Source organism: Caloenas nicobarica, chromosome 5, assembly GCF_036013445.1.
Source record: "Caloenas nicobarica isolate bCalNic1 chromosome 5, bCalNic1.hap1, whole genome shotgun sequence".
NCBI classification, from domain to species: domain Eukaryota; kingdom Metazoa; phylum Chordata; class Aves; order Columbiformes; family Columbidae; genus Caloenas; species Caloenas nicobarica.
The window spans coordinates 14,735,103-14,807,191 of NC_088249.1; the positions used below are offsets into that span (position 1 = coordinate 14,735,103).

General features: G+C 39.4%; 2 protein-coding genes across 3 annotated transcripts; both read right to left on the minus strand.

Annotated features, from left to right (window-relative positions):
• Positions 1–1,646: 1,646 nt before the first annotated feature.
• Positions 1,647–5,500, minus strand: BDKRB1 (bradykinin receptor B1). Its single transcript, XM_065636790.1, has 2 exons — positions 5,480–5,500; positions 1,647–2,795 (listed from the first exon to the last, which is right to left on the minus strand). The coding sequence occupies exon 2, from the start codon at positions 2,730–2,732 to the stop codon at positions 1,650–1,652; it is 1,083 nt and encodes a 360-aa protein (XP_065492862.1). The 5' UTR covers positions 2,733–2,795; positions 5,480–5,500; the 3' UTR covers positions 1,647–1,649.
• A 4,011-nt stretch (positions 5,501–9,511) lies between these two features.
• Positions 9,512–36,217, minus strand: BDKRB2 (bradykinin receptor B2). 2 transcript variants are annotated; one of them, XM_065636444.1, is made up of 3 exons: positions 36,134–36,197; positions 29,809–29,960; positions 9,512–12,304 (listed from the first exon to the last, which is right to left on the minus strand). In XM_065636444.1, exons 2-3 carry the CDS (start codon positions 29,825–29,827, stop codon positions 11,157–11,159), a joined length of 1,167 nt encoding a protein of 388 aa, XP_065492516.1. In that variant the 5' UTR covers positions 29,828–29,960; positions 36,134–36,197; the 3' UTR covers positions 9,512–11,156. The 2 variants fall into 2 exon arrangements, with proteins under 2 accessions (XP_065492516.1, XP_065492517.1); XM_065636445.1 differs by lacking the exon at positions 29,809–29,960 and having other exon boundaries at positions 36,134–36,217.
• Between the last annotated feature and the right edge of the window lie 35,872 nt (positions 36,218–72,089).

A 72,089-nucleotide genomic window follows, 5' to 3' on the forward strand; every position in this document is an offset into this window, starting at 1 on the left:
GCTGGGGGCATATTAAATAAATGCAGTCTGCAACAGTTTACAACAGACTGGAATTAAGTTTTTGATCTCAGATGACTCGGAAGACTTCACATGGTGGTGTGACTGTTAATGTCTAACCCTGACATTTATTTTTAAAAAGCCTGTCGCAGAAGGAGTGACACTAATGAAGCTATGAGTGATTCTTCCTCCCTGATCCCTTAATCCACCCTTAATTCTTAAACCATGACTTCAGGAAGACAGACTTTTAACTCTTCAAAAGGTTTCCACTGTTCAGATTCAAAAAGTTTGGGGAAATCATTAAAAATGAACACTAATTTTGCTGCAACAAAGTTGGATGGGCATATTACTCTAATTAAATAAGAGATTGATTCCGTATTCAAAATGGTGACAGTAAAAAGAACCGTGGAAAATGCAGCACTGTTACAGTGAGCACAAGGCTGAACTATTATACAAATGATGTTCTTGTGTGCCCCTTTTTGCACTCTGTATCTTTCTGGTTGAACAGTCTGCACTATATCTCCTGTCTTCTTCTTCCATGTCTGTACATACACATACTTTTATAGTTATGGAAACAGATATCTCAGTTGTCTTAAGTCTATTATGTAATTGTGGCTGTGATGGAAAGGAAGTTTCCTTCTTCTTATCTCCTGTCTGGTGTATTATTATTATTATGTCATTATTACTATTACTACCACCACCACCACTACTATTAACGCTACCAGAATTTATATTCTTGTAACAGCAAGGATTTTTAACCACAGAACCAAAGGGACAGGGAAAGACACAAAATACAAAATAAATATAATAAAGAACAAGACTGTGGTGTAAAAAGCGAGGTTGATAAGTTTATTAATTTTGCTTCATAAAAATATAAATATGTATCTAAGGATTTGCCTCGGATGAAGGATATTCCAAAATAACACAAAATCAATGACCTTCACTTACATAGTAATATATAAAAAATAAAAGAATCTTTATGTACTTAATGAGTAATTGTATAACACTTTATTGAATCAAAAAAGTGAGATTTTAAGGATGATATCAGGTTGCTTCACTTTTTCTACAGTTTATGTACTTTCTTTGTGGTACGTTGTCTTGTGCAACTTTAAGCACTGCAGATATTTGAAATGCACAAAAATTATTCAATTTTTCCATATGCTACTGTGAAAGCGCAAACCATTTAAAATATTGTTAAAAATAACCGTAGTTATTCTATAATTGCTCATATGCAGCTATCATCTGAAGATTAAGCTCATATTTGCTCTGTAATACATGCTATAATTTTATGTATAGTGGCATTGATGGCATAGTAGTTGTCATCGCAAATACAATGTGATAAGATGTTCAGTCAGCTTATGGCTTTCTGTAAAGAAATCAGACTTGTGATATCTTGTCAAATAGTTTTTCTTTCAAGTCACAGACAACTGATAAAACAGGTTAGATAATTTGGTACAAAATTCTGGTATCACATGTTACACATTTGAATGGATAACACGGAAGAAGAAAGCCAATTTAAGACAAATATGCAGTCAAGAGATTTACTTCAATAAATGATTACCTTAGTCTGTAAATGCCAGATCAGTGCAATTGATTTTTAATGTTATTTGAAATAAGCTGTAATATCAAAATGAAGATGGAACCAAGAAACGTTAAGTTAAACTACTCCTGACTGGAAACACGTTGAAATATGAAGACTTTTCTTTGAAAGATACTGAGCTCAAAGGAAATCCACAGGGAATAAACTGTGAAAAAACTTCTAAAGCCTTTTTCCTGAAGTATTTCCCAACAAAGACATAAATCACAGGGTTAAGGCAACTGTTGGTGGTAGCCAGAGTATGACCAAACTGCTCACCAAAGTTGAGCAATTCCTCCCAGAAGCAGCCTTTAATCACTTCTGTCTGGTATAATATATCAAGGAATACAAAAAAATGGTAGGGAGTCCAGCACAAAAGAAAGATCAGTACCACTGTGAAGATCAGTCTGGTAGCCTTTGTGCCTCTGTGCTCCTTGCAACTCTTTGTTCTGAGTGCTCTTCCTTCTCTTGCTTTTTTTTGTAGGGAGCGAATGGTAGAAAAGTTAAGGAAGATGATTGCTGTAGATGGCAATGCAAACCCCACTATGTTGAATACCAGGCTTTCCGCTGTTACCCACGATGGAGTGGGGAAGTCTAAAGTGCATGCTGAGATATTCCACATGGGAAAGTATTTCACAGTCCGAAACATAAAGGTTGGGACGCTGAGAAGGATACCAAAGAACCAGGTGAGCAAGCAGATCCCTTTGGCCATAGTTTTGCTCCGTATCCCTCTGTGGTTCAAGGTATGAACAAAAGTCAAATAGCGATCCATGCTGACCACCACTAGCAAGTAGATGCTGGTGTACATGTTCAGGCTGATGGATGCGCTGGTGCTACGACAAAGGAAATTGCCAAACGGCCAGTTAAATTCATTCCTGATGTTCTCTGCCCAGAAAGGGAGACATGTGAGGAAGATGAGGTCAGCCACAGCTAGGTTCATAAGGTAGATTTCAGCTATGTTCAGGGGGCCCTTGTGCAGTGAATAGGTTAAGAGAACAAACACATTTCCAAGCATTCCAATACCACAGATGGTGTCGATGTACTTGGGTACTACATAGTACACGATTTCCCACCAGTCATCCAAGTCCGGGCAAATAGTGGAGTTGTTGTTTTCACTCTGGTTTGAGGAAGGAATCTTCAGTAGGGGAGTTTCAGTCATTTTTTTTCTTTTTTTAAAAATTCTGAAGTGAACACGAGACCTCTTTGAAATGAGAGAAAGGGACTGCAAAACAGAGCATAAAATTCTAAAAGTTGTCTCCTATCAGTGGTGTCACAAACATTTATCTGCTGGAAATTCTTTGTTAGTGCTCACTGATTATTATAGGCTAGATCAATCCATGCTTCTTATGTGCAATGATGAGAAATGTTCCCAGTATGGGCAAGGATGGAACTTCCTCTACATCCTATGAAATTTCCTTTCTTTGCTGCCATTGTTTAAAGTGGCACAGAGGAAGGAAAGTGCCGATTTAGTGTAAGCAGTTCTGTATGTCTCCTCCACACCGATGACAGAAACAGATATAGCTGAATTCCAGCTCCCTGAAAGTAGTGGGAATCATGCTGGTGACACAAAACTAGCTTTGCACCCTTCCCTGCCCTTTCTCTTACTCTTATTTTCCATGCTATGTATAACTTCAGCAGGATGATGCCCATTTCTCCATAACTGGGAATGCTACTCACTCTCGGTGTGCATCACTTGGTTTCTTAACTTTGCATTCTTCTGTTCCCTCTCAGTTCCTCCCATCCTGAACTTTGGGTTCAAAATTACCCTTAGATTTGACAGCTTACTTCCCTTAAATGTCAGCAGTTCTAATAATAAAACATTGACTCCTCAAAAATCTTGTGCTCAAAATCTTTCCTGAAGAGAAAGCCTCTGCAGCTCCAAATTCACAGCACTCTTCTCCAGTTCAAAAATTTCGTCTGAGTTCAGCGGCAGAGAGGCAGCCCCAACCTCCAAAGCATTTGGGCTTTTATAGCATTGGCAACACCGTTATTTCTCTCTGGTAACTCTGTGCAAAATTATGCAGGAATGAGAGCACAAGTAAAATGTTATCCTCCCCTGAAAATTCACTGGGTTGTTAGAGCTGCCTCCTGCAGTGACTTTACTCTCCTGATGTTGTTGTGCTCAGCCATAGTGCCTGGATCTTGTTTCTTACAGGCATTCGATTTCAGAATCATTATGGTAGGCAAGACATTACTGAGCCTGTGGTGACATAAAACATTTCAGTATTTCATATCCAAGTGGAGCATGTCAATCATGCATTTAAAAATAATCAATATTTTGCAGCTAGCCATCCTGAATGTTAACTTTCTGCTACAGCTATTTAACCCTGTTCTTTCAGTTTCTGCATTTTTACACCAAGGAGATAGCTAAGGATGGGGTTTCTGAAGAGAGTATTTAAGACCATCATTTATCTCATTTACATATATGTACAGCCTTAATCATGTCTGTGTCTGAGCAGCCTGCAACACTTATCTCTGCGATGCCTCCGGCGACCAGTTAAGTACGAATATTCCACATCATGCAATTTGGTGCTTAATGCACAGAACGTTTTTAATCATTGCAGAATTAAATGAGCAGTGAAGTTTTATCTGAGTTCATAAACTCACTCAAGCTGACAGTCTTGTCAGGGAACTCGATTACAACTCAAGTCAACACAGCTCTCTGGCTTTGATCATCTTCCCTCACAACAGTTTGAATGTTACCTAGTTCACTGGCAGTCTCATGCAAACTAAGACAACCTGAGAGGATCTAAAACTGCAGAAAGATGTACAGAGCAAATAAATGGCTGATTAGCATCAAAGAGGCCGTTTGTGAGACAGTAAGAGGCTGTTTGTGAGACAGCTGGAGTCTAAGCTTTTTAGAGCAGGAGGCTGGATAAGGTGTGAGAGTAATTGAAGAAAATCTGTAATGTTATATGTCAAAAATAATGTAGAAAAGAAAAAGTAAACATTTCCTTTTGTAAACAGAATTATTGTTTTTACTAAATCTAAAGAAAGAAGTGCTTATATTCCTTGCTTGCCCATTTTCTGATGATTTCTTGCTATCAGCTCATGCCAGTCACTCCACACGCTTTGAATGTGATCTGTATGTTGGAGCTATGACTTCATTCATGACTGTCTAACTTAAAAACTTCATGAACATTTACTTTCCATTGCAACTTAGATTTTAGTCACATCTAGATGCGATTTCTTGTTCAACTAGCAATTGTATACGAAGTTTCTGTAGAGTTTGTCTTTGGGAAAATGTCTTAGGAGTCTACTAGCCAATGTCCAAGCACTACCACAAGCCACAAGCCTTTTATAAACTTAGAGGTCCAGATGTCTTCTTGACAGAAAATGCAATTTATTTCATTTGCTTAATTTGATTTCTTCTTCCAAGGCAATTTTCTTCTGTAAGTATTTTAAGTATTTCGTGCTAATGGATAATTAGCCACATGAATAATTTTCAATTTATGTACTTAATAAATTGCAGTCATCTTTTATAGAAATAATGACATATTTTTCCAGCTTGAACTCATTTCTGATTAATTTCCATGCACGGTGAACCTATTACCGCTATTACTATTAATACTTACTATCCAGTTAGGATTGTGCGTTTCTGGAAACACTTAGTAAATATAAGCTGAGCTTTGGGAACAATCTTGAAACTAAAGACTACTTTGAAAGACAAAATTCTGCAATTAGTCAAGCAAGTTCAGCTATAAAGAAATTTCATAAAATTAATCCTGTTTTTACACAACTAGAGAGAAGTAATCCTGACCTTCAGAGTTAGTTTCATGGTGAAAAAGAAAGGTAAACTCTTACTAGATGGCACAGATCAGAACTGAAGAGCACTTTTTTAATATATATAAAAAGTATGTGAAATAATTTTAATAAAGGTAAGACATTAAAATCAGATAGACATACCTACTTCTCGTCCTTCTCGGCAATCTGGGCAAAGTTTCAAATTCAGAAACAGTAGGTAAGTAGCAGTACAGAGGTTACTGAGAGAATTCCAAGATGCATCCTGAGGCACAACTGGGTGACTGAGTGTGGTCTGAGTGTTTTGTTGGCCGTGTAAGATGTGTGTGATGTTACATTTTGGAGGAAAGCCCCGGGATTTTTTTTCTTTCAGTTCTCCAAATGGTGGCTGTAGTAATTTTCAAGGCATGTGAAATATTTTGTTCTTGTTGTGAAATCATACAAGCCATATGCCGTGACTTTTGTCCTCCTGTGACCACTAAATAAAGGTCTCAAGTACAGGTCCTTGGCAATTAGCAGTTCTTTTGTGTGATTAACTGTGTCCGGAACAATGATTTTATCAACAGCTCTGAACTGCCATCTCAGTGCCAACTTTGAACCAGGATTTTCTAGGTTTTTGTTGTGGTGGGAGCCCTTCCCTCTCTCAACGGAGGGAGGACCATGCCAAAGAGCTGGGGTCAAAGCAGAGCAGGTGTATGGGAGGGGCTGCTGAAACTTGGACCCTCTAAACCCCATGTCGGCCTCCCCTCTGTTTTTGAAAATTGCTGTCTTTTGTACCCCACTGTAGGTGTTTTGGGCATGAGCCTCTGTGAACATGGCTTCCCTGTAGTGTGTGATGACTGCTGTATTTTTCCAGGCTTGCACCCATAAATAATCTTTTTATGTGATTACCTGCTGGGACCTTGTAGCTTGAGACTGGTATTTTTCATTCTTACTGTCCTCTAACTAGAAACATATTTAACACCCCCCCCCCCCCCCATATCTGAAGCATCTCAGATTTTAATTACAAATCTCTCTTAAATATATCTGTGTAAAAAATAGGGTTTTTTTCTGAATTATTTTAAAAAAGCAGCGAGAAATTATCAAGGGACTGGAATATTATTTACTTATATGAAAACATTCTTTGCATTGGCCACTTGCCCAACACATGCACCATCTCTTTGAATTCTTATTTGAATGTGCCCGTTCTTGTTTGATAAGTGAATTAAAATGAAAAGCCACGCGAGGCTGCACGGTGATATATTATTATGAATTTCCCTATCATCATGATAAATACTCGTATTCCAACTTCTTATTCATTAAAGAGATACTAAGTTAGAATAATGCAAACACTGGTAAAATCGATAAATTAAGAAAATTGTTCTGGTCAACACCATCACATTGGAGAAAGCTCTAAAGAACCTAACATTTAGTTTAAATATTTAAAATGTATAAATACTTCTTTTATTTGAACAGTATCCTATTTAAACATTTACTTATTTTATTAAATAAATAAAACAATGTAAAATACATCTCAATTGAAGCTATATGCTTCACTTCTGTCGAAATTATTTTTGTTTTAATATCTGGATTAAAACATTTATTTCAGTGAAGACTTGAAACACAACATTTTTTTAATTACATTACCTAAGAAATCCTAATAACCCACAGAATACCAATGTCTAAACAACACATCCCACAGTGACTCATTAAGGTAAGTGCAATAGAACAGGAGAAATTAGTCACAGATTTTCCAAAACTTCCTCTTCACTTACGCTATTGAATTTCTGTGTTTAAGTTATTTTTTCCATAAAGAAGAACATTTGAGCAATAACAAGAAGCCTGGAATTTGTCTTTGCTTGGACATGAATCTCTAGGAGCTGCCAACACCCACATTTACTCACAGACTCTGTGTAAAAAACTGCAACTGCGTCTAAAATGTATAGAATAAATAACATAGTCTTACAAAATTCATCACTTCAAAATGAGATCACAATATTGGTTTGCAAATCTAACTCTTTGTAAATCCAGTTTCTTATTTTCTGTTGTTTTTCACTGCCATTTAGAACTTTTTTCAGTAGTGGGGAGAGAATCAAAATTGGGAGTCTATACATTTGGTGGTAATGAATAGGCACTGCCATACCTCCAGCTCTTAAACAACTTAGAGCAAGTCCACATAAGAAGCTGTAACTTTATACAAAAGGGAATTTAATTTATTATTTCTTTGCGACTTGATATTTCATTTCAGCCTGTAGAAAGCATATAATGATTTTGTAACATTTTACAGTTTGCACAGATGTAATGGAGCACAAATTAGAGGAACATGAAGGATTTAGTTTAAAAACATCTATAGGAGTCAACAGTTTTTGCTGTGTATACATAATTAAAACCTATCTATCTATTTGTGCCTTCAACTTTGGATACTCACTGAACATTAGTTTATGTCTTAAGCTTATATGATCTTCGGCCACTGTTTATGTTGACTTTTCTGCAAAAAGAACATATTCTCTAGAGCTACATAGGATTTTACAAGTGCTAACTGGGCCTCTCTGATCAGAAAGATTAAAAAAGTATGTTGATGAATGTGGAGGCAGGACTGTTTGCTCAATTATTACAAACATTATGTGGCAGACAAAAGGCAGAAGCCCAAAGAGTCTCCAGAGTTCTGGCTCTTGGTCCAACAGCTGAGCCATCAAAAAATCTTCCTTTTCACATAGCTGAAGCCTTTACTGATCTGAGCAAATTGTCTTTTTGAAACAGTACGATTTAACAGTTTGATTTTATTTATTGAAATGGTTTGCAAATCAACACAGTTACCTGCCATAACTGTTTTTTTATTCTGGAACAGGAGAAAAGATTTTTTATGTGACCTTGTGATGTAAAATTATTTGTTCAGCTTGTTTGGGTACCTTTACATATTCTATAGGCAGTGGTTGCTAAGGAGAGCTTAAACTCTGGTGCAGCAATTTATTAATAAATGAGGTTGGTAGCATCACGGTGCAGTAGTAATCAAGCACTACTGACTACAGTTTAGAGAGCCTGAAACAACAAAATATCTGAGGAGTGAATCTAGGGTAGAAACCCACAATGTGCTGATGGAAGAACGGAGTGAAAGGATGATTCAATGGCTAAAGTACTGCGTTTGGGAGACCTGAACCAAGATCCTGACTTCTCCACAGAACCCCTGCCTAAAAAAAGAGCAACCTTGTCCCGTCCACGGCAAGCACCAGCCGTTTGTGCTGACAGCATTTAAGATCGTTAATTTTTCATTTCAAGTGAAGCTAATAACCCACCCGAAAAACTAAGCAGTGAAAAGATGGGAATTATTCCTGCCCATACCTACTGCAGGCCAGAAATACCAGCTGGCTGTTGATATCCTTGCTGTTCCTCTGGCAATGGTCCCCAGCTACCTCTGTCGGACTGAACGCGGAGTCAGCTGTTCGTGTGGCCAAAGGCTCAACACAAGATGTGGCAGCCTCAGGTAAAGGGGAAGACAGGAGCGGCTGTAGGAGGGGGACAGGATAAAGAGGAATAAAAAGGTGATATGATTATAGTTTGACATCTCCAGCTCTGAGGTCATCGGGACAAAGTCTACCCTTATTTTACCAAGAACCCTTCTCATATTTTGCTTTGTTTCTGTGAGACCAGGAGAGAGCCAGGCATCTGAGCGTGACTGTAAACTGCTGGTAGGTAAGATGTAGCTTGGACATTGCACTTTATTTCTTCAGGTTTTTTGTTACCCGCATAAACGGTACATGCCAATACTGTACAATGTGTGATCATGCTAGAAAGTGGGCAAGAGTGTAAATTATCCAGTCTGTGAGCTGACATTGTCCATTCTGCGCTCGACAGAGGCTGGTGCAGGGGTTTCTGTGCTTTCAAAGAGTGAAGGCTGGTCAGCACCTCTTGGAAATGAGCTCTGAAAAGAAAGCTGACCCAAAGCTTTGAAAGTAGCTAAAATTCTGTGGTTTCAGCTCACTTTCTTTTGGTACAAGGGGAAGCGAAAGAAAGTACCTGAAACAGTTGCACTTTTGACAAGACATTCCTGAGTAACAGGATGCGAGGTAGAGGAAAAAATGCCAGCAAATCTCATTTCTTAAAGTACTTTATTTTCTGTTGTACATGCTTACTGCATAGCAAAATAATATGTCTATATATTTACATGATTTAAATTAATATCATATTACTATAATAACATATTTATATTTTACTTCTCAGTACCAAATACTCAAAAATCTCTTCCATGTCTTCAATAATCTCTGTATGGATTTCCTTCTATTTAATGGTTTTGTGAAGAGCATACTTGTGAGCAAGACAGTATTGATAACACTATAGATAACACGAAGCCTTCCAGTGTTTCATCATAGGTGTCTTGCAATATTTAAAGAATGAACAATAGAAGTATTTATGACACAGGATTATACTGGATTATTAAAGAAAATCTATGGAAGTTGTGTATAAGGTCATCTATGGTGACCTAAATCCCATAAGTTTTATAGCACATCCACACACTTCTAGAGCATTTTTGGGTTTAATACAAATTTCCCATCTTAAATAGAACTTTATTGCTCCATTCAAGCTCTGATGAATGAAGACCATGCAGTCACAGTCTGAGTTTACTTATGTCGACAAACTCCATTTCCCTTGGTGGTTTTAAGGCTGTAACCTTAAGTGCTTTGAAAAGAACAAAGGCTCTGTTAGTTTCAGAAGATTTTAGATCATCTCTGACTCAGTTTTTGATCAGTATTCCTAGCAGTAAAAGTGCACACTGACAATTCAGTACACTATGAGTTTATCTTCTGCATAAACTCAATTTATGTCACAAATCCAGTCCAATTGGGGAGAAGCTATCTTGTACTAAAATCACCCAGATTAACTCTATGAATAAAATGTAAGTATTATCAGAGTCTGAAAAAGTTATTTTTGAATACTCCGAACTTTCAAGACTCCTATTACTTTCAGTTAGATTTCTAAGGCAGTTAGGTGATAATCTCCTTCATATTCTCAATTTCTTCTACTTGTGAGATTATATGAGTTGTGCTGAGCTTTTATGTTTCAATTAAATAACATTACAAATATTAATTACGCTTTGTGAATATTAAAACCTAAGTCTCTGAGCTGAAGTGTAGATAGGAGTGTAAATAACACCCACTCACTCAAAAGGAGTAAGTGAATAGTTTTACCCTGATGTAGAAGGGGTAAAGAATCTCCTGCTATGAAGAACACTCAGCTAACTTTGAGCAGCTGGCTGTAGCCTTCCTTCTGCTACTGCTTTGCCTTTTTTGAGCTACTTTCCATGCACACAAGCTGACATAACTAGCAGGGGCAGAGCAGTTGCAAAAAGGCACAGCTTGTCAATCACATAATCAAAATAGTTTTGGATGACTAAACAGAGAAAGTAAAAGCCCAGAAGATGGCCACACCTAAAAATCCATTTGAATAATAGTCCTACAGAATTCATTTGCCAGAACTCAAATACAAGTGTGTCCTACCAAAAATCTAGTCCAACAAACTGTATGGGTACCATGAGTAGTTGCACAATCCTGACAATAGCTTCTATTCTGAGGCTCTGTTCAGAGATACATGTATGTACACTTTAGAAATGCAAACATTTCAAATGATACATGCATCAAACATTATTCAGCCATGAAAATGTAAGTATGCTACAAAGTAGGATTCAATCATGAAAATGTCTAATAATATTAGAAGCAGGTCTCTGTATGGAGTTTCCATTAAAATCAAACAGTTGTTTTCCCACAAAGTATGGACATTACCACATGTTTATTCTGTGGACCAGCAGCAGATGGATATTAGCAGAGACTGATGTGTTAAAAAGCTTTTTTCCTGTAATAAATAAACAGTGCTATCGTGGTAATGGGAAAACAGACTTTTTCCTTGGATATTCACTTGAAATGGAAGTTCTTAAAGTGTCCAGAGAGTTTTCCATCTGCACTGAACGTGATTTTCTGCATTTCTTTGGGAACAAGCCCTTGTAGAATTCCACAGCCTTCTTCTGGAAGTGCTTCCCAACAATTACATACAGGACTGGGTTCAGGCAGCTGTTGCTAAAGGCACAGTAAGTAGCTATCTCGGTCACTACATCATTGATTTCTTCCAGGCATTTGAAAGTGGGTGCGAGGTAACAGATTGTGTCAATGAATGTGCTTATCTGGAATGGAAGCCAACAAACGATGAACAGTAAGAGCACAGCAAGGACCAGCACAGTGGCTTTCCTCTCTGTCTGAACTAACTTCAGTTTTTGTAGTTCACTGGTTCGTAAGGCTTTGACAATTTGCACAGTGCAATAGGTAATTACACAGAGTGGGATCACAAAGCCCACAATATTTAGCAAGCAGTTGCTTGCAGGCTCCCAGTAGCTGACTGGGTAAACAAGAGCGCAGGCTGTGATGTTGTATTCTTCGTAATACTTTAAATTTCGGAACACCATTGTAGGTGAACATATGAGCAATGCACATATCCAGACTACAAAGCTATTCCATTTGGCACAAACAGTTCGTCGCATCCGTCCAAGAGACATGGTTTTCACCAAGGCCAGATAGCGGTCAATGCTCACTAGTGTCAGGAAATAAATGCTAGAATAAAAGTTCACGTTACTCATTATGTTGACAGCTTTGCAGAGGAACAGGCCAAAAGGCCATTGAAAACTATTAGAAATATTAATCGCCCAGAAAGGTAAAGCACAGACTAACATTAGGTCAGCAAGGGCCATGTTTGCCAGGTAAATTTCAGCCACTGTGCAGCGACTCTTGTGGAAACACAGGACGATGAGTACAAAAGAATTTTCTATTGCTCCCAGAATAAATATAAACCAGAGGAATCCAGGCTGAAAATCTTCTAGCCACTTCCATATATTTGGATTAATACATACATAGGGATTCAGCTGATGCACTCCTGAATTATTGTGGAAATTTGCGGGACTGACAGTGAGGTCTTGGGTGGCCATGAAGTTATAAAGTTGTGTAACATTTTCAGTTGTGTTGGAAACCATTTCTGTGCAGAGAAAAAGAAAAAGGTGACATTAGATTGCTGTATCTAGCTCATTGATACAAAAGACACAATAAGAAAAGCTGCCCTGCTTTTCCTACTGTCCTAAAAACCAAGACTTTGAACAGGCTTACAATTCTCTGAGTTGCTTTCTCATAGACATCTTGCAAGCTTGCAGAAGGTTTCATGGACTAAAGTGCTATGGACTGCATGGACCAATTTTAAGTGGGTGAAACAGAGTGGATAAAGCAACAGTAGATATTGTGACCAAGAGCTTAACTGAAGAGAACCTTTACTATCCTTTATTCACTAGAACCCAATGGCAGCAAGTATTTTTTAATTCTTCACGGAGGTTGATGGTTACTTTATTTTCTTATCTTCGCATAACAATAGTTATAATCTCCTACAGGACAGATGTACCTTGTGAGTCTTGTGTTGCTTGTTGTTAACCTGCTAGTACTGTGGCATGTACAGAAATTCAGTGCTGTTTCCGCCCCCCACAACACCATATTCTTTCCCACATGTTATGACTGTCATAGCAGACATTTAGTTTGCAGATCTCATTTGCACTGAGAAAGCTACAGGAGCAAGGAGCAGTGCTTGCAAGCAGTGAGGCTTTCTCATTTTCTCATGGGAATCACCTCTGCGTTTCTGTGTTACAATCTCTTCTGCAAGCAAGTCACAGAAGACATAAGTGCTTGAAGCTTTGTAAGGGACCTTGGTTTTAACAGGCCACAGTGGGTGGCTTGGCAGTTTGGCAAAGATGGTGGCCATCATGTAAGCCAGGACCTGCCCGCAGTCAGTCTGCAGTGAGCCAGTTTGGGTGCAAGAGCATGGTCTAAAAACCATGTGCTGCACTGTAAATATTCTATGAGTCAGAACAGCTTGGGACCTTACAGGGAGGTATTTACAGGCATAAATGTCAGATATACATTTAAATGTTACTAAGACCAATCAGAATTTGAGTCTCCAGCATCGACTCAGTACTGTGAAAAAGTTAACTGTTATTTTTATTCTGATTCAAGATAACGAACGCTGAGCTATTATTCAAATACAACACTGGGGTCTCAGATCTATAAATAGTTATCCAGACTGGGTGACAGGAATACTGTTGGTCTTTTTCCAGGTTTTTAAAATACCACTGTTTATATTATGGTTTGATTGGAAGCTTTTCAGATGTATTTTTAATTAAGACATTTGTCTGATTCAGCTGGTAACTTGGCAGTAAAAAGGGACATATTTGTAACTCCTGAAAGGATGGGGTTCTCATTCATAGTCTGGTTACTGGATTTGTTGGTTGATAAGTATCAGTGCTTGATACGCATATAAGCATTTGGCTGTTGGATGCAGAATTACTGAAAAATGGTGGTCGTATTTGGTGTACTTAGTTGTAATTAAGCGCTGTAGTGCTTGAGAACTAAAAGCAAATATGAAGACCACATTTTACTAAGTACAGTAAAGGCTCTAACAAAGGACACTCTCTTTATACTAGAAAATTTACAACAAGGATGTCATCCAGGACAGGTCAACTGGATAAAATAGGCAAGTGGGACTGCGAACCCTGAAAGACAAGGCACCTTAAAACTAAAACATCAGCAATGCACATTTTGAATCCTTCCTAACTCAAGCAAGGGACAATATTTGCATAAGCTGGGTAACAACATAAATATTCTCCAAGTTCATCCTCCCAAAACCTCAACTTTTCAAGCCCATATCCAGATAGAGGAACATCTCTCCATCCTCTATCCTGCCTCTTCATTAACCTTGTCATTGTTACAACCACCTCAGTCTTGAGATACCTGTATGTTTTTGATTTCTGAATGTTTTCAACCAGTATCTGGAAAATAGGTTGGTGGAGTCTCTTTATTACACAGCATTACATTTTGTAGACACCCATCCAGTGATCTATGCGTTTGGTGATACTGCTTATCTGTAGCTTTTAGGTCTAGTAGATATGAATCTATTCATTCTACACTGAAAGCAAATGCCAACTGCAGTGCATCGTATGCAACACTGCCAATATTCTGATACATGTCCTATTTTCATCTTCCAGGTGTAAGCAACTACTGTAAGTGCTTTGGTTAGAAATCTTATCTTTGTTCAAGCACTTCCAGGCTTGGCAGAGCACCTGCACCAATAATGTATTTTTCTGCCACGTTATTTGTGCATATTTCAGCACAATGGAATATAAGACAATACCAAAAGCCTCACTGAAACCCAGATATGCTTGATTTATTGCTTCTGCTTTATCCATCAGGGCAGATTGGATTAGTCTGACACAACTTTATTTTTGACAAGTTTATATTGGCCATTTCTTATTACTTGGTTATTCTTTATTACCTTCCATACTTGGATATACTGATTATTAAATATTTTGCTGTCATGTTTTTCAGGTATTTAAATGAGAATGACAGGTCTGTAAATCCCTGCTATCTGTGCCTTTTAAAGACAGTTATTGTGTTTTGCCCTCTCTGGGCTTCTGAATTATCCCCATTCTCCTTGGTTCCACAGACATAAAAACTGATAGCAAAGATTTCTTCTCTCATGCTGGGGTGAGTTATATATGATCCTACCACTTTACATAACTTTATATATTCTTCAATGTGTTATCTCCCAATTCACCGAAATCCAATTGTTCGAATCAATCATCTCAAATACTAGATCATAATCTTCATTTCTGAGAGGACTAACACAGAGTTTCCGTTGAACTTTTCATCATTCTCTGAGTTATTGGTTTCCTTTTCGTAACAGGCCTTATCTTCCCTCCATTATCATTTTACTTTTGATATATTTACAGAAACATTTTTTGTTACCTGCTATGTCCATTGTTAACTGCAACTTATTTTTGCCCGGATGTTTTTGATATCTTAGATGTTCTGAGTTCTTAAATAATACCTCACATAGCCATACTTTTGTCTAATTAATCTCCTGATAGAAAAGCATGACATCAAGGTGCTGGTATTCATAAACACTTAAATATCTCAAAGCCCAACTTTTGTGGCTGTGAGAGATGCCACTAACAAATTGCAAACAGCAGTTTCAAGTCTCCCTTTCTGTGTATGCTGGCACTTAGTGCTGTAAAAACACATAGGAAGTGAAATACTAATGGATGAGCAACAAAAGGTCATCTGAGAATAGAGAAGTTCTGTTGGGTGATACAATTAGCAGAAGCTGTTTCTTCTGCCAGTAGTGGGCTGTGAACCAGCAGAAAAAAATGTAAGTGCATTATCTTATGCTTTGAGGTTGGATGTATGCATATATTTAATAAGATGTTCATTAGAAATTCAGAGAGTTCTCATAAACACTATGTTGGCGATTTCATGTCTTTCCATCACTATATGACTAATAGAAAAACAATAAACAGGAATTAATATACAGCAAATAGCAGCTCAAAACTGCCTACTGATTTATGATATTTTTCCTATAATTAATCTCTTTTAGGTTTTTGTTTTTAGAAGCGAAAGCCCTAAAATACTTTAAAATAAATTAATCATATCACATCACTGTGTTCTAAGAACAGTGTGCAGGGGCTAGTTAGGAAGTGAGCAAGTCCATGACATGGGGCTTCTGGCAACTTGCCTCCTTGGTCCTTACTCAAGCCCTTCCATAACAGACTGGTAGAAATATGGGAGTGAACAAGGTAAAATATGCTAATGATCAGTTTTCAAATGCTATTAAATTTATGTCCTTGGTGTTATTCTCTATAGCACAGGAAATTCATTTAAAGTGTGTGCTTACTGAATAACTTATGATTGTCACAGCCACAATTCAGAAAAGGGAGTGATTCGCCATTTCTTACCACAGTTCAGTAAAAATAAACGTGACCCCTTCACACACTCTCTACAAATACTTTCTGTGCAATGCAAGACTGGCCTGATGTCTCCACTGGGATGCTCAAAAAGATTTTATCTGACAGTTTTGATTGAAACATTGCCCAGCTGAAGCAACCTATCATTACTGATTATAAGGGATTCCTATGGGGGCTGAATTTGTACCTGTTAGAGTTCACCTCCTACTGTTAGTTACCTCCTCCTTGGTAGTCACTAAAAATGTTGTCAGTCTTTGTCTCATGTTGTTTCAGAAAATTTTTTGCTGATAGCATTGGGCACAAATGACAAGGTTTAGATAGCCGGGGCTGCAGGTTGCCCTGTGTGAGAGGCAGTCATGACCTGCCCAGTGCTGGTGGCAGCCAGACCTCTATCTCTTGTAGACAGTGCCCTGGCCAAGGGAGGAGGCCTCTGGGGTCAGCTGGTCCAGGGATATGTTGAGCAATGGCTGGATCCTGATGATGCTGCAAATGAAGAACCCTTGCAGAGGGACTGGGAAGAGGAGGTTAATCAACACTAATTGCTGAGCTGTTGGATTGTCTTTACAAGCAAATGGAGGGGGATGCCGAAAAGGTCGTGGTCACCAGTGCCGTGGCCTGAAAACTCTGAGGGCTGGGCACAGTCACTAACACATCTTGGTATTGCCTGCTAACCAGATGGGATCTCCTGCTGGTCAAGGACTGACCTGTAGGTACAGTAATTAGCATATACTGAGATTGTCCTAATATTAGCCTTGTTAATTTAGTCCTCAGGGACAAGAGGTGAAGCCTATAACATACAAATGTTCAGGCTGTTATGATATTGACCTCTATAATGTGATTTGCTGGAGCAAATCGTAGAATATTAAAAGTGTAGGTACACAGACATGATTTTAAACTGTATAGTCTAATCTGGAAGGACAAGGGACAGAGCAGGCCCAAGGCCTCACTAGTCTTCTACTCCAAATGAGGGATTTCTGTGATATATGATCATTTATGATGAAGGTTGCCTAGAAAGTAGCTTGGTTTTCCATTTATTTCAGAGATTTCTTACAAGGGATAGGACTTGTAAAGAACAGGTATGACACCCAGTCTGTAGCGTCCTTAACAGTATTTTCTAATTACCTGGTTTGTTTAAATGCCACCAGTGGTCAACAGTGTTTTCAGATCCTTACAGCAGGCTTACCATACATACATATGGCTTCATATACAGGTGGATGTCAATAGCACAGAGGAGTGGAAAAGCTGGGAGGATTAACATGATTTTGAGTGAGTGGCTGCAAACTCAGAGGGCACTTGCCCACTTCTGATGTGGTGCTTTTTTAGAAGACAGGTCAGGTATAGAAAGAAATAGAAAAACACTCAAGGCCTGCCATAGCCTCTCCTCTAAATCTCTGTTCCTGTGCAGAGCCAAGCCTGCTTTGATGCTGTGTATTTTTGTGTTGGTGAACATCCCTGAGCACAGCTTGGGCAGTCAAGTGTCCCCCAGTGGTGCCTGTTAGTCTGGCAGCTTAGCTTCTTCGCGTCAGTTTAAAAGCTACAGTAAATGCAACAGAGGAGCTGCCAGAGCCGTAAGAAGAAAAAAGATATCTGCTTGACAGATCTGCTGTGACTGAAATGAAAAATAGCAGGAGTTTAAAAGCTACCACAGGTGAGGGTGGTGGTCTGCAGTGGGGTGCATGGAAGGAAGCCCGTGTCCTGCCGGCTCTGTGTAAGTAACGGCTTCTGCTTTCCCAGGAGCTTGGAGTGTAAAGCCATTTGACTCAAAAAGTTAAGAGGCTGCAGAACTTCCCCGAAACTGCCCCATTGTGACGTGTATTTGATGACCAAGAAGAGGTAAGTTTAATTTTAACAACTTCGGAGGATTTGGTTCCAGGATTATGTCTATTTGTGGGGAAAGGGAGGTTTTTTTACTTAATAAGATGTTATAACAAAACAACATCAATGTATATTTTCTCTTTAGCTCCACATCTAAAGGTCTAGTAGGCCCGAAGCACATATGATGGGATAGCATAAACAGAGCCATTGGTCAGCAATAACCCAAAGGTGTTCTGGAAAATTAGGTCACCTTCTGTGGTAGACCCTTACTTTTGGAATTTAATGTCAAGAAAAACACAGGCAAGACACCCTCCTTATAAATTCTGTAGCTTCTCCAGGAGGCTTATTTTCGAACCTTTTATTTCAGCCTGCTCTTCTTTCAATCTTCAAAAATGCATCTTTGTCATCTATCCCCAGGCTCAGTGCACTGAGTCTCTTGTTTCCATCTAATCCAAGTGCAGTGGGACTGCTTGTCCCCCTCTCTTTGGCCTTAGAAGGGGTTTGATTGGTATCTTTGTGTAACTGAATATCAAAAGGTGGCATCTCTGAAACATGCTCTGAAAGTTACTCAGAATGTCCTTTCAATTCTGTTTCACTGAGGAGGCATTAATTATTTTGGAGAAATAGAGGAAGTGTCTGAAATTTTCCTAAAATGTTCTGCTTTTACTGACCCCATCACTTTAATTTTTAATTTCCAGTGTTTGTATAACGAACCTCTAATGGGCTTTAGCACATTTGAGGCTGTAGACAGTGGACGCTTTTTGAGGCAATATTAGCTTAAACATTTCCTGTTCTTCATTCACCTTTCACCGTTCCTTTACACCCTGTGGTTACCCTCACAGTTACACTCTTCAGACTCATGAGGCTTCATGTTGAACCAGACTGAGGAACTTGACAGGCACAAAAATAACATTGCAAAAGAAAAAGCTATTTTTAAAGCAAATCGAGCCCCTAATTTGTCAGAAAATTAAGATTAACAAAGAAGAGATACAGAGGACCTGCCTCTCAAAAGTGGAATTTTTAGAGACCTTTTGACATCTAAACTTGAAGTGCACCATGGAAGAACAGCCATTGGTCTGCAGATATCATTAAGGGCATTTATTTCAATTATGTTAGGAAAAATGGAAAAAAATCTGTTAAAGTAGTTATTTCAATAACAATGAGTCAAAGGTGAGAAGACGCTATTAACTTCCCCCTGCCATGTGGGTGGTGAAGCCTCTAAATTCCAGTACTGCCTATTCCAATTGACTAATGAAAGGCGTGGAAAGAGCACAAGCCCAGTCAAGTGCAATGAAGCTCTTTGTATAACTTTTTTTTTTCCAAGTGGAGATCTTGAGCGTGCTCACTTTAGACTCTCTAGTGTCATACTTTCCCTAAAAAATCCCATACTTTTAATCCCCAAATAACCTGGGATGTTATTTTTCAGTGCTGTTTATATATCCCATTAAATAACTATGGTGATTCTGACAAAAGGTATTACCTATGTGTAAAATAGTTTTAACTGAGGCAGAGAAGAACAGAACAGCTGGACTGCTGTGAGAGCTGGTAGGAGGAAGAAAATATTAACTGGATCAGAGAGAAGAACTGAACACAAGATAATATTTTATCAATATTTTAGAAACCTTTTTACTAACAAAGCACTCCAAAAAGATGGAAAAGCCTGCTTTTGCTGCTGTTCTGAAATAGGAGTTTTAGTACAATTATTCTATTTTATCTGGAAAAAGAAATAATGATTTTTAACATTAGAGGATGTTCCAGTATCAAATTAAAAGGATCTCCAAGTTTCTCCAGTCACTAAATCATTCCATTTCAACCTTGTCAACCTCAGAATTTTTAAAGACCCAGCCAGACCCAGAGTAGCATGGTCCGATTTAACGGCTGACCTAGCTTGAGCAAGAGACTGGACTAGAGTCCTTCTGACATCCCTTCCAACCTGGTTTATTCTAAATTCCTTAATTTGTACTTCTTGTGCTAATAACTGAAACTTCCAGTTGGATTAAGGCCAACAAATAAAAACTGAATTTCAGCAGAAAGTGTCCTAGCTCACTGAGTTTCCTTAGGAAGGCAAGGAAGGAAGTTCTGGAAGTTCTGTTGAAAGTACTGTGGGAGCTGGCTTTTGCTAAAGGTGCTTTTTTTCTTTTTTTTTCTTTCTCAAATATCGGGATACAAGATTTGCTTGTCCACATCATACAAGGAACTGGAGAAAAGTTGATTAAAACATGCTGAGTTAGTCTTCTGCATCTAGGCTGCTGTATGACATACGTGGCTGTTGGAGCCATGTTTCAACACTTATCTACTGTTCCATTTACCCTTCTAGTATTTATGTTGCCTCACCCATCTCTTTAGGTGACTAGAAAAGAAAGAAAAGCCTAGAGAGGGAGCGACACCTGGAAGACTTAAGCAGAGACATTAAGTCAGCAGAGCAGGAGGGAGACACAGGAAACTAAAATAGAAATCTACATTAATTGGCAACTTGGTTGGGCATAGCAATGGGGATTTTTGCCTCTCTTTTGAAGACAAATCCTTGTAGACTATATTCAGTGTATATAGAGGAGATTAAAAAAAAAATCTGTGATTTTGAGGGAGAGCAGCATCCACATGTTTGGGAGGCAATACAGGTAATTGAATACAGGTGTTTGGGAAAGTGCAGGATGCCTGGGATGTCTGCATGGGGATGGTATATGATATAGGACCGGATGGTATATGATATAGGACCTCTGAGAGATATGGTCTTCTGGAGACAAGCAAGATGTCCTGGAGTTTCTGAAGCACCTCCAGGCACTGCTGGGGCTCCTTTGCCCTTTGATGTTAGCACTAAGATTAGATAGTGGGGACATAACTCCACTGTGAAACTGGCAAATCTTTGGGCTTAATAGAGCATTATAGGGACTATAAAATAGAGCATTACAGGTGTAAAATGAAATTCAGAATTACAGCAAAGGAAGATAAGGAAAAGAGTCTCCTGGGAAATAGTCTATTAAAACAGTTCAGGTTTTAAGAGCTCGAAAAGAGAAACTTCTGATTTCTTCCAGAAGAACTGGTTAAAATATAAGTAGCTGATTTTTTAAGTATTTGAAAATAGAACAAAGGCATCTTGGGTCCATATTTGAAATGAACAAGACTCTGATGTAGTGCTCAGTGTATTCGATCTTGTCTTAGTGCTGTTTTTAAAGAAAATTCCTGCTTCTTGTCTTTTGGGAGAATAGGAATGCTGTGTAATGCTCTGTGCTACCTTGGCAACAGCTAAAGCAGATGAGCTAGACGCAAAGTCTTCTGTTTTTACTGTTTTGTGTTTCTTCTGACAAAAGGTGTTATTTACGAGTAAAATAACAGGAGGAAAACCAAACCAAACAAAACAAAGAACCAACCTGCTTCCATATACTAATTTTTGCTGCCTTTCTGACCTCTTAAAAATCTGCATCTTCCTAATACCTTCCTCAGTCGTGAGAAGTCTGTATTCCTCAAAGTTGATTTAAAGCCTATCCATATTTTAGCTTTTCTTACCTATCTCAAAGGTAACAACCTAGAAGTGTTCAGCAAGAAATTACTTTTTAAATTAACCACTTTTCTCATAGAAATATTTCCTCTTCCTTCTCTGAAATCGGAGGAGAGAAAATACACGTTTAGTCAGAAATGTAATTCCTTACAGCCCTGATCATTTATCATTCCTATTGTAGAATTTATAAATGCCATATGTTATTGTATTGTTCATTAGCAGTAATTTTACTGAGACTAATTTACAAACGTCAATTGATTCAGTCTCTCAAAAATCCTTTTTCCTGTGAGAATTTATCAGATGAGCTGTTAGGAGGCCACATGACTTATTCCCAGTCAGTGGTGAGCACAAAGGTAGAGATGGAGAACTTGGACACACTGGGCACTTCTTAAAACAAAGTGCCGTAAAGATTTAGTTGCGGTTTCATTGTATGCGTTAGCTCACTTAGCTGTTCCTTGGAGCTGTGTGATTCCTCTTGTATGAAAACCTTTCACAGATACTGGATTTCAGAAAACATCCCAGAAAAGCACTGCCATTGGTGACATGCTGGGTGAGAACATTCGTCTTGCAGAGAAAGGCTGCATCAAAGCTTCATGAAATTAAAAAGGGAAGGGTATAAGCAAATAAATAATAGAAAATGGCAAATCCCTTGAATACTGTTCTAGGGCTTTTTTGAGGCTTATCATAGCAAGATGCAGTTTGGACAAAGGAATGAAATATGAGGGTAAATCTGTCAGCTGTTTTTTTCACAATAAACCTTCTGCTAATATTTGAAAGAATTTGGCCATAAAAGTAAATGAGGCCCACAAGTGTGGAACCGTCAAGAACTGAAGATTTGATACATATACAACCTGTACATAGTGATGTGCTCACAGCAACAATTCCCTAAGTTAAATTTAGACTTGAATAACTGGTTTAACATTTTGTTTTCCTGCAGATTTCGGTTATGTTAATGCTATGCAGTTTTTCCCTTCCCTTTTGTACATGATGGATTAGTAAACACAGTAGAACTTCCTGTACTTATTCAGCAACTTTTTCCACCGTAGATCATGAGCAGAAAAAGAAGATGAATTCAAAAACTATCAAACTATTCTGAAAACAGAGATGACCACCGTCTTTCTTCCCCTCTCAAAACACACTTCAATTTCTGCTGTTCAAACACCTTTGAGAAAGTTTAATTTGTTCTGATTTACTGAGTTATTTTTTTCTCCATCCCCGGCTTTCTCAACATGCTATATGTCTATGCAGAAATGAAGTATATGATGCACTTAAATCTGGGTGTTAATCAAGCATAAACCAGTTTGTTCCTCTCTTTGTATTCATTTGGTATATCAGAGATTTATGTCCAAGTCTCCATTCTGTTTAACTTGGAACAAAATCTGGAACTCAGGTGATGCACACGCCTTTATACTGAGTCCACAAGCTTATTGAATAATGTTGATTGAGACAATCTCTCTTTATGAAACTATTTCAAATGAGTATAAATACTTAAGCAACTGTTGAAGCAGGCACATTAATCTGATTCTTCCATCTGTGGCCAAGAAGGCCAATGGCATCCTGGGGTGTATTAGAAGGGGGGTGGTTAGTAGGTCCAGAGAGGTTCTCCTTCCCCTCTACTCTGCCCTGGTGAGACCTCATCTGGAATATTGTGTCCAGTTCTGGGCCCCTCAGTTCAAGAAGGACAGGGAACTGCTGGAGAGAGTCCAGCGCAGGGCCACAAAGATGATTAAGGGAGTGGAGCATCTCCCTTATGAGGAAAGGCTGAGGGAGCTGGGTCTCTTTAGCTTGGAGAAGAGGAGACTGAGGGGTGACCTCATCAATGTTTATAAATATATAAAGGGTGGGTGTCACGAGGATGGAGCCAGGCTCTTCTCGGTGACAACCAACAGTAAGACAAGGGGTAATGGGTTCAAGCTGGAACACAAGAGGTTCCACTTAAATGTGAGAAGAAACTTCTTCTCAGTGAGGGTGACGGAACACTGGAACAGGCTGCCCAGGGAGGTTGTGGAGTCTCCTTCTCTGGAGACATTCAAAACCCGCCTGGACGCCTTCCTGTGTAACCTCACCTAGGTGTTCCTGCTCTGGCAGGGGGATTGGACTAGATGATCTTTCGAGGTCCCTTCCAATCCCTAACATTCTGTGATTCTGTGATTCTGTGATCTTTGAAGAATATCATTAATAGCGAGGTTCATAATGTCAATTTCACAACTCCTTCTCTCCTTTGTGAATATTGAATTACTTGCTGCCATTCTCAAGTCTCTTTAATCTTTTTTTCATGCTCCAGGACCTTAACCTTCATGGACCGCTCACTCCTGCCCTCTTAGACTTAATGCACCTCTCTCCAGAACTTGGTGTCAGGATTCCTGAGTAGCTTTGTGTCTCCCTGAAGCAAGATGATAAATTTCTGGTTCTCTTACAGCAAGGCACATTACTCTTACACAATGCACTCAGGTCAGAGATGAATTTATACTTTTTCTGTGTATATTGTAGTGTGTTTGCTCAAAATGTTTTGACAACCGAGAAGGAAAATATTCAAACAGGAGAAAACAGACTGCAAACTCACTCTGCAAGGCTGCAGCATATTTTGTTGTGTTCTTTTTGGCATTCCCCATGTAAGAACAGGTAAAATTAACCATGAGTGCTCCTTGTCCAAAGTTCAGCCAACAACTAGCGTTTAGGTTAGGGTTAGGGTCAGGCCAAAGAGAAATCTAGGAGCTGCAGTAGGAGTGGGATGGCAGAAGCGAAGAACAATCACCCAAATGAGTTCTTCCTTGAGAAAGGTTTTGTGGGAACCATGGCTGGTTGTCATGGTCCAAGACTCAGCCCATGCCTGGGTTCAGGTCTGGTCTAGGAGACCCACAGACTATGTCTGCTCTTTCAGAGACAGAGTGAGCCCTATCATGCCTATATATGCGTTTATCACACATCTGACACTGTGTCTTATCAGTGCTCTCTGTTTTCCCATGCGTATGACCAGCCTAGTTTTGCACACTGATATCTTGGGCTTTGTTAACAGCATTTGCTTTCAGAAAGCTCTGAACATATCATTGACCTTAGGGTCCATCTGCTGCTATGTCTGAATTCTGTTATTTGGGTTTCGTTTACTTGATCTTCATATTTGGCCCAAAATGATGTTTTGATTTAATTCTTGGTAAGTAGGGGGGTAAAGGGTCAAAATTTGCAAGTGGCATCAAGCTCTTTCCTTCTTTTTCTCAAGTTTTTTGGAACCTTTGAGGGCAAGCACTAGGTTACAGCAATAACATAAGCAGAAATGCTGCTACTTCAATAAGCAGGCATTTTAAATAATCATCCCCAAATGCACTGGTCTAAGATTCCCACTCAGCCCAGTTTTCAGGCTGAATATCTCCCTTTCTCAAAGCCACAGACAGCTGGGATGCTAAGGAAAATGCAGAGATGAAGATGGCAGATGTAGGTCAGGGGCCCTTGCAAATTTGAAAGTCACACAGGTAGAGGGGAAGGGAAATGTGCCTGATGGAGGCAGTGCTGTCTGGGGCCCTGATTCTTGCCAAGTAAAAATAAGTAAATAAGGACAATACACTTGGCTTGTAGTATGGGTGAAATAAACCCAAAGCTTGGTCTTATTTGCTTAGGCTTACAAGACTCACTAGCTGAAAGGCCTCCTGCCAACAAGGGCAATGATCAGATGAAGTTTTGCTGACATTTTTCATTTTTGCGGAATTTGCACTCAACATTGGATCTGTTGCTGAGAAGATGATTGTCCATTAATGTGGGTTATTCCTGTTCCTAGGTGGCTCACTGCCTAGCTTGATAGTATCTCCCCTGTTGCACCATTTTGCAAATAGCGATGGATGGGAGCATGTGGATAACTTTTAGGAGACATAACATGTATGTGCGGTAAACAATCCAGGGCTCCACGTGGCCTTTGTTTTTGTTTCGGTTTAGGCTGCCGCTTGCCGTCCTCTGCTGGCAGAGACACGTCGCGGTGCGTCGACAGCGGCTGGTAGCCGATAGTTAATAGAGATGGGACGTGTGATCAGCGCTGTGGCCAGTCATTGCCGTTTGTTTGGCGCGTGCTCAGGGAGAAAGTTCTATATATACTTTGTTGTTATGTTGAATAAAGGAGAATGATTTAATGCACATTGGGATGCTGTTGTTACTCCGGCCGACTCCTTCCGTCTAATGAGGCTCGTCCTAAGGATCCACCCCGACAGGAGCAAACCTAACCATCCATTTGTATAGGGAGAGAAGCAGCAAAAGTGCTTCTTGGAGTGGGAGTACCCTGCTTTGGCACCAGGAACCACACAGGGTTCCCTGTCAGGTGGCAGTAACTGCTGGGAAAGCTTGAGCCTTGTCCCAGAGCTGAAATCTTGCATGTCCCTTAACCCTCCTGCACTCATGGTGTCTGTCTACAAAGCTGAGTGATCACAGCTCACACAATTTAACTGAAATATGAGGACAAATGAGAGACTATAAACTTCCTGGGTTTTATGACATGACGTGTAAATTCATCAGGTTGGAACAGAGTCAAAGGAGGTTATTTCCTCTCCCCTGAACACTTCAGGCACCACAGGAATTCTCTGTTGTAGACAAAGGATTGCTTTACCCCATTGCCACCACAAAATTCAAAAAACTTAACACAAAAATATTGTGAGACCAATTTAATATCCGTTGCAGGAGTCTGATGTCATGTGAAACAACAGGTGTGATCATATCAAACAGTTCAACATGTCTATCAAGTGACAGACCATATCTTGATTCCAGTGAATAGCTACGGTAACCTGTATACAGTGATAAAGAAATAAAAAGCTAGTGATTTTTATCAAGAGTAGCTTGTGCAGCTAGATTATAATTCTTTGTTAAAGTCAGAATTTCCTGCTTTAGAAAACAACCTTTCCTGAAACCCAGATAGATCAAAACTACTGCAAGTACCTTCCTGAAAACAGCTAAGCTGGAAAATAATAGATGAATTTTCAACTGGTTGATAACAGTTTTTGAGAGGTGAGTTGGAGCAACTGTTCCTGGGGTAGGTTCTCAGAACTGGTCTTTGGATTCAACTGATATAAGTAGTTACAGGGCTGATCTCAGTAGGAAAGATAGGAGAGCACTGATAAAGTGTGCAAGTGACATGAATTTCTTGATATCTTCATTACATAGAACAATGAGAATATCCTACAGAAAACACTGGACAGTATTAATAGAGCAACAGAGGTGGAATTATAAGAGAAAAAAACTATAAGTCCTGAAGCACTTCTGTTCCCCAAGAAGATGTAGCAACTAGTGCTCCTTTATTTGCCTTGCTGTAGTGGAGGCACAGAAGAGCTGCTCGGCAGGGCACAAACCTCTGCTTACAGCTCTCTCACTGATATGCATCTGGATGTCTTCTAAGGCTTTACTGTTTGCTGCATTGCTCCTACAAGACCTCTTCAGCTCAGTTTTGCCACTCTTTTCTCCTAGCAGTTGAAATATTGCTCTTTTCCCTGGGTAGCAGCTCTAAGTTCTCATGACTTAGCAAAATATTAAGGTCTAATGGCCAAATATTATTTGCCAGTATTGCTCACTTTGTGCATTAAATATTTAATGGGGAGATTTGCCTTTCAGATGAACTGGCTCTGTGTCCTGAAAGCACTTTTCTTCTAGCACCTTGAGAACATTGTAGCAGACATTTGGAAAAAAGGCAGAGATTTGCCATCTGCAGTGCCTCCAGTCACTATGATGTTTAAACGTGTCAAGGGTATTCACAATAATGCAGCATTTCCTGCACATTTTCACCACTGGCTTTCATAAGTATGGCCTTTGAGAAAAGCTAGACTGTCTCCCACAGCAAAGATTGGAAGCTCATGGTATGTGTGGCTGACTGGTTGCTGTCCCAAAGTCCAATAGCTATTTCCTTGACAACAGCTGCTTTCCTCATTTCTTATCATACAGGTGACAGATTATTTTACTCTGCAGTTAATTAAGTCTCTGTTTCATTTTGCAAAAACATAAAAGATGTTCTAAACTGTCACATTATGTCTGCGAAACATATTTGTAACTACAAATCATCCCCACTAGCAGCTGAAAATGTTGCAGTCACTACTACTTTTTCTACTGCTGAGCCACACGCTGATGGCACAGTGCAAGCAGATGAGTCCTCAGTGCAGAGGGCATCACAGGCTGAACCTGTCCTTTCTATAAATTAGTAATAATGCCTTGTATTCTCTTAATGTCTTCCACTAAAGGGATATACGGATGGCTTCACTGAGTAATGGTGCAGTTTTCAAACAGCACATTAGGTTCTGACTATAGAATAGGCTGTAAAGTATGATTAACTATATAATGTTCATGTGAAATTACAGCTTTAATTTCAAGAAGGTAGAACTCAGAGGAGATGATATTTATCCAGGTTGTTCCAAGTTAGCACCTCTACCTCATGGGCTTCTTAAGATAGTCTCAGTTTAATTTAGAACCTCTGACAGCAGCTGTAGACATATCCCAAAATCCATATTAAACTATAAACTCGGATTTCAACCTCCTGAAAAGCTTTTCTCATGGACCATTCCAGTGAATGATCCCCAACATCACTGATTCATGTCACGGAAGGCAATACGGGCACGATGTGATACTCATTGTCTGAGTGGCAGGTTGTCTTTACTAAAAGAGTAGGTGGTTTATTTTGTTAAAATTTCATACTCTCTTTTAAGAACTCTCAAAATCAGAGTGCAGCACTGCAAGCAGTGGTGAGTTCCCTTCTTGAGAAGTCTAGTCTGGAACGCGCTTCACTTCTTAAATGATAAACTTCAGAAAACCATTTTTACTTGCCCTTCCTAGGTCATACATATCCTGCTACGCTGCTGCTTGAGCAGCTGGGACAGTCATTTCATATTATTTTCATGTATCTGCTCCTGACTTAGCCAGCGCATGAAGCATTTGCAATTGGAAAGAACTCAGTTTTCAGATATCCTGGTTAAAAATCACCATAGTCTGTATATCACAGAGGAAACTCAACACCAGATGTACATGTTGGCAATGGTGTGTGTGTGTGAGTAACTATAGTGAAATTTAGACTGTCTTGCAATTACCTCGATAGTCACAGCAGATAAAAATTGGATATACATCCACATATAGTCTGGTTTTCTGCTGAAAACACAGGGGAACTCAAGTGACAACAATTCTTAAGTGAGAATACACCATATTTCTATTGGAAGAACTAAGTATTCCAATACACGCTGGTAGAGATTTGGTGATTAACTAAACTATACAAACATGTATGTGGCTTTCAACCTTGGGAGGTCTGGAAGGTTCAGAACACTTCTCTAGCTGAGAAGTGGTATGATTTACAGAGCAAATTTACAACAGTCATTGTTTGGATTACAATTTTATTTTTGTCTTTTCATGCTTTGCCAGCATTCTGAAATTAAACTGAGTATTAATTTACTGTCATCCTTTTGTTAGCAACAGGAGATGTCAGAGCCTCACTGGAATCTGGTGCAGACAATTTGTTTTTCACTCTGTATGCATGGGTTTTGAGCACTGGTATTCACCAAGAAAATATGTCTATCTGTTCTTTCCAGAATGTCAGAGCTGACCAAAAAAAACATGGTAAAGATTTAGTTAGAGAGACAGATTTCCTTAGTATATGCATCAGCTCCTTCAAATTAGTGTACCCAAAGCTAATAAAACCCAAAGATCCTTCAAAGATTGAGCAGTCACATGGTATTGGGTTGTCACAGGGTGGCTCTGCATCCTGACACAAGATCAGAGACCTTTTCCTGTCTGCAAAGTGGTAACAGTAAAATGCAACACACTTTCTGGTACCTCACACTCATGTATCACTACAGATATACAGGAGATATTTTACGAAATGTTGGAGGAGGGAAATTTTCTTTCCTTATTAAAATGACTATTGAAACAGAAAGTTTCTGGAGAAACTGATTTTAAAAGAATGATTTTTCACAAAACATGGGGAATTTAATGGAAAATATTTTAAAGATGTGATTTCTGATCTTGAACAAAGCAGAAGACATATTGACTGCTAACAGCTTAGCAGGAGACCCAGATTCACTCTTGCTCTGTCTGGACAACTGGACAGTTTATTCTCTTTACAAAGTGGAGCAGCCCCCAAATAAGACAGAATGAAAGAGCCCAACTCACTTCAGCTTATCTCCCAGGAACTTACTTAAGAAGAAGGATGCCTTGTTCAAGATTCCTAATCTGTGTTACCCATTCCCAGGCAGATTTCTCCTGTGTGTGTGCGTGTGTTCTGTGTTTTGGTTTCTTGTTTTTCTTAAAAATGTAAAGATTCTTTAGCTCTAGATAGAAATTTCACTTCATCCTTCTGCCCTTCTCAGTTTTTCTGTGAAACATAAATTTTGTCTTCTGACTGGCTTTGCTAATTTTGAGAAACTTTCTGATGTAAGTCGATCATGTCACCTTTGAACTTGTGTGCCATTAGTTCTGCAACCGCTGTAGAACATAAAGCACTGCGTAGAATTGGACACGACAGTTTTCTGCAGTGGGCAGCAAAGGCTCGTGGCAGGACGTCAGGGAGGAACAAGTGAAGAAGAAATGAGCGGATGCGAGTTCTGGAAGAGAACATAACATTGCTAAGGAAAACAAACAGAGCAGAAATGCTGCTGCTGGGAAGCATGGAAGGAAGGAAAGAAGGGGAAAATAGGGGTTTAACTTCCCAAGAGGGAAAACGGTTCCAAATCAAATAATGAATAAGGATTCCTGCCTGATTCAGGTAAATACAAAAGTTCTGAGAGTTTTATCTCAGATTTTCATTTAAAACATTATAAAGCCTAGGTAGTTCACACAGTTTGGATTCTTATTTTACCCACCTTCAGAATAGTCCAAAATTCAAAATGTTTTGATTCTTCTATTTGAAGTCAAATTTTTATCTGATTTTTTTTAAGTTATTTGACCAGAGTCCATTTATCCTAAGTCAAACCTTATAAATATGTTCCATTTAACCCCTTTTAAAAAACAGAGACAAGTGTGCAGTGGAAATTACTTATACAGTAAACCTGTCTATAGTGATACATGATACAAAGTGTAGCAGAATTAAATTCCAAATGTGTCATACGGTACAGTTATGAGCTGTAATCGTGATTCAAATGCCAATTTGTAGACTCTGTCTGTTGTGGAAGAAAACAAATTATTGTCTTCTTACATTCCCAAAAAAGACTAAACATTCTAAAACATTGCAGGAAACACCTAGACAAAACTGACTCCACTTTCTTACTTCTGCTTCCTTCTACTTCTGGGAAGTGTCCCTTTTGCTGAGCCAGCTGGTTGGAATTTCTTGGATATAAGGTGCCTCTTTTAATGAAAAAAAATAAAAAAGCTTCTTAGAGTAATGACGTAAGCAGAAGGTGAGAGCATATAGCTGTTTTATTCAACATGACTGTGCATGCTGTTTTTTAAAAAAATATGGATGTTATAAATCAAAACTTCTGTGAACAATATCCCAGCCATTCATGAATTACATTCATGACTGATTCATTATGACTAGTTTAACCAGGTTGGAATAGTGTCACTGTGAAAATGAACTTACAACTCACAGAAGGGGGGGAAAAAAAAAAAGAGTGGAGCCGTTGAGAAATCTCTTAATTTTTAAACTGGTGCCCTTGTTCTTGTAAACAACTAGTTCATCTTCTTCATTATTTGACTTTGTTACTTACTGTAAATCTCTACACAGAATGAAGGGTTGTGAGAAGATAACTGGTTTTGCTAGTTTATCTGCCCATTAGAGATATCCCGAGATTCTCATGACTCGGAAATTTTGTCATTAACTAGAAGAAAAAAAAAGATACTTGCCCAACCAAAGGAGAAGAAACAAACACATGCAACAGTATTGATCCTAATAGATGGACACATTAGAAAAGTCTGATGAAAATATTTTTAAATCCTTTTGTACCAAGTAAAAAACTGGGAACAAGGAAGAAAGTGGTTGACAGTCCTTGTAAGATTGTCCCTAGTAATGGGTAGGACAGGGCTGTATGGATAACATGATTATGCAGAGAAACATGTATTTTGCTTCTGTGACAAGATGTCAATAAATCTGTATTTGTATTTGTCTATATAGGTGTATATATGTGTGTCTGTCTATGTGTGCATAGAGAGGAGAAACAATTTCCCCAAGGCAAACATTTTCTGGTCACTTTTAGTGCCACAAACCATTTGCCTGATGTTTTGCTGCTTACCCTGGGAGAAAGTGGTTGATTTGTGTTTCCAGTGCTCAGCACTGGAAGGACCGAGCACAGCAAACCTGTCTGGGTGATGCCAAGGAGAACAGTCATCTGTGAGCTGGCCTTGACAGATAAAGTGGAATCCTGTATAAGGAGCATGTGGGAGGGCTCTCCAGAGTACAAACAGTGTCTGGAGAGTTTGATTTAGATGACTCAGTCTAAAGAAATGAAGAAATAATAAATCCATCTTTGAGCTCAGATAGGCTATGAGACCGTTATAATAAATGGATGGCACTAGACTGGTTGCAAGATTCATTGACTGAAGTTCAGCATTGAGCTCAAGCTGTACAGTTACAAGGGCTAAAATTTGACTTGGAGCATATTTTTTTGTGTCCCACAGCAAAGTTCACCTGTTGTGATAGTTATAGGAACGCCCACTGCATAGATTTCTTTCTTGTCTCCTGATTTCACAGTTAGGAAAACAAGCCTTGCCCAGAACTTGCCCTCTGGTAAAAGAAGCCAGAAAAAGGATGCGCCTACCCTATCATGTTTGGTAAGCAGGTTACTGGTGAGAAAAATCACTCATCTCTGTGAACGGAACTATAAGACCTCATCTGCTATAAACTGCTGTTACTCTGCTGATGTGGATGGCACTGTGAGCATTCAGTCCAGCTGAGGATCTAGGCTGTGTGATTAATCGTATCACTTTTCATGTCCTTTCATCTGGTTGTTTGCTTGGTGTGCTGTTTGCTCCAGTCTAGCAGGTAGGAGGACCCAGAGCACAGCTCTGCAGGTATTGCCGTACTGTCCGTGTTATAGTGATGACTGGAGTCTTCGGTGATAATCCATGTGCAAAAGCTGTGCAAGCACAGAGACAGGCTTTGCCTCAGGGAGTTTCTAGTCTAAGCAGAAGCCAAGTATAATACAGAGAGTGTAGCGTATAGCTTGTTATGGGGGAAGACTGCTGGAGAAGGAGACGAGAGATGCATGCAGACCCGAGTTAAAAACTAGTGACATATACTGCAATATTCCCGTGTTCCTATTTACTCGTTTTAGGCTCAGGCCCCACCTTTGAATTATGAAGGCTTCACAGTTGCTTTTTGTAAAAATTCTCAGGTGACCTGATGAAACTCTTCCAGTTTACTGGCCTGTCCACTATCTGCAGGCATTTTACCCTTCACGTCAGAAAAGTGGCTTGGGTTATTGCTTTGCTCCATGTGTGGAGGCAGAGGGATCACATCACCCTTCTGGAGGGGAACCTGCTGCACTTCTTTTGTACCCCATAACACTTCAGAGCAGCATCCTTTCAGTCAGTCAGACAGCTGACAGTAAATCATATAGCCATGGCAAAGGGGCAGAGCACCTCCAGAGACACAGGGGTGCAGGTCCTGAAGAGCATGTCCACAGCTTGCTCCCTCCTGCCAAAGCAGGAACACTGCAGGAAGAAAACCAGCTATGGCCCATTCTGCCTCAGGACATGTATGTATAAATCCTGTTAATGTCAAAAAGACCTGGACCTCTAACCATATTTCACTCCATTTTTGTGCGGTTTACCTGTAATCTCAGATAACATGAGTGGAAGAAACAGATTGCTGCATTTAACAGCTCCATTCCCTGCAAATTAGCCATAGTCTGAGGTCTGGCTTTGTTTACAGCACTGTCACCACACTGGCATACCTCAGTGCACAAAGCTCAGCACTGCTGTATGTCCAAACCTGAATGATCAGATTTGTTCGCAGGGATCACAAAAACCAGTCCAACCTTGCTGAATCGAGTTGAGGAGTTAATGTGTAGGGGAGGTAAACACAGCCCAGCAGCAAAAGTAAGTCAAATCCACCACTTCAGGGAACATCAAGAGTCCTGAAGCATTTTGTTGAAGTTTGATGTAGCAACCTTGCCACAATGTCTGAATGTTTTGAACTTACTTGTCATTGGGCTGAAGATAGCGTGCTTTCGGCAGGCAGATATTCTCCTTTTGATGTTCTGATCTGTATCCCATTCGTGCCTGTTCTCCAATATCTAACTCCTTAGTGGGGCGTTGGACCACGACCAGGGTGGCTCAGCCCGAGTGCATTACTGTTTCTTCTAGGTAAATGATCTGTCACCACTGTGGTGATCACTAGCAGGTGCAACTTTGTCTGTGTGAAGACAACAGCCTGAAGAGTCCAAATTTAAAGTGTTGCTGTAGTGCCCTTGTCCTCTGTGCTTTCCCATTGCAATTGAACATACCTACCTTAGGGCTGTCACGTTACAGGAATGCCCTCTCCTCCCTCCATCCCTGGTCATGCGTTCCTGCCAAGAGGGGCACCCAGTTGAGGGAAGAAGCTGGTTCAGCCATCATAACCATTGGGTTTGCGGGTCAGCACCCAAAGACTCTCCTGTAGGTGTAGTTCTTTAGTAAGTGCCCCTTTGCCCAGGGTTGTTCTGGTTATAGAGGGCTGGCTAAGGAAAGCTTTTGTCTCCACTTTGAAGCACTATGTTTGTGTACAGCTGTGTATCAGCCAAGCAGAGCCATAACTTTTCAGCTCAATGTGCGGAAAAGTTGAAGTATGTTAAATGCAAGAAGGAAGAAAGATAAACCTTTAGGTAAGGTAGGGGAAACTCAGATGTACAGAGCACTGAAAGTTCTAAAAAACCATGAGTGACAATAGAAAAAGGTTGACTTATGTGCAACTTTTAAAGAAAAGTGGAAGTTTTAGCTAAATGGCACTTAGCCTCAGGGGTTTTTTAAACTTTATATTGATTAGCATTGCTAATGAGCTCAGGTGTACTTTTGCTGTTGACTTGGTTACGGGGAGGGAATTTGTTTTGAAAGCAAAACTCTAATCTCTAATGAGTTTTACTGGACTTGCAATCTGATTTTTTTCCTGCCATGACTTTGAAAACAGTGGGATTTGGGTTTCTAAGAGCTCTTTACCCCTTCTTCCCATGAAAAACAAACTATCAAACTCTGACTATTCTTAAGCAGGGAGTTTTAGAGTCCTCATAATGAATGTGCTAAAATTCTCCCAAATTCCTCTTGTTTTCTGAGAAAAGACTTCAAATGTTACATAGCTATGAGATATTTTTAAAGCTCCGTTCCTGTGCAATGGTGAGATCCTTATTTCAGAAAGCTCTAACTCAGTAGGAAAGGCAGGTTTTTTTCAGATTGTCAGTACAAAATGTTCAGGTAACTCTGAGTAACTCAGTTAATCTTGTTCTAGCATGTATGAGGCCCAGTGGAAAACCTGACAAAGATTTTCTGGAGGTGTCTATGCTCTGGCTGTTCCAAAGTCTTTATTAACATGGGTACATTCATTCCGTCTCTTTGTGTTTTTACTATTCACACTGAAAACAAGACAAATATATTTCGAAGCCTATGCATGATCTTGAAGTGCAAAGATGCTTCTCATCACTTCTTTCTTAATGATTACAATTTCTTAGAGAACAGCAGGCAAGATAAAAATCATATGACTAATATTACTCAATATCCTGATTCTTCGATCTTAGAGAGTCTGCTGTAAAAATAGTTGTGTTTTTTTTTCCTAGCTGTCTTCTAACTTCTTTAAGAAAATATGTACAGCTGTTCTAGATAAAAACACACTCTTATCTTAGGAGATGACATCTGTAAGATTACACACAGTGTATTAAAACAAGAATTCAAATGACAAACTATTTCAACTCTTTTATTTTTATGGCTATTTTGTTATTCTTACACTAAGCTGCTTAGGATGCTGAGTAATGGAAAATGAACAGCTAAAAGAATAGCATATGTTTCAATCCTTGGTCTTTTTGTTATATGTTCCTAATTACAATCCTAGTTCTAAGCTTCTATTTGTTTTTATCAGTGTCTTATAAATCATGCTCCTACTGCATTTTTTTATTTGGATACAGATGTTAGAAAGAAGCTGATAATGTTGCTTAAAGGTGATCCAAAACTTTTCTTCTTCATAACAGAAGAAAAAGCTTTAAAGACTTAGTGCAGATGAGACAGGTTATCAGTGTAATGTATACACACTTTGGGCCTTACAAAGTTTACAATGAACATAATAAGCAGAGAGAAAACCTTCAGTACGTACAGAAAAGAATTGCATCTGGTTTCTCCGTACTATTTTGTAGGTAATTTCTTAGTTGAAAACGAAGTTAACTGCTCGCAGTCTTTCTTTTTTCTGTGTGTGTGTGTGTCTGTGTCTGTGTGTGTCTGTGTGAGATGAAAAGATGTGTACCCATGGTGTAATTAGAGATACAAATTGTCTTGCGGACAGAAGAAATCCTTACCGTCCAGTAGCCCATACACTGGATAGTATCTGTGGCAGGTGAATAGCCCTGTGTTTTTGATATGTGGTGTACTTGGAAATAAAGCATTTTTCTGTAAATGCTACAGCTCTGCAAAACCTGACAAGTTACAAAACCACATTAGCAATAATTAGTTTTCTCCTCTGTGTTCCTGGAACACTAATAACATCAATTCTTTTGTCACTGAACCAGAAACATATTAAGAATTCAATAAATGGTTTTCAGGAAGCAACAAACTATACTGAATTTAAATTATGAGAACTTTTCATATTAAAGAGAAGAACACATACCTTGACTGCAAATTCACCACTGAGAAGGTACAAATGAGTGAAGTACAACACGTCTCTGAGAACAGCCAAGCTCCTTCTGTTGCATGAACAAGTCTAACTTCTGGTTTTCTGCCCCTCCCTGAACAGAGCAGACTCATCCCTCTGTTGATGACATCATATTCCTGGATTTTCTCCCATACTATATTTGAAAAGCAACATTCATCTACTGTATCCAGTATGAGACACTGATATCTGAATACAGGTCGTAAGCAACAAAAATCCAGCTAAAATATTGATATGCCACAGTCTGTGTATAAAACAATCATGTGTTTGCACAACAGCTTCCAGAATTGTGCATGAACACGCCCACACACACACAAATCTGATCTGGACTTTGTGGGGTGATGAGTGCATTTTTTTTCACTAGTGTTAGACATAATCAAGATCTAAACAAGTCAAGCTTTTTGGAGGACTTGGATCTTTAAAACAGAAAAGATCAAATATCTCATTTACAATCTTACTTACTTATCTTTCATGGGTAGAAATTCATTGTTTATGATTCTGGAAAGCTCCTCCTCCTCAGTCTGCTGAGGACTAATACAGAATCCAAATACTGCTCAAAGATTTAAATCGGAGCAAAGTTTCTTTAAGCTTATGGATGAGATCTCTATATGAAACAGAATGGTACCCTAAGAGCAGAGCAGAGCCTTTTTCCTACTACATTGGCTTTCATTCTGCATTTAAGATAATTCACAGAGAACTAATTTTACACTATTCTAAGAGGCATAGATGTTTTTAGTCTAATATTTACACAATTAAACTGAAATCTGAAAAGGCAACCATAGCTGCAGAATTCCACACAAAAGATACATCTTCATTTAAATAAGAAGTGGGCAGAGAAAAGAACAGGCCACTCAGTTTCCCACAAAATACTAATTCTGATAGTAAAAGATCCAAGAAAACACTTATTGCTATTCTTATTATATGTGGTCTATATTGAGATCAATAGTATCTACCAGGGAAAGTACTTGGCCCCTGTTCTCTGTTAATTCTTGATTTATAGTTCTAGGACAATACTCACACTTGCACTTTTCCCAACAGGAATCAGTGCTTTGCTTTCCAGTCATTTTCCTTTTCTTTCACTGAATCTGTCATAGTAACTACTCAGTACATTTTCTTTTTTTCATTTCCCTGGTCTGTTCCTGATTTTCCTGAACAAGTTCTAGTTTGATTGTGTCACCTCAGGACTCAAATCTCAAAGATCTTAATTCTGCAATTTTTTTAAGTGCTTATGTACCTAAATAAACCTTTTAGGACTATATCTAGATTTTGGTTTTTGGTTGGACAGGGATTTAGTACGAATATTAACATATTCATGCAAATACAGTACAGCAAAATTCTGCTTTGATTTTTAAGACATTTTATGTCCTCATAGGAGGGACTTTACTGGCTCATTTGTAGGTGAGCAGGTGAGGAATGCTCTACAGCCTTTTCAGGAGGCTGAGGCAGGTGTTGACAACATCTTGCCTGCTGTGGAGACTTGTTGAAAGAGGAAACAAACACATGCAGTCATCTCAAAAGCTTTAGAGAAGTAAAGCACTGCAAAGGAGGAACCCTTAGTGGTTCAGGGGTGTGGGGGAGGTAACAAACATGTGAGTCAGGCTTCATGTGCAGCTCAGTTACCTGGCCATTTGTAATTCTTTAGTCAATATTCTCGTCAAATTTAAGTATCTAGGAGATAAAATTTGGAATCTTCAATACCTTTCCACAAAGTTGGAATAGTTTGAACTCAAGTGAGTGAGAGAAATTTGCCCTTTCCTCCCCCCATCATTTTCTGGTTTTGGAGAAAAGAATTGTCTGAACAGCTGCAAGATGCCACAGCTGAGAGTCATAACCTGTAATTGTGAAAGCTTTAATCACTTTGAACTGGGTTACATGGGAGCTTTCCTGCTCAGTTAGCATTCCTCTAGGAAACTGAGGGAGAATGTATCTGAATATTAGGCTCTGTTAATTCAAGACAGCAAACAGTGAGTACAGAGTAAATATAATGGGAGAATTAGTTGCATTGGTAGTTGTTCAGGACTGTTGCCTGCACTTTCTGGGAAAGAAAAATATTACCTGTGATTTTTACTGATTAATTGCTGACCTTTTCCAAGCAAGTTTTACTCTTTCACACTCTATTAGCAAAGCTACGGCTGCTTTTGCATTCCCAGGTTTGGAAGAGGGCAGTAGTCCTTGGCTTTTTTGATGGGGACCTACAACTTTGAGTGTGTTTGAGCAGGAGTCCCTATGCAAAGAGGTGACTTGCACTATTGAGCACACAAGTGAGAGAAGATATGCTCAGATGAACAGCAGCTCTTAAGGTCTGTGTGTGTGTGTATGTGCATGCTGGGCAGGCTACTAGAAAAAGATTTTCTTGCAGCTAAGTCTGTGTATCTACTTACCTTACAAACTCAGTGTGTTCTCAAGACTTGTTGATAAAAATCAGAGACTGAAGAGTTTTGGGTACTTCTTCTATGTAGGATGCTGGTTAATTGTCTTTTCCTTGCCCTGGACTGAGTCTGATTCTACTAAATAAATTGTTGGACAGTTTTATGTCAACTGTGAGGTTTTTATATCATCACTAAGACCTAGCTGCTTGGCCTTTCTTCCTGTTTAGACAACCATCCATTTTGGGTGGTTACATTTTTCTGGAATGAGAGTAGTTTTTTGCCTTTTATGTGTTTCTGGCCATTCAAAAGAAAATGCACTGAATTTATTTTAAAACCTTATTTCTCTAACTCATGAAGACATGCTCTTTCCTTCCTATAACTAAAGAATTTTAATACTTTATTTTTCATATTGTAAGGGAGGTTGAATTAATCAGCATTTAGAAGGCATGTGAGCTACTGAAGGGCTGTTCAATGAGTTTAGCCCTGAAAACTTTCTAGGGAGATAAAGGTTGACAACAGATGCACAGAATATCAACAGAGAAGCAAAGACAATAGTGATGGAAATATTTGCAGCTACTTACTAGAGGAAATATCCTTTTGTTTGAAAACTGAGTCTTATATACATGTAATTGTACAGGTACAGAGTCAGAATCAGACATTTTCGGTTCTGTGAAAGGAGCAGTATTTACCTTTGGAAGTAGTGGTGTGAATCTCAAGCTATCCGTTTGCAAGCATGTACAGAAAACCATCAAAGAATAGTTTGGGTTAGAAGGGACCTTCAAAGGTCATCTAGTCCAACCCCCCCTGCAATAAGCAGGGACATCTACAAGGAGATCGGGTTTCTCAGAGCCCTGTCCAGCCTGGCTTTGAATGTCTCCAGGGATGGGGCATCTACCACCTCTCTGGGCAACCTGTTCTATAGTTTCACCACCCTCACTGTAAAAAATTTCTTCCTCCTGTCTAGCCTGAATCTCCCCTATTTTAGTTTAAAACCATTACCCCGTGTCCTGTCTTAACAGGCCCTGCTAAAAAGTCTGTCCTCATCTTTCTTATAGGCACCTTTTAAGCACCTTTTTAGCGGTGAAACTATCTCTAGCTGAATAGCCAGAAATTGAATCTGCACTGGAGGAGACCAAGGAAATGATACGAGAATGAACGCAGCAGGCAAGTGAACCTGCTTTTCCTTACCTTTGACAGGTCTCCTCTTGCTGTAGCCGTCAATGACATTGGGATGAGAATGTCCGTCTGTAAGATGTGGAAGTGGTGACTTTTATCTGTGCGTCCAGAAGTACCGGAGGGGGTGTTGCCATGACTGCAACTCTTGGCCCTGCTTCTTCTCTAGCATTAATCACAATTTGGTCACTCCTCCAAGGAAGTGGTTATTACCTTCAGAAGGAGCTAGCAGTCTAATGTCGTGTAGATTTGTCCCCATGGTAATGCCTGGAATATCTCTGCTACTGAGAGGTATCTCTAGTTTTTCTGTTGCATTTACAAACAAACAGCATTAAGATACCATGTCTTTCCTGCTTCCCAAACAGATCTATCTGGCCAAGCTTCTTGCAAAGGTGCCACTGTGTGCTAGTGCATGAGATTATTTCTGACATCCAGTGCTGCAGGATGTTATGGCTTATATTGTGCTTTTCTGCTGTTTTGCATCAAATGTTTTTCTGCCCTTTACTTTGTAGACAATAGGTGGGATTGATTGTAACCACTTCGCACCAGGAAAAAAAGATTTAAAAAATTGCAACACAACAAAAAAACCTCCCAGACTGAAATATTGAGTAGTGTAACTCCCTTCAGAGTTACTGAAATTTTCCTGTAAACAATGTTACAGATGTGCCTCAAATTAAGACACTACATCCAGGAAGGAAACTTGCTACTTCTCTTCATTAAAATCAGATTATTTTTCACTCTTGTTGGAAGTGCTAAGATTTATGAGTTCCTCTGTATCCTGAGAGAACTTTGCAAAGGATGTACGCTACTGTCTGTATCCAACCCTGCAAGTGTACAAGTTAAGACATATGTTGTACAAGCTAAGCAAATATTCATTTTCTAATATCCTTTGGATTGAACACTCCCAAATTAACTGTTGTAATTCAACACTACTTCACTTTCAACTAGAGATTAAGGAGACTTTTAATCTCCAGGTGCCTCCTCAGTTGCACTGAGCTTTGTTGAAAACTGCTAGTGCCCAGTGTTATCTTCCTGAGCTCCTCAGGTGAAATTTTGCCATTTTGTTTGTTTTTTAGCTCCTTTGTGCTAGTTCATTAAGTTCTACTAACAGAGACAATGCAAACAAAGGAACCATGATCTGTTTGGTATATAGAGTGCAACAAGAGCCATTTAAGATAGCCAATGAGAATTGTATCTTTGAGAATGGCCGTGGTAAGAGCAATGGTTATTAGTGACCCAAATAAGATGGTAGCTGTGAGATCTGCCCTTTTCTAGGAGAATGGGTAACAGCGAAGCAATGTGGCACAGGAGAGAGTATCACAGAATTTGGCAATTTTGTAGGGGAAGGGTGAAAAGTGTTCTCTCCTACAACTCTTTGTAGCCTTCCTTCCCTGCAGGTGGTGATGTGTTGATAGAAGAGTCTATTTCTCAGATGCTTAAAGCGCAGTGTGGAGCATGTCCTGCACAACCTCACAAAACCTGTCTTCTCTGTGGAAATTTGCCAAAACAAAGGCTGCTGTAATTCCAGCTGGGACACTGTGGTGATTGGACTGTTTATATTTTATTTATTATTTTTATTTCAAAAAGCTAATGGATTTTCTGTCAAAAGCAGCCATATACCTTAGGGAACAAGATATTCTGTTTATTTCTGGGTCTTGCGTCTTTTATATGAAAACTCTATAGGCTTCTCAGATTTGGTGAACTACAGCCCCAGTAAGATAATGCAGATCGCTAAGGCAGTTTTTAAAGACATTCAGGTCCATATGTGCTGAACTTAAAGGAAATTAAGTTTTAGGTATACATATTCTAACGCAAGCCTATATGCACTTTGAAGGTAGTTGATGTGTTTGTAGTATACGCTGTAAAATACCTGGAAACATTTTTTTGTAGAACATGTGCCTTTGTTCTGATGTTTTTGTTTTGCTCTTGTCTGTCTGTATGTATGTACTGTTGAATTCTTCTAGAATATTTTGCCAGATTTCTGGTAGCAGATTTGCCATCAACACAAATAGTTGCAACTTTATGGAATTAAATAACACTGTGACAGGTACAAAAAGCAAGAGTTAACATTTGCTGGGAGACAGAGGAAACACTACTTTGCAGGAAAGTGTTTCTCCTTTCCTGAGGCCTAAAAGTCACGCTGAAAGCTGACAGGTGGGCAATGTAATGCTGTTTGACCCCTGATCAATGCAAGCTACTGAACTTTTTTGCAGGGCCATGCACAGATACATCAGATGATGAAAGGACACAGCTCCTCTTACCATCTCTTTCTTATGAGCTGCATTGAAATGGCACAGTAAAGAGGTGAAATTTTAGGACATGCTACAGTTCCAGACAAACTATGCACAGGAGCTGTAAGTGTGTTAGCCTCTGAATGCATTTCTTTGGACTTTTGTGTTTGAATTTTTATTCTAGTTTTACTTTAAAAATTATGGTACCTCTTATTGTGAAAATGGTAACTCATGATGCTGTCAACTTTCTTTTGTAAAAGGAGAGACTGTTTTCTTTTCTATATGGAGAGAAATTACAGAACCAAATGTGTTATTCAGATTCTCCCCCTATGCTTTTTCTCACAGGTGATGTGCCCTGTTTGTGCTGGGTTTCTCCACACACCTACCAAATGTTAATACAAACCATGAATTGTAGGGGAAGTGAGGGGTTTGACTTTTATAATACTTTCAATGCACTTTGCTTAGTAGAGGATTTTAAAATGGATCCAAAGGTGCTTTCCTGTAAGTATCTTACTGATTTCTGCTAAAATTGAGTGTGGAGAATGGAAGATTCCACTAGGAACTTTCTTAAGCCAGAAAAATGAAAAGGAAGTTTGCTCTTGGCGGCAGGGTGGTGATAAGTGGCTCAAGGAATTGAACCACAAACTGACTTGAATGCTGCATGCAGGGAACATGAGCATGAATGATTTATCAGTTTTTGTGGATCACTGTGTTAGTAATGCAATGAAAATTAAACAGACGTGGTCACCACCATTTAGCAAAATCCAAATTCTCTCATCCTAAATATATGGAAGGCAAAGATTTAGTGTTCATATTCATGCCTGGTGATTCAAGGCCAGGCTGGACAAGGCTCTGAACAACCTCATCTAGCCGGAGATGGCCCTGCTTATTGCAGGGAGGTTGGACTAGATGACCTCTCAAAGTCCCTTCCAACCCAAACTATTCTATGATTCTATGATCTGGATTTCCCTCTCTGATGAAATGACAACTGACTGGGTGGACAAGGGAGAGTGGTGGCTGTTGTTTATCTTTACTTTAGTAGAGCATTTGATAGAATCTCCCAGGTCTTATAACTGAACTGTGGAGATATAGACTAGATGAGTGGGCTACAGAGTACATGACATACTGCGTGGGCTGTTGGGCTCAGAAGGTAGTGGGCACTAAATTAACATCTAACTGGCAACAAATTTTAAGTGGTGTTCTAGCACTAATGTCTTCATCAGCAACCTAAATGATGGACAATAGGGCTTCCCAAGCCTGAGGATAAAACCAGGCTGGGGATGACAGGAGGGACACTAAAGGGCAGGGATGCCATTGAGAGAGATCTCAAAAGTCTGGAGGAGCTGGCTGCTGGGAAACTTGTTAAATTCAGCAAATGTAAGTGCCAAGCCCCACAACTGGGGTGGAACAGTCCTGTGCCTCAGTGCAGGCTGTGGATGGGCTGAGGAGGTAATAGCCCTAAAGGAAAAGTCTGGATGGTCCTAGTGAGTAACAGGTTGAACATGAGTCAGCAGTGTGTCCTTTCAACAGTTAAGTCTTACAGCATACTGGTCAGTTAGTAAGAGTATAACCAGCAGGTTAATTTAGTTGTTCTCCTCTCTTCTGCATTTTTGAGTCTGCATTGAGAGTCATGTCTCCATTTCCACCTACTGCTCTCTGCGGTCAAGAGAGATTTACAAGCTGGAGGGAGTCCAAAGGAGGACCACTGAGGTGATCAAGGAACTGAAACGTGTGACATTCTAGAAGAAACTGAGGGAAGCAGGTTTCTTAATCCTGAAGAAAAGGAGGTTGAGGGGGGAATACTCGTAATCTTAGCGTAGTGTGTGGCTATTAGAAAATGCAAAGCCAGACTCTTCTTGGGTGTGAATGGTAAAGGGTAAGCAGGAAAGGATAAGAAATGCATTAAGGAAAGTTCCTATCTGTTATTGGGAAAATAAATTCTCATTAAGGAGTGTTCAACAGTGAAATGTCACCCAGAGAGATTGTGAAGTTTGCATCCTTGAAGATATTAAAAACTTAGCTAGACAGGGCTCTGAGCAATCTGATCTAACACTGAAATTATCCTGCCTTGACCAGAGGGTTAGGCTAGCTGACCTTCAGAATATTTTTAACGAAATTCTGTCATTCTGTAAAATTCTGGCAGTTCCAGAAATGAGAATTCTATGAGAATCTGGAAATATTTCCACATGAATGCTTCTTTTTCAGACTTGGTGTGCATGTGCATGCCTTCTAAGCACTGGAAGTTCTTACACCTTTGTCTGCTGTACTGGAGAAACCTTCAATGAAGTTTTTTTCTCCATGTAGGTAGCTGTATTCTGTGATGCATTTATTTCTGGTTCTTTCCTTTGGGAAGTTATAAAGACAGCGCTAGGAAGCAGGTTTCCTAATATTTTAACAAGTCATGGCCTTTTATAAGCCTTCTCTGTTACATTATTGTTTTCTCCAGCTGGTGTCAGAACTGGACAAAATACATCCTCAAAACAGAACTGGACCTCTTTCTTACTAGTACCAAAGAGTCATAACATTTCCTTTCTTCTTAGCCATCCATTAATTATACATTCAAGGATTGCATTAAACAGTTGGATCATCACATTGTGAAAGGAATGCTTAGCTGAATTTGTCTGCCAAAGGCCTCTTCCACAGTCCCTCCCAAATATTTTTCATCATTATGGCTATTCAGGAGAGGAGCTGTTATGTGGGCAGAACTTCCCATTTGCATGTTTTACATGTGGCCAACATAACCTCATAGTTTCTTCTTGCCCAGATTATAACAAAAAAATAAAAGTAGAATCTGAATATTTCCTAATGATTTCCACAGTAGCTTTCTTTGACCCAATAAAATAACTTTTACTGAAACCAGTGGGGATCCTGGGTCTGCTGATATTCTGGGATACTGACTTTTTTTTTTTTTTTCTCTTGTGGGTGAATTGCGTGTAGATGTTTGTTTTTCTCCACTGTTAGTTAAATAGCACAACCTTTTATATTTCACCAGGAAAGTATTGCCTGAGTCATATATTTCTCCATGAATCTAAATCAGGATCATCCTGCCATCATCTGTTTCCACTGAATTCTGTAAGAGTAGTGTCAGCTGAGTGCAGTCCACACAGAAATACCATTTTATGAAGTGACACTGTTCTGTTTCTCAGCTTGCTTGCCTTTTTATTTTATTTTATTTTTTTATTTCTAAGGTTAAAGTCTAAGTTCGAAGGTTAGATCTATTCCTGGTTGAGAGGTGACATTCTTTGCTAGGGATGGGCTTAGGAATTAAAGGCCCCCTGGAAGAGAGAGATCCCCTTTGCCTATGAATTGGTGTGCATTTTGCTTAATAGGACCACCTTCTTTATAATCTACTTAAGAGAAACTTCAATGAGGATTTATCGAGATCAAACTGTCTTCAGCTAACTTCATTCTCCTCTATAACAAGGCACCACAACTTGCAGACAGAAATAGCAATGTAGTTCTATATTTTGACCATAGGGCATCAGGCGAAGTTCTATTAGTTCATAAACAAACTGGACAAACAGCATCTGGCTGGATAAAACTCCTATAATGCACATTGGAGTGTTATCAACAGGACACATTAAAAATGGTATGATAAGCTGAGTGGGATTCTCCAGTGCTCTGCTCTACACTCAGTTCTGATCGGTGCTTTGTAATAACATTACTGTTGGAAGGGACCATATGTGGATGGACACGTGCAAAAAAGGGCAGAACAGAGAAGGACCCCTCAGTATGTTGGAAGAAAGACACCTTATTAAAACTGAATTTCAGCCCACCTTTTCACTTCAGCAAGCACAAGAATAGGGAACTACAGCTGGTCAGCCAATTATTACCATCTAGCCAGCAGCTCCGTGTGAAAAAACAGAAGGCAGGGAGTACAGTAGTTTATAAGAGAAACACAAGACAACCACATTGTATGAAAACATGCAAATATCCTGGAGTATATTGAGGAAAACATATCTAGCAAGATGTGTGCAAAATAATTACTTCATCATTCAGGCTGTGGTGAAGCTTGAAGCAGCATAGTGTCAAGTTTTGGGTGTTCCATTTCAAGAAAAATGTGGATCAAATCAATAACCAGCAAGAGGAAAGCAGTGAGAACAATCAGACGTCAAAAAAAAAATTGTCTATTCAGGAAAACCAAAGGAATTTGAGTTATTCAGTTTCAGAAAGAGAAGCCTGACCTCTCAAGGAAATAATGGAAGGTTCTCCCAATTTCAGGCTATCAATAAATTATGGATGTAAGTTGTGGCAAAGATCTTCCAGGCTGAACATTAGAAAAATCCTTCTAACACTAAAGAGAGTGAAGTACTGACATATTTTTTCATGGGAAGCTTTTGTCATTTCAAGTGTGGCTATGTCTGGTGGTGAGAAAAGTGGATTGTCTAGATCAGGGTGTCAAACTCCTACAATTATACAGTCCTAAAACTACATTTGGCCCTTTGAAGGAAACTGTGAGGCTGATGTGGCCCCTGGTGAAAATGAGTTTGACACCCCTGGACTAGATGGTCTCTGGAGGTCTCCTCCAGTCCTGTGGACAAGGCACTTCAAAGACATTTGGTTTATTTTCAGCTTTATAACAAGGAAGAGTATGTAGGCTACTTGACTGAAAATCAGAATCATCCTCTAAACACTTCGAGCTGATCCTAGAGTGCTATACCTCCGTTAGCAGTGGTGATAAAGTTTGTTTCATTGTTTGAGATGCCAGGAGGAACGTGTGGAGAATTCACTAGCTGAATTTTAATCTTTGCTTGAAGCAAAGTTAAAAAAAAATAAAAAAATAAAAAAATAAATCAATATTTCTGTTAGAATATAGAGACGAAAAGGCATTGTAAGTGAATTCTTTAGCATCCCCTTTCAAGTAGAAAGTAAGTTTATTCTGAGATACTGCATTTCCCACTTTAGTTGCTGTCTGTTCTAGCAGAGTTGGAGCTATGACTGAGAGATGTGGTGTGACAATTGCTAGGGCTGCAATACACTCTTTTTCAAGCATCTTTCAGTTTTGTTAAAGTATAAGCATCTCCTCTAACTATACAAATTTTGTCATCTTGCACAATGACTTTTCTGTAAGGCAAAAAAAATATATATATAGCCTGTTGCATCAGCTGTTGAGGGAAACATAAGCATTTAGGTAAAAGTGTACATGGTGGGGCACCTGGAAGCCTTTTTGTAAGCTATGAAAAGGACCTGAATATGAGTGGTAGATGTTAACCAGACTGTCAGCATTTTAGTAGGGGTAAGGGAAGCCTTCGGAAGTAATGTTTTGAAGCGTTGTCGTTCTTTCCTGGAACACTGATGTCACTTGCCTAATGCGTGCTTCTCACCTCTTTAAGAAATAATCTTTTTTTACTAAAATTGGAAATCTGATGTGTTTTTCCTGCAATCATTCATATTCTCTGAGGATGTGGGAATCCTTGCAGAGGAACAGACTACCAAACCAAGTAAAAATCAGCTTTAGGAGGAGGACTTGGTGATGGAAGAGCAGTGCTGCGGGCCGAATCCTGTGCTGTTAAAACAAACTAGTTTTGTCACGGGAGGTAGTAAGGTTCTCTTAGGCTGCAGCCACCACTGTGGTATCTGGGATCTTCAGTTCTTCCTCCATAATGGTCATTGTCATACACGTATTTTTTAATACAGGATTTCATGACATGCTGCTGATAACTTCTGTAGCTTCTGCCATGCAAGACAGGTGAAACAGTAAGGGAAACTCCTCTGAAAAGAAAGTGCACAGTTGTATGCTTCCTGAATGAATATATCTGTCTAAACACCTTTATGATCCTCCCTTTGCATTCACTCGATCTGTAGGATACCCAGGTTGCTTAAGCAACAATGACGAACTTTAAAAATCTGCTCTGAGACCATGTCTCTTTCCGCTAGGCATGAAAGAGCTGCATCATTCATGACCTCTCAGTGAGGTTGAGCTGAGGATGCACAGCAAGGGTCACCTGTGCCTCAGCAGGTTCTCAAGTGCATGGACCTCTGTCAGACATGGGGGAAATGGCCTTGCTCCTCCTTTGTTTCCTGTGACCACAACAGGCTTAGTCAAGAAAAGGGGACAATACCCTACAGAAGGAGGCCTTTCTGTGGCTAAAGCAAGGCACTGATGATCTGGGCCCTTGTCTGAATCTACTGTGGGTTCTATGAGACATTCATTAAATCCTTTACTCTTTGGTATTTTGCCTTGTTTTTCTCCATGTTGTAACATTCTGAATGTTGCTGGAGTCTATAAAAAGATCGTGGATTTAACACTGGTAAAAAGCTGTGAATTAGTTTGGAGATGCCCCCTAAACATGTAAAGAGTTGTGACAGAGAACCTGCAGGCTTGGCCTTGCTGACAAAATGAACAGCTTTTGGCAGTGGTGATGAAAAATCTACTGAATATGCAGTAAGCCAGTTGCCTGCCCAGTTATCTTTGGGGGAATGATGAGTAAAGGACAGAAAGCTAGTTTTACAAGTATGCGTTGGCTGTAGGCTACAGCCAACTGGTCTGAAACACATTTCAGATAGACATCTGCTATGATTGAGACATTCAAAAGGTGGCTACATTTCAGATGAAGATATTTGTAGCAATAACTTCAGTTCTGGCACAGTTAACTTACCCTCCTTTTGGATGTTAATTAGTGGGAGGCGAACAATGCCTGAAAGATAAAGTCTAATGACAAAATGCAGGTCAATATATGGGTGATTCAGAAGCATGTCTCCTTCCTCCTCCCTACCCCAGCAATGTGATCTATGAAAGAAAGCACTCATATAACAAATTTTTAACTGAACACATACAGGGACAAGCAGACTTGTATGTCTCCATTCAGCACATGATGCTCAGGCTGCCTGCTCTCTTTGTACTGTACCCCTGAGACTAAAAAGTGAGCCTTTCTCACTGTTGCACAGATGTTTTTTGAAACCTGGGGGGAAAAAGTAATTTGAAGATGGACATGGTGGTTGGTTCAGCAGCACAACACTGTAATGGCTGATGAATGCGTGTATGTGAAATAACTTCATATGCTTTGAAAAGCTGTTTGAAAGGAAGCATGTCTGGAGAAACAGCAGCTCAGCTGAAATTCATCTGAACTCAATGAACAGAAATAAAGAAGCTGGCCATTGAACAAGTTTCTTGTGTGACTGAGGTATATTTACTAGACAAATGTTAAGTTTCTGGCAGTGGCAATTCATTCTCCCTGAGGGATTCACTTCAGTGACTCTGTGTGTGTGTCTTTATGAGATGATGGTGCCTTATTGCTTAGCAAGAGAAAGGTGAAGTTGAATGAATTTACCCAGTTAGTCTTCTTGGCTTACTCTCACCTCTCAATAGCTTGTACTAGGTTGTTTGATCTTATAAGTTTTTGCAATATGCAGATTCTCCTTTTGGTAAAGCCACGGTGAACTTGGAAGTGATAGGCAGTCTGTTGTCAAGAATAGTTGTATTACTTGGATCTGGGCTGCTGAATTCTCTTACAGAAACTGCAGAGTATGTGTGGAATACCCAAAACCTACCAAGTCCTTCCTGAAAAGAAGAAAAATAAGATTTCTTGGCTTCTGTTAGTGGCAGTAAGGCTAAGGCTGAATGATTTTTAATCAGCACAATCTAGTGCTGAAAGCAATAAAGCAATCCCAAAATCTAAGCTGAAGGTCAAACCTCTTCTACTGAGATGTTTTCCTCTAATAAAACAAAGGTTTTAAAAAATAGTACAAAATAAGATACTAGGGTATAAGAAGATCAAGCCTTTATTTTTTTTTTTTCTTGTCGCTGAGCATGCTAATCTGTCCTCCTCATTTCATCGACAAGTGCTCAGGTAGAGATCGTTATGTAAAATAAGACAGAGAAATAACAGTGACAGGTAAAGTGTATGGTGTTTGGAGATGGATTTAATTATCCTGTGTATAATAACTTCCTTTTAACTGCTATTCTTTTTGATGGCTTATTAAGGAATATGAGACCTAAAGTGCCCTGTTCTATATAACAATAATTTTAGCCATGTGTTGAGGGAGGTAATGAAATTTTGGATCTTTTAGATTAGCGTTTTATTCCTAAGGGCCCAGGTGTCATGGGAACAAAAAGCACAATATGTCTGCCCCGAGGCTGAGGTTTGATATCGTGTCACTTACAGCATTGACTATCAGCTTGTCCAAACCTCTTCTCACTCATTCCTGTCCCTACAACCCACGTTGCTGCTTTCAGTTATTTAGGCACAACTGTTTGCAGCAAGTCTGGCTGAATTTTTTTTTTTTTTTTTGAGAACTGGTCTGGTTGAACAGCCCCACAAAACATATACAAATATGTTATTTTAATTCTCTCTCTCTACATCACAGCATGAACCATCCAAACAGTATTTGCCATCCCCTTGTTTGCCTCAGTGCTACAGTGCAGGGAACAGAATGGCAAAGGAGGTCAGATTTTGAGTTAGTAGTGCCACCATGCCCCCAGCAAAGACTGCAAGGCTTGAGCTTTGCTTTGCATCTGTTGTTGCACCATCTGGGTGGAAAACAAATGTTTTCTTTGTGAAGAAGCTGGTGTAATTTTAAGCTGAACCAACCTGACTAGCAAATATTTGAGTATGGCCCTGCAGTCAGTTTGAGTGACTCTGACAGCCTTTGGAAGGGAAGGACTTTCCTGGGCCTGTTGAACCATGAAGACCCTGCCCTTTTCTCCAGTCAGCAAGGTCTATTTAGCTAATTACAAATGTCTTGGAGGGACAGAAGAGACAAATGATCATGGGTGTGTAGATCAGGCCTGTAACAGTTATGCGAATGCTTCCTAGAAGACCATGAAACAAACTAGCTGGCCTACTGGTAGCCCACACCAAACCTTCTGCTACTGACTGTCCTGTTGAAAAGAGCTGGCAGGAGGATCAGGAGTTTACCTTAATGCTTTTCTGATCATTGAGCCAACAGTGTTAAACAGTGATACAGCAACCACCTGTAAATGCTACTTTGGAACAAACACAGGTTGAATTTATTCATCTCATGAAAGTATTCACTCTCAAACTATAAGAACTACTTTTTAACACAACAAATATTAGTCTGAAAATTTGATAGTCTAAATCTGTGTTGCTATTGTGTATGAATTGCTGTTAAAATAACTAATTCATGATTTAATGGGGTTTGTACTTTTTAACATCCTAAAAAAAGTCTGTGTTTATGTAAGCAGATATGTATGTACATGCACACATATGTGTGTATGTATTTATAGGCAGAAATATCTCTGCACTCGTCTGTGTAGATTACAGATGGGGTTGGGTATTTCTGCTCTTACAACCAGAAATGTATACGTGCCCTGACTCTATTCCTCCTAACACTGTGTTGCTATGACCATTAGTCTGATCCTATTTATGTCCTCTCCAATTTGGATTTGATGCATAACATCTACGAAATTATCTTAAACATCTTTAAGAACCAAATCAGATTTCAAATTCTGAGTTTGCAGGCAAAGTGGTGTTTTTGCTCTCAATGTAGAGGTCTCCTTTGGTCTGGTGGCAAGTCTAGAGTATAGCTGCAAAGACCTAAGCTGAATCTGCACTTGCTAAACCAACTCTCAGCCCCACAGAGATACTTAAACTGATTAAAGTGCTACCTCCCAACTGTTAATTCCTGCAAAAATGGCAACTGCATCTGCACTAGTGAATTGTCTGCCTGTGTCTTCATTAAATTATGTGGTTGCATTAGGGTAGGGATAACACCTGGCAAGCATTTGCCTCAACTTTTTCTGAGAATAGTGACATCCATTGTCTTCTGTGTAATTTTCTTGAGAAGGAGGTTTGACAAGAGTGAAGATGAACTTCTGAGTGAGATGGACTGAAAGAGATTTCTTTTGTTTTAATTTGTATTGTTCATGTTTATACAGATGACATAATCTTCTCTTGAAATCCAAAGAGAGCATTAGTGTGACTTGTGTATGTGTATGAAGGTTTACAGCCTTCTCCAAACTTTAATCCAGTACTAATGTTCTGGTGTATTGGGAATAAGAGGCTTGCAGGCTGGTATCCTTGCTCTATAGAGCACTAGTGGGTCACCAAAGTTTCGAGTCCAAGTCCTGAAGGTGAGGGAGTGGCTTTCTAACCAGCTTTTGCATGATCAAAGAACCACAATCATGTTTGTCCTTCACAGACAGTGACTTGCAGTTAAAGCTTCCCCTTGGCCCTTGGCAGAGGCACTTACTCAAATTTACCTTAGAGTGAGTTTGCAAGTTTCATGTTGAAAGCAAGTGTAAATTAGAATGTTACCGCTACTTATTCTTCTGTGTGTATATATATACACACGTATATATATATTTTAATTCATGAAGTCTGCTCCTGCTGGGAATATATTTTTGTTTTATATATATAGACAATTAGATAATTGTGCTTTCTGGATTCTGTCTGAAAATCATACAATGGGCAAAGAGAACAAATTCAACAGGCAGATGTATTGTGGGCTGAAACGTAAACCAGTGATGTGTTCTTAATTAAAATCTAATCCCAAATTATAACTGCAATAGTGCCCATGCTAGTTGCTACCCACTAGTGTAACAACAGTAAGGATGCTTGTGTTCTGTGTTCTTCAAATAGGACGGGCACTTGGCTTTCATTGTTGGGCCTTTTCCATCTGACCTCTATGCGAGCAGTTACAAACTGTAATAAGCCAAAGCAATAAATTGTGTTCCACAGCTGTTGTTTCTCAGGCTAAAACTCTGAGGCACTTAGTTGTACCAAAACATTTATCTCAGAAATTATTACTAGTGGATAGAGTAAGATAAACACAAGGTAGATTTTATAAGGGGTCATAATTACCTCCTTCATGACTGAAACCATGTTTGCGTGCTTAATGTTAAGTCACAGATGGAAGTGCATGTTTGGTCATGCACCTGGATATCATTAAAAATATTAATGTATAAATTCCTGTTTTCAGAGACATATTGGCAATGTATGGTAATGCAATGTACTAGCCCACAGGCAGGCACTTAAAAGGTTGTCTTGGATACATATCGCACAGAATAGCAGTTGCTATGGAAAAAACCATGAGTTTAAGACACTGTTTCACTTACACTAATAATATTTATCAGAAATTAGACCCATGGTAATATTCCTATTTCACACTGGTAGCATTTAGGGACAGTAGACTTTAAGGGACTTTATTATGAAGTATAAGCATTTTTTTATGGTCCATGTCCAGAAGGATTTGTAATCCACATAAGCAAGGTAGGCAAATGTTTGTAGAAAAATGCTACTGTTCACATTATGTAGGTAAGGGAAACAAAACTCCAATTAAGAAATATTCACGAGACTATAAAAGATGACTGTAACGTGGCTTAGGGTTGAATGAGGATATCTGATGTATCAGTTAGATAACTGATACAGGTTAAAAGCAGAAATTACCTCACTTGAATAAAAAGTTGTGAGGATTTAAAGAACCTAAGTTGTTTTTTCGTTATTTCATTTTCATGAAATAGGTGTTGCTTGTGCACTTAGTACAAACACATGTATAAAAAAGCAGATTTTAAAAGTTGAACACAAAGAACAGCAAATAACAAAGCAGTTTACTGTAAAGTGAATTAGAATTTTTTGGTGTGTGTGTTTTGGGTGGGGTTTTCTTGTTGTTTGTGGGTGGGTTTTTTGTTTTGTTTTTATTCTGCAAATATCGAGAATGGAAACAAGTAGAGCAGTTATCCAAGATGGCGAATGGAAGGAATCACGCTGGGAAGACAGAGAGAACTGTGAAACAGTAATAAATGTTGTGGTGTTGACAACTCCTTCCCCTAGTTTCATGATTATGAGTATTCTCCTGAAAGCCTCACATCCTGGAAATAAGAGGAAAATATATCCACACCTTAAATTTCATAAGGAAAAAAACAAAACAAAACAACAAAAACCACAACGCATTTCTAGCTCCCATGGAGACATATTACATCTAGGCCATATTTTATGACTTGAACTTCAAAAGTAAAAAACCTGGAGACAAACAGAAAAGATGTAGCTATTTATTTTAAGCCAGGTGTGACACTTGTCTGGTAGCACCATTTTTGTGTGAGGGTATGCAATTGCAGCCACACAGCTTCTGCGCTGTAGAGAGCTGGACAGATGATCAGCATGACGATTTTATGGTGGGCTTGATTTAAGCTCTGCCTCCGTTTTGGATGTCTTCCCTATTCTCTCTGCCTTCAGCAGCAGTCAGAACATGCTACCATAAGCAGATCGTGCTGGTAAGTTCTAAGTCAAATTAGTTAGTTAATCGATATTATAGATATACTGCTGTAGGTCTTTTAAATAATACTTGGTAAAGTAAGTAACAGAGCTGCTTTGAGGACCAAGAAACCAATGCAAAAAGAGCTCAGCATGCCAAGGAACTATAAAGTTAGCTTTATTTTCATGCAAACCAGCAGAGAAAGCTTTGAAGGGAAAAACAAATAACCTAGAATGATATAAGATGTCAACCTACTTCATGGTAAGCTGCTCAGGATGACTCATTTGGAGCCCTTAGGGGGAAGGGGGAAAGTGGAATCCTCTATTCAGTTTATGAGGCATAAACAGTCCGGATGATTTTTTCTTTTTTCGTCTCATGCTGGAGGCCATATTGGTGAACCACACGTGTTTCCTTATTTAGTCTTCTTTTCTTCATTAGTTTGCTGTCTGTTCTTAAAGCTGCCTGGAGCCTGAGATGTTTGCAGTTGAGGAAACAATCTGTGCAAATTTTATAAAAAAACACCTCACACTCCCCCTGCGCCCCACCCCACCCCGCAAGGATATAGAAAAAAGCAAAACAATGACAACGAAGCTAGTTAAAATTGTTTCTGAGATTTCTGAGATTTCTTCAGTTTGTTTTTTGCTTCATAGGCAGTGCAACTGTAGTGATGAGATGGCTGAAAGACAGCATATAAACCAGATTCCTAATGTCATCTTAATATTGCTTAGGTGCATTTGGGAGAAGTAAACCTAGGGAATGAGCAAATTGCTTTCAAGAGGTCAAAATTACTTCCATCAGTCTGAAGATGTTTAATAGTGTAGTCCATCATTTCCCATTTCCTGTTTCAGTAAAAATCTGTAAGACAAAGTTTACTAGCAAAAATGGTGAGAATAATATCCTTTTTTATTTTCTACTGTTACTGCCGTAGTTTCAGGCATTGTAGAGATGTTGTGGTGTGGGGGTGTTTTTTGTTTTGTTTTTTTCAAGCAAGGATCTTTCCCCACAGGATTAATCCACTGTACTTGAGCAAAAGAAGTGGATGAAATTCTGAACTCTTGGAGGCCAAAAGGAGAGACCCCTATTCTCTTCCAGGGTTACAAGGCTTTACTCAAAAATTCTGAGCTGGCTCATGCTGGGCAGGAGCTGGGAGACATGGGAGCTGAATGCACTGTCTCCCTTCTGAAACTGGAGCTGAAAAGTGACATATTTTACTTCCATTTCAGTTCTCATCAGATAATTTAGACATCTCACTTCCCTTCTAAACACAGTTTCAAAGAATTTTGCTGATTATGCACTGAAAAAGTGGGATCTCAGCTCCTGGGAACTTGTGGAAGGTAATAAATGAAATGGGGGTACAGAATTGCTCGCTAGTAGACGTGGTGTTAGAACTGCAATTATTACTTTTGTTTGTCTTGCACTCTGCTTTTGTGCTACTGACCTTTCAAGACTACACAGGAATGAGGGCAGTGAAAGGAGACGTGGGTCAAAGATATAAGCCTTAGAATTTGGGTTGTCCATGCCAGTCACAGTGACTAGAAATAAAATGGGAATGAAAAGGGAAAGCTGATGATCTGTTGTTATAGTTAATATGCCTCACATGTACTAGAATATCTACTATGCATCTCCTTCATATCAGTTTTGATTTGATTTCTCCACCCTCTATCTGCCAGTATGTTGGGTCAAAGAGGAATGATGGTTTTTTGCACCATGTGTTACTGTGAGTGAACTATTGGAAAAAAAGCTAAATGTGGGTAGTTTAGCTGTACACCAGCTAAATATCTCAGCAGCCTAAGAGGAAAGAGCAATTTAAGATGATCTAAAACAATTGTGAAATAATGGAATCACGTGGGCATTTTGGATATACACTGTAGAAATTCCAAACCCAAGATTTATTATTTTGGTAAGCAGTTTTCCCATGATGAAGATTCATATACTTGGTTGTAATAAACAAATACTGAATCTGGAACTGTTCTGAAGTGGAAAAAGTGAACACTACTGTGATGTGCTCAGGGAAATAGACAACACAAAGGCTGATCACAACATGAATAAAATTTACACACTGAATCCATGTCTCCTGCTCATTGTCAGACATTGTCTTTCACAGGAAATATCTGAGAACGTGAGGAGGTTGTCACTGGTTGACCTGAAACATCCATCAGGCATTTGCAGAAGCAGCCTGAACAACTGAGTGTCTTTCTCCCATCAAAGCCCAACTGAAATTTAAAAATGGGAAGTGGTAACTCCTGTCTGGGGGGAGGTCATTGCAGAGTCTCACCTGGTAGGCTGCTTCTGCGTGTTTTCATATCCTTCCAGCCTAGAGGCTCCTGACAAAATACAGCTGAGGCCCTTTTACTGTCAAAATGATACTACCAGAAGGATACAAGGGAATTTTTAAGAAAGACTTGCTTCTAAAGCAGGGGTGTCAAACTAATTTTCACCGGGGGCCACATTAGCCTCGTCATCACTTTCAAAGGACTGAATGTATAAATGCCCTAGAATTACATTCAGCCCTTTGAAGGTGATGGTGAGGCTGATGTGGCCCCTGGTGAAAATGAGTTTGACACCCCTTTTCTGAAGTATTGCCCTAGGAAACAAGCAGGCTTTCAAAGTGTGGTTTTTCCTCTTCTGAAATTAAAAGCTGTATCTGCCTGTTCCTGTGCGTGTTTCCCAAACATCAGTATTTGGATGCACTTGTAGTCCTTCCTCTGAAAGAAGTTTTCCTAAATAGAAGATTGGTGAAACCCAGAAGAGAGAACATGATCATCCATTCTAGTTAGTGTCTACAGCGCTCACTTTGATAAAGGGAGAGTGTTTCCAGACTCACTGCTATTGCTTGTAACTTGATCATAGCCTCAAATATAGAAAATGTTCAGGTGCTGGAAGCAAGAAATCTTTGCCCAGGTACAGTAAAAAGAAAAGAATAAGCCGAGTTTAATTTTTTCCCCACAGACATAGGTGCTTTCTCTTAGCTCTGGCTGCTGGCAGGTGAGGGATGGATGGTACCTGCCTGGCACTTCAGCTGCACTCTCGGCATCAGTGGGTGTAAAGTGACTATTTTGAAATTCACAAGTTAGCTGTGAAAATTGAGATCCAGATTAGCATGAGATCACAGCACAAGTCACTGGGAAAACCTAAGTGTAGTACTCTGGCTTCCAAACCTCTGCTCAGATCAAGCACATATATATGTGTATGTTGAAAAGAAACAGCTGTGTAAATATCTTTCACACCTCAAATGTCTGTCTTACCTCAGAGCTCTTATGGTGCCCCTAGATATACAGTTTAAATGCATCTTTTTTTTCCTTTGAACATCAGATGGAAAGATGATAACCCTGAGCTGGCTGAGGCAATAAATGTACATATCCAAATAAATTGCTTTATCTTGCAGTCATAATATTTTATTCTTTCTGTAGTTTTACACATTTGTTATATTCCTGGAGAGGGGGGGAAGCTATTTAGGGAGTTAGTATTAACATCTTTTGTCTTTTCCACATGAAAATTTAAGCAAGAAATTAAGAAATGAGGAGGAACATGAATAAGAATGCAATGAAGAATTTGTTAAATCTTTCTTCAACAGAGATTGCAGACTTGCCCATAAATCTTAGACATTAAAGAATTCTATGTCTATAAGCAGTGGACACAATGTTAATTAACTAGATGTGCGTACGCAAAGCCAGAAACTAATAACAAACTCCTCAGTTGATACGATGTTGGATCTGGAAGATGTCTGAGGCTTGCTGGCAAGTACTTTAGGATCATATTTATCTAAATTAAAGAGCTGGCAAAATTCTCCTGCTGCAGGACCATTTATCTGCTCATCAAGAGCTGACTCCATAGTATGGTCAGGGGATTTCATACAGCTAGTTTTCTGCAGTTGGCCTGACTTCTCCTCTGCTCCCCTCTTCCATCTACGTAGAGCAGACTAAGCAGCAAGCCTTCTGTTTTGTGCTCCTGGAGGCCAGCTGGGCTGCCTTTCCTATGTGCTCTAGCCCATGGGACTTGTGCTGACCATCCACAGCTGATCTAGAGTCCCCCTTGTAGACCATAACTGAATTACTTTCAGATGTGTTTTCTGGTTTTTCAGTGGACCAAGGGACTGATTTATTTCCACTTAAGTTGACAGTGTCTCTTTGGTAAAAATGGAAATCTGGTTTTGTGTCAACTGAGGACAGTGGCTTTGTACAAGATTTATGATTTTTGTCAAGACTAGAGTGACTGCAGTTAAAAATAAGGGTGAATATTAATCTTTTAAGGTCTCGTAACTATGGCTATTAAACACGTTAATACCTAATTTCATTGCTTTGTTAAGATACTGTAGCTACTTAATTGTTCTTAACGCTAGCTGCCAAAATCACAGTCTTTAACAGGGCTCCTGGATGGACCCTTAGCAGTCATAAGAGGAAATGTCATAAGGTTATTTTAACCAGAAAGGCTGTAAGTGTGACTGTTCCACTGTACTGTGTTGATTCTTGTGCTCAGTTCCTTCTGAAGAGAGAAGTTGTTGAGCAGCTTCTGTGCCCAGGGAGAGCCATCTGAAGAGTGAGGGTAAATTCCTGCCTCTCTTCATTTGCCTGCTTTCGTCCTTGTGAGATAACTAGTTGTTAAATAAGAGAAGCTTCAAATGTCCTATCACATTACAAGTGCTGCTGTTGAAAATGCTGTGATGGGCAAACTTGACAAGATGAGAGGTTAGTATTACTTAAGAATAAGCAAGTAAGATGATTGTGGTTGAACTAGTCAAATTTGAAAGGGCAATGAATACTGTTAAGCCTAGAGGGTAAAAGAGAGATGCTCCTAATGGAAGTCACTGGAGTGAAATTCTTACCACACTGAGCACTGCTAGAGGACTGAAAATGGATGTTAACAGAGAGCACAAAGCGACTGTGAAATATAATTGCAGTTAATCAGACCAAAGTGAGTTTAATTAAACTAGCTAACTGCTTAATTGAGTATTCACTTGAACATAAGGTCTAGTATTGGAAACTAGTGCCTAAAATGTCACATAGTATCTTGGACTTTTGTTGTCATCGTTTTGTTAAGGGGAAGAGGGAAAGTTGGATGCCTCTGTGAAAACAGAAGGTACAATCTTTAAGTTGACAATCATTGAGAACAACTGGGTGAAGGAAGACTGGTAAATAGATCCTTACAGACTGAAGACAGTTTGTAAGAGGATAATGTTCTGATGTCTGATTGAGAGTTGGAGGGGGGATGTTTTAAATTATAGAGTGAGATATGTAGGAATTAGTATCTTTTACTGCCATGATTCTAATATCTGTCTTTGGACTTGTAGTGATTTGAAAGTCACATGTATGGTGAATGCTTCTGTTGTAATTTGCTTCACTGGTATGGTAGGATACAAAAGAAGAGTTTCATCACACCTGTTAAGTGTTAGAATTGGGTGTTTGCTTCAAACCCAGTGTGGTGGTTGAAAGCTCAGGAAAGCTTGCTTAGCTCTGCATCTAGTGACTTGATGGAATCATAACAACAACTTGAAGGCCTCCCAAGGCTTGACTTGTAGTGATAGTCCCTTGTGGGTTGCTAGAATAAGTGGTTCTGAATGCTGGAGTGAGTGCTGCGGTGTTAGGATAACTGAGGTTCCTACTGATTTTCCTAATTGCAAGTGGAAGTGAGAACTGTATAAAATATCTATATATGTATAAAAAAAAGCTAATTATCTTTCTTCAGTGTTTTCAAACAGGATGTGCTAAAACAGCTAAACTCAGTGGAGTTGCGTTCATAGTTAGTGTAATGGTATGGAGGGTCAAGGAGGACACTTCATTGCAAATACTTAGCATGAACTGAAAGAGAGATGAACAGGGAAAGTACCAAGCAGGGATTTGTTTTGTATTCACTAAATATCTCATCAGTTGCCTCTAGGTGCTTGAACTTCATCTAAATTGCTACTATTTCCAAGCTACAGCTTCAATTAGGGTTTTCTGCGAGATACACTGTTTTATGCAGTGCTCACAAACATGAGCTGCTTAAAATAAATGAGGGAAGCTATGCTCACTATCCATTGCATGAAACGTCTTTCATGGTCATGCCATAATCTGGCCGGGTCAATTGGCAAATGAGTAAAAGAAATGGATCTTGGAACCTTTGCCAGCACTACTTAACACTTTTTTTTTTTTTTTCCTGTCAAGGGAAATCATCATGATTGTCCACAGGAAAACTGTTACTTCTCGCAGTATATAATACCTATCACCTTTTACTATGTTACATTTAAGGGGAAGTAATATTAGAAAAAAATTCTGTCCATGGAAAGGTGGGGTTTTGGAAGAAATGGCTATTGCTTTGAGGTAGATTTCTGGTCAAAGAAAGAAACAAGTTGAGTGGTACTTGTGTCAGGATTCCAGTGGGGCTCTAACTCTTAAAAATTCAGCTATTGAGAACAACACACATGTTATTTTGCTCAAAATCAGGAACACTGAAATTACAAGAACAGTTGGTAGGTTGTGCGAAAAATGCTGACGACCTTGATCAGAAGATTATCTGAGATGATAGGTTAAAATGGATAAAATTCTGAGGGCAGGTAGGGTTAAAACAAAAACTGCAGCAGGTGTCAGAGATGCTTGGTACAAATGGTGAAGGAGCACATGGGAGGAAATGATGTGCTGTCTTAGAGCTGGCAAGGAGTTTCCTTTGGGAAATTACAAGTTGCAGTGATGGTGTTGGTTCCAAGCAGTTGACAGGGTCAACTTGCAAATAGTCCTGTAGAAGGCAAAACTAAATGTCTTGGACTGAGTGAAGCAAATATTTGTTGGCAAGTGTCAGATTAGACAACAGTTTAAGTTATGTTGACCTCCACACTTTATTTCTTGAGATACCACACCTTCAGGACCGAGCGGATTTGATATTACAGAAAGCTCTGAGGAGCTTTTGTCCTTCTTAAATCTTAAAGGACTGCATGGTTAGTATGTGTATCACTACTGTGTGGGGAAAACAACCTCATGAATCACAGGACTGCCAAAAACCAGGTAACAAGCAAGGCACCTGGGTGATTGATCCAATATGAGCTAGGGACTAACACAACTCCTACCTTACAGAGCTCAAGAACTTGAGATGAGTGCAGTATTGTACAAGAAGAGGTAGGGCCTGCAGGCTAAAGTAGCTGTAAATACCACTTTTGTTCTATGTACTTGAGACGGGGAGTGGCATTGAACTATACCCCACTTAACTGTTTTGGGAGGTTATGAGTACAAGGAAGACAGGAAGATAAGAGGACTGTCTGTCTTAAAACTGATTTTAGAAGGCAGGCCTTGAGAGGAAAGACTGTGAGACTGGCAATTATGTGTGTGTGTTGGGGAGGTGAGTGGGTTTTTCCATGTTTGATTGGTTTTATTTTCTTTTTTGTTCTGGATTTGTGTGTGGTTGTGGTGTGTTTGTTTTTGGTGTCGTGGCGGGGTTTTTTTTGTTTTGTTTTTTTCCTCCTCCTTACCACATCACTTGTTTGAAGCATGAGGTGAAGCCAGTTCATAACAGACATACCAAATGAATCCAAAATTTCCTTCTACCCGGGACTGCTCAAGGATGCTTGTTACTTGATATTTGTAACCATAGTGCAAGAGTTTGCTGCATGTGGGAGTTCTGACTAAGACATATGATTTCTTGACTTATGCTTTTATTACAGTGAGTAATTTAAAAACTGCTCTTGTGTGTCTCTTTCTTTTCTGGACTTGTGTCTAAAGTTCCAGTAAATAACAGTTGAAATCACATGGACACATACTAGAAAAAACACATTTGTTTACATACAGAGCTAGATTGTGCATGTGTGTATATTAAGATTTACTACAGGGCTATTTCTCTGCTCTCTCTTGTGAAGAGTGGGAGGAAAGAGAAATGCATCAGCGAAACTGATTTCTTGGTTAAAAAAGCAGAAGTCTGCTGTTAATTTTCTGTTTAGACACAAAACTAGAACATTTCTTTCCATAAACATGGAATTGGCTTAATTTATTGATGCTGAATTTATTAAGGGGGAGGGAAAATGAGTTAAGACTGTATTTTACCTGAAAGAAAGGTACTTGTCTGGCTTTGCATACCTTGTAAATATTGATAAACCGATGCATTTGAGAGACTTGATTCTTTTATTCTTCCCTTTTGCAACACTTGCATTCCCTCAGCCTGTAGGCTCTTTGAAGGAGTGTTCATTAGTCAATGAAACCTGTTAACACGACCCTGTGGTGTCGTGATAGACTGTTGTTTCGCCCTTTAGCAGCTAAACACAGTGTGACTGTAACATACAGTAGTACACAACTGGTGGTTTGATTTGCAGACAGGTCAGATAAATATTGTTTTCTAATACTCTAGTGTTGCTGCTTATCTGTTCTCTGATACATTATGCAAAAGTAAGGTAAGACCTGTTTGTGTCCTGTTTTTTACAGCACAGTTTGCTCACCACTTCAGCCACTAAGGAATATGTACCTTGAGCTGTTCAGTGAAGTGTGGACTTGCTCCTGTATTAACAACCAAAACATTTTCACACACTGTCACAGCAGTTGCTCCCATTCCAAGGCAGGACTCGCTCTCTTGCTGTGTGCCATATAGGGTCAGAGAGCACAACACAGCACTGCTTCTTGAGAGTAGAGAAATTGCTAACACTGGTCATGGTCCACCTGCACTGACTGGGTTCTCCCAAGCTTGCGTGAGCTCAGGTTCCAAGGAACACTGTCTCAATCTCCCGTCTTCATGCTGTTCATACAACTTTAAGTAGGCAAAGGAAACTGCAGTGAGGAGACAGCACTTCAAAAAATGCACGGACTCTGATGTTACTGTTGGGATTATTAGCATGTGGCACCTCCATCTCTTAAAACAATAAATCTGTCCCTTATCTGTTTTTCTACACAAATTTCTTCTTAGGAACAGGGGAAAAGGCATCATCTACTGCACTGATTGATTCAGATTAGTTGTACTACTAGTGAATTCGGTCATTTGATGAAACTCTATAGCCACTAGTACGTAGGGAGCTGAAATAGAGTTACTGGTCCATTTAGTCAACAATCCAGGAAGATGCTCCTGAAGTGATGGTCCATCAGTGACGGCAGACCAAGACCATGTTGTGGAAACTTATTTGTGATGGCAGTCACAAATACAGTCAACAGGGCTACTTGCGAGAGGATGGTGGTCTTCATGTGAAAGAGGGTTTCACAGTGTGATCCTTTTGCTATGTAATCCAAACTCCATTAAGTGCAATTTTCACTTAAATAAATAATGTACAAGAAGTGAATGATACTGAGGAAGTAATCTGAAGAAACTTTGCTGAATCACTGATGTCTAAACAAGTGTCTCGCGTGGGCAGAGGAAATAGGCTCTTAAAATGCCCCTTTTTCTTTCTTTAGATTCTTTTGCAGGTAACTCTGGATTTAAGCTGATGTAACCTGAGAGAACACAGTTTGGCACTGACTTTCATATATGAAATAAAAATGCATATGACATACTGCTTAAAGCAGCCTGTGTACCAGACTGACCACTAGATAGTGGGTCTCTTAGCTGCTTCCTCAAGATATAATCTTCGTTTACAAGGATTGTGTTTAAAAATGGTATTTGACCTGACCAATTTAAGTGACAACAATGAGGCAAATCATTAAAATGGCTTTAAAAAAACCTAGCTTTTGGCACTACTGTGGTGATACATGATACTTAGTAAAATACTCTTATACTGTGGTGTGTATATAAAGTAAAGCCCTGATCTGGAAATTAAGCAGTGAATATATGGCTCCTTAAGTTCATCTCCCATTTTTCAAACCAATGAATTTAGCGGAGTAAATAACTGGATGATAAGTAATTGAAGAGGAATGATCTACAGTGGAAGAGTCTGTAAATTAAAGTTTCATTAGTGCTGCAATCAATTCTCCTGATAAAATGCTGTCTGTAGAGCAGTGGAAGCAAAAATGTGACAACTGCATGTGCCAGATCATAACCAGAACTCAAGGCTACTCCACTTGCTTAAAGTTGAAGGCTGGATAATTGCCATCACTACGTTTGGCTCCACCTTTCAGTCAACTGTAAAAGCAGTAGTGTTCAATGCTGTGAAGAACACAACACCATAAGAGCACAGAAGATACCCTTACTTTAACTAGCTAGGATGACCTGACATCCAAATAGCTCATGCCCTCAAACAACGTTTCTGTATCTTTTTTTTTGAGGTTTTGTTTTGGACTAAGTATTAAAGACTAAAAGGACGACATTTTCTGATGATTTGGTATAAACTGTGAATAAAGTGTGTATACCCATATCCCAGGGTTATCATTGGCAATTTCTGGAGTTCTTACAGATCAGGCATAAAATGCAGGATTTGGTTTGCCAAGGGTTACTGTGTACCACCTTTTTACAGCTGCTTATTGATCTTCATGCCCTGATTCCTCCTACCTTGTGGCAGGAATACAGCGTAGCAGACTGGTCATTGTTTGATTCAATTTATAATCTTAATTCTTTCTTGCTATCTGATAACTGCCACTTGTGTAGGCTCCAACATCACAGAATCATAGAAAGTTAGGGATTGGAAGGGACCTCAAAAGATCATCTAGTCCAATCCCCCTGCCAGAGCAGGAACACCTAGGTGAGGTTACACAGGAAGGCGTCCAGGAGGGTTTTGAATGTCTCCAGAGTAGAAGACTCCACAACCTCTCTGGGCAAACATGCCATAAACTCTGAAGGACTGGAAAAAAAGGAAGGTTAGGAGAACAGCCCATAAGTCCTTTGATATTAGGGCTTGTTTTGCAGTATATGACCAATGCTATCGGAAAAACAAACTCAGTTTATGAAAAAGAATGTGGAAAGTTCTCTCTGAAGCATTAGTTCCAAACAGCATATGAGAATGGTCACTCTGAATACACTGGGAATACTTGACGTGTCTAGGCATAACTGGGAGTTGGACTTTATTGTTGCTGACCTGATCAGAGTAACAGGTATATGGGTTACCCATATTACTAAAAATATGAAATATTGCCACAGGCCCTTTATAATTTTCCTGTTCATCTTGTACCTTTACAGACATATGTTCACATGGTGGAAAAATGCAGGACCTGATTAAAATAAAGGGTTATTATTTTTAGTTCCTGGCAGGATTTAAGTCCTTGCTAATTTAAGTGATCCTAATGGCTGACAGCACTATTACACTGGCTGGTCACCTGCCGGGGGGCTAGTGGCTCACATGGGCAGATCTAGAAGGTAGATAGGAGACCAAATTCATTCCGTCTGTGTATAAGTATCCACTGATGTGTTCTGAGGTTTGGAAAGCTGACTTGCAACTCACAGTCTATCACATATGTATGCATCAAAGCTACCAGGAATTCCTTTTATTAGGTATGAAGCTCTACTGCAAAACTTTGCTTTTGTTGTTGAGCACAAGGCTTTGAGGAATGTCAAGTTTTAGGTTGTTGAGGTCACCTGGAAAGGATTTCAGATGACCTGCCTTAAGCTCTGAAGCATAAAACCTGCTACAGACTGAAATAGCAAATGTGTTTTAGTTCCATTAACTTTCCTCCAGAAACATGTATATAATGAACTCTTTTCAAGTGTACTCAAAATCTAGACAATTGTTTGCATATTTCTATTAAGGAAGCAACTTTTTTGCTGAAAGCAAAATGGAAATTCATTTGCCATATAAATAAGAGAAAACATCAGAAGCTTTTCACTTTGCCAACGTGAAAGAGAAGACATTGTCCAATGCTTTTGCACAGAGGCCTTGGCCAAGGGGGAAACACAGCAAAAAGGCAAACTGGTTTGAAAATGTTCTAGAGAACAGAAAACAAGAGAACGGAATTAATGGATCTCCTTGGGTGTTTTACAGTTAACTACTTGCCTTTTTTATACACGCCACTGTAATGGAAATACTAGTGTATTAGCAGAGAGCATTGGATTTGAGATGTATCACAGCAGTAACAGCAAAAGGATCCCTAAGGTATAATGCAAATGTTTCTGGACTGGTAGAAGACGCATCAGCTCTGACCTTTGGTTATAAGAAGTGGTGAACGTTTCTAGGATACAGACTTTTTTTTCTTGACTTCTTATGTAAAACAGCAAATGAGGGAACTGTGCCCTTGGTGGGGTGGTGGAATATACAGGGTGTTTCAAAAAGATTGGCCCACTTTCAAAGCAGTATATTTCACGATGGCAACATGTTACGATGACTGAGGCTTGGAGGTGTTTGTGTACTGGGAGAAGCATCTAGAGGTAATCATGTGAAACTATGCCTCACCATTTCCAGTGGTAAGAGTTTCATTCATTGACAGTTCATGGTTGCAGCAATATAGTGATTTCAAATTGTGTCCATCTTGTTGAAACACCCTGTAGTCTTTAATGTGCAGGGAGGAAGTGAATAAAGTGTTGTTGTCCCTTCACATTTGAGCCCTGCACAGGGAATGCAGTGCTTATGGAAAAGTTTGACCTCGTTGGAAGTTCTGTTTAGAAATGGTCCACTGTGCAGCCATGGACATAGCTTCAGAAAAGCCTGGATCTTGCAAACAAAAATTTCTTGGGCAAATAGTTTCATGCTGAAAACTTACCCATAGAAAGCCTTTGGCTAAGGACTTGTCTTCCCACTTGGAGACCATAACAAAATGAGAAGAAAACAATTATGCCAAGTCCCTGTGTTCTGGGACAATCATGCAGTTATGCTTAACCTATCTCCTGGATTGGCATTTGAGGTGTTAATCCCAGTCGATTTCTCTGCTCACCGTGAAAACTTAAAATAAAAGCTTTCTTTAGCCCTGGTTGTAAACACGTTCCTACATTAAACACAGAAAGAAGGTTGAGCAAGGGTTCTTGTGTCTGTGGGCTGACTCTGAATATGCAAGGGTACAACCTATTTGGAGTAAAGTAACTCATGGTTTATGCTAATGTTTAGCAGCTTCTTAATCACTGCTTTTAAAAGATTGATGTTATTTTAGTGAGTTAACAACGGGTTAACAGGCACCTCTACCTCACAGTTCTGTACGTTCTTAGAAGCTTCTCACTTCCATTTGGACAACCATGAGACCTAGAAGCTTGCTTCTTAGTGACCAAGATAAATAAATGTCCTGACTAAAACTAATGATGTTTCAGCACAAGTGATAAAGTCGTGTACTAATTTCTCAGATATTTTAGTACTGTCTAAGGAAGGTAGATAAATAGCAGCTAAATATACCTAATTTTAAGAATTTAAAACTGTCGTTGACCTTTTTTAAAGTGCCACTTAAAGCTGAGAAATTAATAGCAGTAGTAAAAATAAACCTCATCTCTTGGGAAGTATCTGGAGAGTCACCTACTCTTTGTTCATGAGCCTCATCTTCCTCGCTTTTCTCGCACAAGCAGTTACATCAGAGTCAAGAGGATTACTTGTACACCTAAATCAGTGACATTGTCATTTTCAAATGAGTGCACACATTTCCTTTTCCGCTGCTGTGCAAGTCTGAGATTGCCCGATGCCATCACTGGATCTCTGTTCCCTTTACCATATGCAAATAATAAAATATAGGTAAGTTATCCAATTTTTCTAGAGGTCATACAATGACTATATGTTGCTAGATAGAAAGAAGCCTTCTTCCGACAGCTTGGTTTCTATTTTTCCTTACTCGACTCCCTTTATTTACATCCTTGCCTTGGGCTGAGCAAGGTGATCCAAAATCCTGTAAGACAAAGAGAAGTTACATGCACAAGAGTAAAGGAATTTTTGTCTCCAGTACTAGCCCAATCTAGGATGATAGGCAAAGGCTGAAACTTTCAAAGCATGGATCAAGAAGAAAAAGGGCTCAGATCCCTGTGAAAATAAAGTGCCCAAACAGAATCAGGCTTCAGTTCATGTAATAAATGTTACCTCTAACATCAGTAATGTAATAAACATTACTGATGGTCAGGATATGCTAATTTCTTCTCATATTAGCTTTCATATGTGGCGACCATATTCGTCTAGCTGTTGTGTCTGTTTTAGGAAAATTATTATATGATGAGAGTGCTAGAGACAGCAGGAGAATGAACAAAAAGTATTGGGAGGTATTTAGGTTCCTGTATTCACTTTGCTTTTCTACTTCTTCCTTCAGTATGTTTATTTATGGAACAATCGAGTCTGCATGGCACTCAGAGTGCCATAGAAGGGCTGGAGGTACTTTGTAGTTCTGAAGGAAAATTTAATTTCTTCAGACACACGATCCCTCTTGAGAGACCTGAAAGTATACTGAATGGATTTAAAGTCTCACTCTCCTCTGCTTTATGACTTGTGTTGTTGTTGTCAATTTTCTCCAAGTAGAATGTAACTATTAATAGTAATCTCTACCCTGTTAATAGGAAGGCGATCTCTAGTCCACAATCTAAGAGGAAATATATCTGCATTTCTGCATTACTGTCGTCTGCTTTCATTAACTTCAGGGTCAGTCAGCTTATTTTTTTCTAATTTATGATATTTTATTTTTAGCATCCACCTCTTCCTGTCTTTGAGGCCCAGATCAGGCAGGAGTCCTATTTATACACCTTTTATTGAATGATTTTTTTTTTTTTTTATTAGTAAGCCTTTCCTGTAAAACATTAGGGCTCAAGTGAATGTACCAAACAATTGTGAGAGACCAGAAAAAGAGGATGTGACAAATCAGGATCAGGGTGTATGCAGCACAGTCACTAGATGAAGGGACTTGCAAAGCTGCATCTGGAGTGTTGTGTCTGGTTTTGGGCCTCACAGAACAAGGAACATATTGACAAACTTAAGAGAGTTCAGTGGAAGGCAAATAAGTTGGTTAGGAGGCTGGAGCACATGATGATGATGATAAAATGAAGAACTAAGCTGGACAAGGCCCTGAGCAATGTGATAGTTAGATGCTCATAGAATCATTTTGATTGGAAGAAACCCTTAAGATCATCGAGTCCAGCCATAACCTAAATCTAGCACTAAGCCTTGTCCCTAAGAGCCTCACCTCTATGTTTTTTAAACATCTCCAGGGATGATGACTCCACCACTTTTCTGAGCAGCCTGTTCTAGTGCTTCACAATGCTTTCTGTGAAGAAATGTTTCCTAATATCCTAATGTCTCTAGAGGTGACTTTAAACCTGATTTATTCTATAATTCTGACTTATGCAATCCAGATAAAGAGGGTAACTTCTAGCAGACTCTGTTTTCCAAAATGTTTACAGTAACTGGTGAGGTCAAAGAAGTAGTTTTAAGTTTTAAGGAAGCTGAACTAGCTTAAGTAAGACCCCCTCAAAGGTGAAAACTGGGGATTTTGGCTTGATGCAGTGTAAAGACAGAAGACAAAAGTACTTAGGGAAGAATAGCTGTGCTTAGAGCACACTTTTAGGGTGCGTCAGAGGGGTTCAGCAGATGGAGATGAGTGTCTTGATCTGTAGAACTTTGGGAATTACAGTCAAAGTAAGTAATTGAAATCGTAGAATTGCTGGATATTGTATTATTTCACCTGATGCCCAAATATAAACATTATCCTATCAGTTGGCTACTGACTCAGTTAACTGCGTAAAATATATATATAGATATATACATTACATGTACATATATCACTAGCATTGCTGGCCATGTTGCTAATGATTTAATGTGATACAGTGTGCGGCAGATGCACATTACCTGATGAGATCCGGAGCTTACAATCAGGCAGCCGATGGCCCTTTAGTGTCTTTTGTGCCTCACTGTGCCTGTCCCCAGGTACACACCTAGGGCGGTGCCAAGGTGCTGACAGTCACATCCTCCTCCACCCTAGTGCAAGGCGTCTTCACCTCTACGTGTCTGAGGGGGCAGGAGGGTTGGGACCCTCTGTCAGTTGACAGGGTCCTCAACAAAGGAGGTGCCCAGAGTAGCTGGACCATGTCATAATGATCGCAGCCAGACTTGAGCAGGCTATTAAATGGGGTCCCTGCCAAAGACCCCCTTTGAGTGGTCTTCTTGGAGCAGCGGGTCTGTGAACTGGAGCCCTCCCCTTAGACTGAGACGCTGTCTAAGGAGACTTCCCAGGATTGAGTGTGCCTCACCTCCTAATTTGGTGAGTGCTTGTTTTTCTCTGTTGGATATATCCTTGAATGAGCCCTTACCTAACCTAGGCAAGTGATTATTTCTCTTTTGAGTACCCTTGGGTAAAAGAGGCCTCTGGTTTTGTTTCTTGAGAGTAAATGTTTGCATGCTGTGGATCCTTATTATTCTTATGTGGTCGTACCCCAATAATCTCAACTGGTATCCAAATCTATGTTTTATGTTGTCAGAGTGCTAAATAACTTGTAGAAACCCTGTTTCGAATTGGTTTATTTGCTATACTTTTCCTGCTAGAATAAAGTCTGTTTTGGAACTTACTGTCCACCTGAATTGACTTTTGGGCACAGTGTTGAATGTACCATTTCTAGTTGCGTCTTTTACTTTCTTCCTGTTTTTTTGGTTTACATTTATGTACGCTAGGCCATGAAGAAATTCTTGTGATGAAGTATAAGACTACACTAAATGATCAGCAGGGTTCTTTTACTGGCAAGGTAACCAAAGAAGAAAGTAATGTCTAGTAGTGATGATAATACTGCTCATAATAATTTATAACTCACACCATAAATCCGGGAATGCTAACTATCCCATCAGTCTGCTTCAACAAATTATTGATTTGAAGTGGCCTGAAGTTTGGATTCTTACTTCTGATTCACAGCAAGTCATACCTGGTGAGATGAATCAACCACTAGAGTAGTGTGTTCCATCACATTCTGGAAATGTTCCAGTTCATATCCAGATTCTAGTGCCCAGTTCTGATATAAACAAAGATCTTCATTATTTTTCTTAAGGAAAGTCTGATATATGTCTTGCTAATCCTCTTGTCAGGATTTTCTTGTCAAATAATGGATCTTGGCAAATTTAAGGCTTGTTATATATGCTAGACATTTTGTTCCATCATTTTGGTCCTTGTTTTGGCAAAAGAATTGCAATATTTCTAAACATTGGAAATCCCTTCATGTCTCAATTTTATTACGCAGTCTAAAAATTGATGAGTAAGGCTGCTCTCAAGGCAGCATCAGTGCGTTTTGCCGACAAGTGAGCTCAGAGGGGCTTTTTGTTGTTTGATTCTTTTTCACCAGATGTTATTTATTCCAAAACCCCTGTAGCTTTCTCTGGAAGGCATCAAATCTCATTAAAAACCAAACAAACCACCCCACCAGCCCCTCCCCCCCCCAAAAAAAAAAGAAAAAACAACCCACCAAAGAAACAAACAACCAAAACAAAAAAAGAAAAACAACAAGAAAAAAACAAAAATAAACAAACAACATCAACAACAAAACACAAACCAAAACCAACCAAACAAAAACCAACCACACACAAAAACCAACCAAACAAAAACCACAGAAACAAATCAAACAAAAAATCCCATAGGCCAGGATCTGTGTTCTTCTCACTGGTGACCCATGCAACCTCTGTGCAGGAGCTACTTTTGATACTTGTGACCATGTAAGGTTTGGATGAGCAAGTGCTCTGCTCCATACCAGGCTCCCAGCTGTTAACTAGGTCAGCAGTGGACAGCATCAGATTACCTAACCTAAGGTTTCTCCTTCTGAGAGAAGAATGGGTGTTTCTTCAGTATAAACCAGACCTGTCTTCCACTGATGACAACCACTTTCTGTCTTTGGTAGTCATCCATCTTACTGTGATATTGGAGCTTGAAATGAGACAAATTTACACATCAGGTTCTGATGTGCATGGAACTTGATATCAGTCAGGTCAGAAAGTCCTGAACAGAGTGAACTGTGAGTTACAAGGCAATCCAATTACCACCGAAGGTGTGTTGGGTAGCTCTGGGTGTGCTTTGTAGGCACCTGGAGAATACAGGGCAATTGACTTGGAGGGCTCAACTTTCCAATGTATGAGAACCAGGCAATGTGGTGTGGTTGCTGCAAAACAAATCAGAGTCTCTGTGGACTGTAATACCCCTTTTATAATTTCTACTCTTCTCCCTGCATAGAAAAATGAGAAATGGTTTGTAAATTTGCTGAGGGGCTGGGGAGTCTGTACATGCTGGTGGCTACATGGTAAGATCCTAGATGTGGGCACTGAAA

Excerpts from the sequence above, each read along its gene's own strand:
- BDKRB1 (XM_065636790.1), bottom strand. The coding sequence starts at position 2,732 with ATGACTGAAACTCCCCTACTGAAGATTCCTTCCTCAAACCAGAGTGAA.